Here is a 72089-nt window from a genome sequence, read left to right as displayed (position 1 = left end):
AGAAGGAGGGAGCCCAATGAATGAAGGGGAGACTAATCGCACACAATTTCAGGATGTTGATAGGCAGTTTGTACTCATCCCCAATTTGGATAGAGGCTCGGGCCTCCTCAACTCAAAGGCTGGTGTCCATCATGATAACCTTTCAATGTAGGGGAAGGAAAAACAGGTCGGAGGACAGATGCCACTCTGACAGACACCTTGGTATGAGCATTCAGACTGGTCGTCTTGTTTAGAGAAAGGATGACTTGCCTCACACTGTGAGAATGTTTGGTTTTAAAGTTCTGGAGTGGAATCAAGCAAATGGGACTGCCTTGAAGGTGAATACCATCAATCCCAGCACTCACGTGCAACTCCGCAGGGAATATCAACGAGATTGAAAATGCCAAACCTGACTCTGCAGTTTTGTCAACTTCTGAGGGAGTAATGTCCTGGTCTGAAGGGTAGCCAGAAGAAAGCCCAAATATTCTAAGCAGTGTGATAGCATGAGAGGCAACCTCTCTGTTCAGGAGCCATCTTAAGTCCTCCAAGGTCCGCAGAATGACTGACACTTGCTTTCCAAGGCCAGAGGTCTGTTCTCAGAGCAACAGATTGTCTAAATATACAATAATCAGGATACCTTGGATGTGAAGAAGGCCCAGAACGAGACCGTAAACCTTTGTGATTACCCTTGTGGTCGAGGCAAGGCCAAAAGGAAAAGCCACAAGCTGACAGGGGTGTTTGCTCACAGCAAAGAAAAGAAATGGTGACTCAGAAAGAAAGGAGCATATGGGATGAAGGCCTCCTTTGGGATTGGGAACTGTAAATAATGGATATGATCAATAACACCCTGATTCAAAATCCTTAAATGCCTGACGAGTGGTCTCTCTGACATTGTAAACTCATGGAAAGTAGCGAAGTACAAAATTGAGGAGGAGGGCAAAAACAAAATCCTTTAACTTTTAAGAGTCTTGTCTTGCTCCTAGGCTTCTGATATGCAAGCTTCCTATATCTTCCTAAAAGCTATCATCCAAGATAGAACTGATTGGGATGGACCTTCATGTGTAAGCTGATATCTTCACGGGCCTAAAGTTTTTTGATTGCCAGGGATGTCTGGAATTCCTGGAAGCTGAAGAAGTGGAAGTGGAACGAGTCAGGAAACAGAAACCTGATCTTGAGAAACAAAAGCGGTGTTTTGTTGAGGGATAGGAAGGAGTCTACATGGAGCCTCATTCTTGAACATCTCACCGTTACCTCCATCATCGCTTTTTTTATTGATTTTATCCAGCTCAATGCAGAATAAGATGGTCACCCACAAAACATGTCTTTCTTACACTATTGCTCCTCTTACTAGCACTTAGGCCAGGTTCACACTGTCCATTTACCATGGTCTCCTATGGAACTTGTTCACATCTATGCGTTTTTCAGCTGCATTTTTGGAAAGAATCAGGGACTTAAACGCAAAAAGCAATATTTTTGCTACAATAGAGTTCAATAGAGACACCGCTGAAACACGTAGTGTGTTTTTGACGTGTTTTTATTCTGCCCAGCAACAAAAACATTTCCCCTTTTATAAAAAAAAAACACTGAAAAATCACAAAATGCTGCAACAACGCAGTAGAGACAAGTTTGTAAAAACGCAATGCACAAAGCATTGCAAAAATGGATCAAAAGCAAACTGCATTGGTGTGAACAAGGCCTTAAGCTAGCATGCTCTACGAGTCTAAATTGAACAAGGGGATATTTGAGAAAACGCACAGCAAGCATCAGGACTTGAATCACACATAAGATGTGACGTATCAGTAATCTGCTTAATGAAATCAATAAATTTCAACCCCAGGATTTTGAGCAAGTAACCAAAGACTGGGAAACAAGAATAGTGGCTAACAAAGGTTGAAGCACCGATCTCGAATAGAATAGAGCAGGGGTAGGCAACCTCATAGAGGTGGAGATTAACCGGAATAACATGGGAGAAGTCAAAGATCACAGAGCAGAGTATCGCCTCCTCACACCTGATTTAAACCTCTAATTACCATACTGCATTGTTGCAATCATGGGTTTAAATCAGGGGGAGAGGAGGAAACATATTGCCTCCTCACTACCTATCAAACACAGTTTGCTTTTCAAAGAAGCAGTCAAATGTAACTAAGCACTTATGCATATGTGCACTGCTGCACATATGCATAAGTGCTTAGTTACATTTGACAGCGGTACCCTTAGGGCTTGTTGACACAAAGTTGGGGGGTGGTAAAACCCTGCGGTTGTGTTGTGGTTTTACCACCCTGCTGCCTGCTTTAACCCCTTGCTGCTGTACTGCTCAAGGATGCAGGGAACTTGCAGTGTAGCTTCATTCATTTGAATGGGTCATGCTTGGGAGGTGCTACACACATCAACTATGACAGAATGTATAACTCCTGCGGCTGCAAAATGTGTACACCCCTGGACACTGCAGCTAAAGGGGGTGATGTTGGGGCGGGGGTGGAAACACCTGTCTTAACTATGAGGTTTTACCACCCCCCAAACTGAAAATGTAAATGAACTCTTACTGCTCTGAGCCCCCTATAAGGTTGATTTCACACTGATGTGCTGTGGTTTACCTGCACTGCAGGTGCAGCACAGTGCATCTGTGACTTTCTTGGGTTAGCTGCGATTTGCCATAGACTCCTATTATATGTGGTACACTTTCTGCTTTCAGAAACAACATAAGGATATAATAGGAGTCTAAGGCTAAGCGCAGCTAACCTGCAGGAAAGTTGCAGGTGCACTGCACCCCTGGTGTGGGTAAACTGCAGTGCACCAGTGTGAAATCAGCCCTATACTATTATGCCCAGCGTATTGCTTCACACTGACCTGCAGATCTTATTTCCTGCTACTGGCACCACTCTGGAAAACGCTAGCCAGGATAGGAGGTGGAGTGCAGTTGGTATCACTCCAGGTGGGACAGGAGCCAGCACTACAGAGAAGGCATTGGCTTATGCAGCTCTTGCTCCCTACTACAGCTCCAGCTTTACAAATAGTCCCTCTGCATTTCACTCTGTTTGATGCTCTGGGATGGCAAGTCAGCAAGCGCAGACAGCAATATCCTGGAATCAAACATGCTTGACACAAACATGCATCTACACTGCTCAAAAAATTAAAGGAACGCTTTGAAAACACATCAGATCTCAATGGGGAAAATATCATGCTGGATATCTATACTGGAAAAAATGTCAGTGACTTTCACCTGTAAAACCATTCCTGTTTTGGGGGTCATCTCATTGTTGCCCAGCTAGTGCACCTGTTGTTAATTTCGTCAACACCAAAGCAGCTGAAACTGATTAACAACCCCCTCTGATACTTAACTGACCAGATCAATATCCCAGGAGTTTAATTGACTTGACTCTGATTAAAAAGTGTTCCTTTAATTTTTTTGAGCAGTGTATTAAAAAAAAAAACAAAAAAAAAAACCTTTTTCTGCTGTCACTCTTCGATGTTTCTATGCAAAAGAATAATAGATATCCCGAAAAAGAGCTACAAACTTTTTGTCAGTAGGGTACCTAAAGGACAGAGAATCATCAACAGGGATGGTTAAAGCCTTATTAGAATGAGAATACCAGAGAATCAACCTCAGAGCAGACCATTTTGACAGGGCTAGTGAGACTTGAAACATTTAGGGCTCGTTCACACTTGACTGTTTTTCCAACTCTTGCCAAACGTCCCTTTAGAGCAGTGTTTCTCAACTCCAGTCCTCATGGACCCCCAACAGGTCATGTTTTCAGGATTTCCCTCAGATGAAACAGCTGTGGTAATTACTAAGGCAGTGAAACTGATCAAATCACCTGTGCAAAATAATGGAAATCCTGAAAACATGACCTGTTGGGGGTCCATGAGGACTGGAGTTGAGAAACACTGCTATAGAGTTTGACAAGCATTGGTCTGGCGTTTGCGGAGCGTTTTTAATGCTCCACAAACGCCGCATGCAGGGTTTAGCGTCTGTTGCTAGGCGTTTGCCAAGCGTTAAAAACTCCCCACAAACTACTATAATGAAGTTTGGATGGTGTTACCGCTCCACAAACGCCTCGCAACCGCACCGCAAAGGCCGGCCGGGCGTTTGCGGAGCGGCACTATAGACTTGAATAGGAGGCTTCAACTCCTCCTGACTCAACCAGAGGCGTCCGTTTTGACGCAACGCGATGCTAACGCTCCCGTTTGAACAGCACTATGTGCAGAATTTTCCCAGGCGTTTGGGAAACGGTAAAAACGTTTCCCAAACACCTGTCTGCCGCTTGCTAACAAGGCTAGTGTGAACGTAGCCTTAGAGACAATGAATCATTTGTCAGAAAAATATGATGCAGAGAAAAAAAATCTTTGCAGCACATTCAGGTCTATAAGAGCCAAAGCTAGAAACCATGGAAGTTTAAAAAAAAATAATGGCATTTTCTAAATGCATATCAATTAAAAAGAAGACCGTTTACTTTTGGTGCTGAGACACAAAAGGTGGCTGGAGATCAGCTGATGGGACCTCAGCCTCCTGTTTGTAAGGAATAGAGTCAAGCTCCCATAGGGGGATCAAATTTCAATCCATGTATGGCAACTATAGTTCAAAAGAAGTCAATCTACCAATCGACTTCTGTTCAACCTCCCTTTTGGAAAATTTCTGCTCGATCAGTGGTGCAGGCTGTAGACTGCAGACTTGATCTGTGTATTCTGACAGTGGGGAAGTCTCCATACTGTCCGAATACAATGACACAGTGTGAACAATTCCCTCAATCCACCTCGAATGTGTGAATGGGAAATGGGTTAGGTTTTTTTCATTTAACCTGCAGGTTGAATGAAAAAAACAGACCCATCTATGGCCAGCTTCAGCATTTGGTAACAAGTTCTACAAGGGATCTCTTCAAAAATCTCTTTCAGAGGGAGAAATCCATTCTCCTGAGGACACCAATGCTGTCCTTACAGCTGTAGAGTTTTGTTTGGATGTGAAAGTATAAAAATCACACCTCCAACCATTTTGATGGTTCCGTCGTGGACATTACTAATTTCAAATAACTTTGTTTGAGTACCATGTCAGTGTCTCCAATTTACAGGAATGAAAGACCTTTCTTAAACCTATACTTGACTCTTAACAATTGATAATAAATAATGTTCTTTAGCAAGCAACATACATTCCACATTAACAAATATTAATGTGTGCTGTAAATTGCTTCCAGCATTGTTCCTGTTTCTTCTTGCTGTAGGCCAGGGGTGTCCAAACTTTTTTCAAAGAGGGCCAGATTGGATGAAGTGAACATGGTGGAGGGCCGAACATTTTTCAGAACATTCTTTGAACCATTACAATTAAATGCAAATAAATTATTTTATGCCAAGTTAATTGCAAACAACATACTTTTCATTTCATAACATTAAGATCAACTGACAGCTGAGTTTTCACAATGTATTGAAAATAAATTTTAAAAAAACTTACCTGCACTAATGTGAAGGGTGAAAAAGGTAGCTGGAGCTGAAGTCTCTGCTCGGCAGCCGGGAGGGGAAGAGAAACACACTTCACGCTGGAAGCCCGGCCCTGACGTCACCGCCCTCTGTCGCTCCCAGCGCGGCGCAGTCACGCATGCGCACTGCTCCCAAGCAGAAGACTGTCTGCCACAGAAGGGAGGGCCATGCGACAGCCGCATTTACACAGACCAGGGAGAACGCGCCGCAGTCAGGCATGCGCACTGCCCTCTGCTCTCAAGCAGAAGACTGTTTGCCATAGAAGGGAGGGCCGTGGGAGGGCCACATTACACAGAGCAGGGAGGGCTGTTGGAGGGCCGTATTAAACCGACCCCCGGGCCGTAAATGGCCCGCGGGCCGGACTTTGGACATGCCTGCTGTAGGCTGTCTATTTGTTGAATCCCAGACACCTGCGCAGCAGTTAAAGCAGAAATAAATTTTCCTATTCTACAGCCAAGGAAGCCTCCATCTCTTTAATCTGTAACTTCCATGGAGCTGCACATATGATCAGTTATAACCGCAGTCATTTGATGGTTTGACAGTTTGGCTGACAACACAAGCACATGTGACAGTTACATTCCCAGCATTGCCAGGAATGCTAACTGTTTATTACAACTGTTACGTTGATAGGTTTAGTTCTGCTTTAATCTTTAGACTGTCAGCAGATTGGCCACTACAAATTTTGCAAAGTGCCTAAAATGCCTAAAATTAGAGGGCAACTGAGCATGTGCAGAGCAGGGTGAGTCAGTGTATTATTGGATTTTAAACAGTATAGGCCAGTGGTAGCGAACCTATGGCACGCATGCCGCAGCGGGCTGGCAAAGCCCTTTCTGCCAGCACACGAGCCAAGTCGCCCCTGCATCGGATAACAGCGCACATAGGGGCCATGCGTATGCTCTAAAAGGAGTAGCAGCGCCAGGCCATGACATCATGAGCCATGACTCATTAGCCGCGACTCGTCTGAGCTTTTGCATGGCGGTCAATGCGCTGCCAAGGAGATATATATATGTATGTATGTATATATACATACAGTCAGGTCCATAAATATTGGGACATCAACACAATTCTAACATTTTTGGCTCTATACACCACCACAATGGATTTGAAATGAAACGAACAAGATGTGCTTTAACTGCAGACTGTCAGCTTTAATTTGAGGGTATAAACCATATAAATGCTGCGCTACATTCAAACTTATTTAAGTGAATGTGGAATCCAATAACTCAAATCAAAATAGTGACAATAATAATGAAAATAAATAATATGTGCTTAATGATAACAAAATTACCAAATAAACCACCCAAACTGATGAAAAAGCACAAACTTAAATCTATACGTATGTGCATGAGAAATACACATACATATATTACATCACACGTGCACAATGTGAAGTGAAATAATGACTAAATAATAAACGCAAACTCAAAGTCCAATAATGAAATGTTGAAGGTGAACAAAACTGTAAACGGTGTTTCCAATAATACTGTAAGGTGACCACAAGTGAAACAAATCGTGCAGATATCTGGGTGTAGATAGAGCTTGTGAATCCAACCACCTTCTGGATTAGCCTCTCACCTCATCACTTCGACCCTTGCGGGTCAAAGAGCAGTAATGGATCCCTCTCACAGATCCTCCAGGCACCACAGCACTCCAAAACCACTTTTCAGGATTTAGTATTCCCACTCAGGCTCTTCTCCAAGTATAGGTGAAATATCAATTTCTCAGAACACAAAAGAGGAATCCTCCCATAGTGTAGTATGTTTATTATACCATAGGAACATAAAAATCTTTGGTAAAATTGCACTTACGTAGCAGCCAAGATGAAGTCACGTGATATTGTGACGTAACGCGTCGGCGTAGCGCGGTGACGTATTTCCGGCGTGGGGGCCATCTTGGTACACCTGTGTATTCAGCTGTACACCCAACAAACATAGATATATCCTCATCTGAGAGCATGAGGGTCTAATGTGGACTGGCTGCTACGTAAGTGCAATTTTACCAAAGATTTTTATGTTCCTATGGTATAATAAACATACTACACTATGGGAGGATTCCTCTTTTGTGTTCTGAGAAATTGATATTTCACCTATACTTGGAGAAGAGCCTGAGTGGGAATACTAAATCCTGAAAAGTGGTTTTGGAGTGCTGTGGTGCCTGGAGGATCTGTGAGAGGGATCCATTACTGCTCTTTGACCCGCAAGGGTCGAAGTGATGAGGTGAGAGGCTAATCCAGAAGGTGGTTGGATTCACAAGCTCTATCTACACCCAGATATCTGCACGATTTGTTTCACTTGTGGTCACCTTACAGTATTATTGGAAACACCGTTTACAGTTTTGTTCACCTTCAACATTTCATTATTGGACTTTGAGTTTGCGTTTATTATTTAGTCATTATTTCACTTCACATTGTGCACGTGTGATGTAATATATGTATGTGTATTTCTCATGCACATACGTATAGATTTAAGTTTGTGCTTTTTCATCAGTTTGGGTGGTTTATTTGGTAATTTTGTTATCATTAAGCACATATTATTTATTTTCATTATTATTGTCACTATTTTGATTTGAGTTATTGGATTCCACATTCACTTAAATAAGTTTGAATGTAGCCCAGCATTTATATGGTTTATATTTACTTGATCACTGGTATATGATTTAATGCTAGCAGCTGTTTGGGGTTCATATATTAATTTAGTTTGTTTTAAACACACATTTGGAGCACAGGAGGGTCACACCACTATTGCTACTTTAATTTGAGGGTATTTACATCCAAATCAGGTGAACGGTGTAGGAATTACAACAGTTTGCATATGTGCCTCCCACTTCTTAAGGGACCAAATGTAATGGGACAATTGGCTTCTCAGCTGTTCCATGGCCAGGTGTGTGTTTTTCCCTCATTATCCCAATTACAATGAGCAGATAAAAGGTCCAGAGTTCATTTCAAGTGTGCTATTTGCATTTGGAATCTGTTGCTGTCAACTCTCAAGATGAGATCCAAAGAGCTGTCACTATCAGTGAAGCAAGCCATCATTAGGCTGAAAAAACAAAACAAACCCATCAGAGAGATAGCAAAAACATTAGGCGTGGCCAAAACAACTGCTTGGAACATTCTTAAAAAGAAGGAACGCACCAGTGAGCTCAGCAACACCAAAAGACCCGGAAAACCATGGAAAACAACTGTGGTGGATGACCAAGAATTCTTTCCCTGGTGAAGGAAACACCCTTCACAACAGTTGGCCAGATCAAGCACACTCTCCATGAGGAAGGTGTATGTGTGTCAAAGTCAACAATCAAGAGAAGACTTCACCAGAGTGAATACAGAGGGTTCACCACAAGATGGAAACCATTGGTGAGCCTCAAAAACAGGAAGGCCAGATTAGAGTTTGCCAAACGACATCTAAAAAAGCCTTCACAGTTCTGGGACAACATCCTATGGACAGATGAGACCAAGATCAACTTGTACCAGAGTGATGGGAAGAGAAGAGTATGGAGAAGGAAAGGAACTGCCTGGTGGTGGTAGTGTCATGGCGTGGGCATGTATGGCTGCCAATGGAACTGGTTCTCTTGTATTTATTGATGATGTGACTGCTGACAAAAGCAGCAGGATGAATTCTGAAGTGTTTTGGGAATGTTATCTGCTCATATTCAGCCAAATGCTTCACAACTCATTGGACGCCGCTTCACAGTGCAGATGGACAATGACCCAAAGCAGACTGCAAAAGCAACCAAAGAGTTTTTTAAGGGAAAGAAGTGGAATTTTCTGCAATGGCCAAGTCAATCACCTGACCTGAATCCGATTGAGCATGCATTTCACTTGCTGAAGACAAAACTGAAGGGAAAATGCCCCAAGAACAAGCAGGAACTGAAGACAGTTGCAGTAGAGGCCTGGCAGAGCATCAACAGGGATGAAACCCAGCGTCTGGTGATGTCTATGCGTTCCAGACTTCAGGCTGTAATTGACTGCAAAGGATTTGCAACCAAGTATTAAAAAGTGAAAGTTTGATTTATGATTATTATTCTGTCCCATTACTTTTGGTCCCTTAACAAGTGGGAGGCACATATGCAAACTGTTGTAATTCCTACACCGTTCACCTGATTTGGATGTAAATACCCTCAAATTAAAGCTGACAGTCTGCAGTTAAAGCACATCTTGTTCGTTTCATTTCAAATCCATTGTGGTGGTGTATAGAGCCAAAAATGTTAGAATTGTGTCCATGTCCCAATATTTATGGACCTGACTGTATATATATATACATACATACACACAGGTGAAACTCGAAAAATTAGAATATCGTGCAAAAGTTCATTTATTTCAGTAATGCAACTTAAAAGGTGAAACTAATATATGAGATAGACCCATTACATGCAAAGCAAGATAGTTCAAGCTGTGATTTGTCATAATTGTGATGATTATGGCTTACAGCTCATGAAAACCCTAAATCCACAATCTCAGAAAATTAGAATATTACATGCAATCAATAAAACAAGGATTGTACATAGAACAATATCAGACCTCTGAAAAGTATAAGCATTCATATGTACTCAGTACTTGGTTTGGGTCCCTTTTGCAGCAATTACTGCCTCAATGCGGCGTGGCATGGAAGCTATCAGCCTGTGGCACTGCTGAGGTGTTATGGAAGACCAGGATGCTTCAATAACGGCCTTCAGCTCTTCTGCATTGTTCGGTCTCATGTCTCTCATCTTTCTCTTGGCAATGCCCCATAGATTCTCTATGGGGCTCAGGTCAGGCGAGTTTTCTGGCCAATCAAGCACAGTAATCCCACGGTCATTGAACCAGGTTTTGGTGCTTTTGGCAGTGTGGGCAGGTGCCAAGTCCTGCTGGAAAATGAAGCCAGCATTCCCATAAAGCTTGTCTGTGGAAGGAAGCATGAAGTGCTCCAAAATCTCCTGGTAGACGGCTGCGTTGACCCTGGACTTAATGAAGCACAGTGGACCAACACCAGCAGATGACATGGCTCCCCAAATCAACACAGACTGTGGAAACTTCACACTGGACTTCAAGCATCTTGCAGTGTGTGCCTCTCCATTCTTCCTCCATACTCTGGGTCCTTGGTTTCCAAATGAGATGCAAAAGTTGCTCTCATCAGAAAAGAGGACTTTGGACCACTGAGCAACAGACCAGGTCTGTTTTTCTTTAGCCCAGGTAAGACGCTTTTGACGTTGTTTGTTGTTCAGGAGCGGCTTGACAAGAGGAATACGACATTTGAAACCCATGTCCAGGATCTGTCGGTGTGTAGTGGCTCTTGATGCACTGACTCCAGCCTCAGTCCACTCCTTGTGAAAGTCCCCAACACTTTTGAATGGCCTTTTCCTGACAATCCTCTCCAGGCTGCGGTCATCCCTGCTGCTTGTGCACCTTTTTCTTCCACACATGTCCCTTCCACATAACTTTCTATAAGGCTACGTTCACACTAGCCTTGTGTGCAGGTGGCAGAGAGGCGTTTGAGAAGCGTTTTTACCGCTTCCCAAACGCCTCTGCCAATTCTGCACATTACAGCACATGGTGCTGTTCTAACGGGAGCGTTTGCGTCGCGTTGCGTCGCGGCAAAACGGACGCCTCTGGACGAGTCAGGAGGCGTTGAAGCCTCCTATTCTCATCTATGGTGCCGCTCCGCAAACGCCCGGCCGGCGTTTGCGGTGCGGTTGCGACGCGGTTGCGGGGCGTTTGCGGAGCGGTAACACCACTCAAATGCATTATAGGCGTTTGTGGGGCATTATTAACGCTCGGCAAACGCCTAGCAACCTCCGCTAAACCGCGCATGCGGCGTTTGCGGAGCGTTTGCCGAGCGTTAAAAACGCTCCGCAAACGCCGGACCAACGCTTGCCAAACGCTATAGGGGCGTTTGGCAAGCGTTGGCAAAACAGCCAAGTGTGAACGAGCCCTTAATGTGCTTTGATACAGCACATTGGGAACATCCAGCTTCTTTTGCAATTACCTTTTGAGGCTTTCCCTGCTTATGGAGGGTGTCAATGATTGTTTTCTGCACAACTGTCAGGTCAGCAGTCTTTCCCATGACTGTGATTCCTACTGAACCAGACTGAGAGACTATTTAAAGGCTTAGGAACTCTTTGCAGGTGTTATGGCTTAATTAGCTGATTAAAGTGGGACACTTTGAGCCTAGAATATTGCACCTTTTCACAATATTCTAATATTCTGAGATTGTGGATTTGGGGTTTTCATGAGCTGTAAGCCATAATCATCACAATTATGACAAATCACAGCTTGAACTATCTTGCTTTGCATGTAATGAGTCTATCTCATATACTAGTTTCACCTTTTAAGTTGCATTACTGAAATAAATGAACTTTTGCACGATATTCTAATTTTTCGAGTTTCACCTGTGTGTATGTATGTATATATATATACATACATACATCTCCTTGGCAGCGCATTGAGTGTGTGTGTGTGTGTGTGTGTGTGTGTTGGACTGGCTGTGAGTTTTAATATATTTATTTTTATTACCATAAAATGTTTTAGCTTGTGCTGGTGGTCAGTGACACTTTTCCCCCTTGTGCTGGTGGTCAGTGGAACCTTGCCCCCCTTGTGCTGGTGCTCAGTGACACTTTGCCCCTTTGTTCTGGTGGTCAGGGGAACTTTTCCCTCTTGTGCTGGTGATCAGTGGAACCTTGCCCCCTTGTGCTGGTGGTCAGTGAAAGCTCTGTTATTGTGTTCTTCTTTGAAGACAAAAGATGTTAATGTATGGGTTGTTTTTCTAAACTAAAACCTCAGTATTCAGGTTTAATTGCAGTGTTGGCACTTTGTGATAAATAAGTGGGTTTTGGGTTGCAGTTTGGACACTCGGTCTCTGAAAGGTTTGCCATCACTGGTCTAGGCACTATTAATGTTTTACATACAGTAGCTATACCTGCAAAAGGGGCCTGAAGGGCCTGATCTGGCAAGACTTATTTTCTGACTAAAGTTCCACTTTAACCTCCCTGGAGGTATTCCCGATTGTAGCTCGTGGTAAAGTTTCAGCACCACAAGTGGTAACCCCGAGCTACACTCAGGAATACCCTGCAGTGCTGCTCTGGGATCTGTTCTTCATTTTCCTTGTCCTGCGCTCCCGCGATGTCCCTCCTGCAGTGTCCCTGGCAATGTCCTCCGGCCGATGCCGGCATCTGTCTTCTTGGTTCCGTTCACTGCGACATCAGGACATACGGGGACAGAACGGCGGGAAATTTAAACGTGAAAAAGTGACATTTACTCAATACAGTAAAACATTACTGTACCAAACAATTTCACATACATTTTGTCCCTAGTGCTTTGTCCTGTGCACTGCCTGCATTTTTACTGTTCTTTCTGCCTGGAAACTGAGAAACGTCCATGGCGTCCAAAAAGCGTCCCTTTAGGTTAAAAGTGGTTTTAGACCAGCTAGAGAACAGCGATAGTAAATTGGAACTACTTGCAGAATTGAGTGATAATGATTCGTGGGGAAGTTCGTCATCAGACACTGAAAACGATTTTGCGACTTTACTCAGTAATGTGCGAATTTGGCGCTATATTTCAAATTTCAGTGTTTTTGGTTTGATTATATTATTGAATTGAATTTATTATTATATTATTTTTTATGATTATTTATTAAATTATAATTTATGATTTCATGTTTCAAATTTTAACATACCTGGCATGTTTACTAGACTCTTGTTCGGACAGATTTCAGTGAGTTATTCCTCAAAATTACAGGCCTACAATAAAAAAAATACATATTTCCATGAAAAAAAATGTACCGCTTTGAGCACAGAAATATGGACATAATCAGACCGCTAGGGAGGTTAATAAAGAATGTTCTACTTCTGTATTACCTTTGATAGGTTCATGTGCATAAGACTAGTTCTGATTTTTATCCACTAGAGGCAAGTTCAAAGATTAGAAATATTAATTTGTTCCCATTACATTCAACCAAACATTTAAATCCTTTTCCTTACATTTTCTCACTTGCTCTGGCCTTTAACTCTTATATAAATGAAGAAATGTACTTAAAATGCCAATTTTTGAATGTCATTCTACAGGTGTAAGGCCAGCTTCAAGTGTTACGAGGTGGAAGGGTTTATACCAGTCCACACCTAAATCACACAGGAATGCGTACCTATGCAATTCAGTGCAGTACAATTTTCAACCCATTCATTTGATTAGGCTGAAATCACACTGGATCGCATTAAAAGCAGTGAATGCGCTATTTTTAAAAAATGCACTGCACTGGATCGCATGGTACTGTGATACCATGTGGTCTGGTTCAGGCAAACATACTGTGTTTGTGATCTACATTTAGGTTGTCATTAAGAATACATTGACACCCCCAACAGATTGCATACCCAGTGAGTTTTGAATATGATACAGGAAACAATCATGGAATGCAAGGTTTCCCACACTGTTCTGGTGTGAACCAGCCCTTAAACAGGCATGCCTTCAGTTTTTATTGCCTAGTGTTTATTTCAGGTACTTATATAGAATTATCAATTTACACAGCGCTTTACATATATATTGTACATTCACATCGGTCCTCAACAGGGGTACAATCTAAGGTCCCTAACTCACATTCATACATACACATACTAGAGCCAATTTAGACAGGAGCCAATTAATCTACCAGCATGTCTTTGGAGGGTGGGAGGAAACCAGAGTACCCAGAGGAAAACCATGCAGACACAGGGAGAACATGCAAACTCCAGGCAGGTGGTGCCGTGGTTGGGGTTTGAACCAGCAGTCCTAGTACTGCCAGGCGGAAGTGCTAACCATAAAGCCACTGTGCTGCCATTTCTCCTGTAGATGGTTGTATAACCCTAAATTGGTAATTATCATCATTTGCGTCCCCCCAGTGGATGATGAGATTGCCAGAGTGAGGAATTTCTAGTGCAGTGCAGTGCAGTAACGCATACCAATGTCTTGCAGTTCATGAAAACTCCAGAGATGTGTGTTTGGTACAGTTATGGCAGCTGGAATACAGGGTATGCGTCGAGATGAATTCAGGCAGTTGACAGGACTGTCAGCCCCTAAGACATTTATAGTTCTCAAGCACACTGGACGTTTTTACAGCTGCTGTTTTTTTACATTTGGCGTTTTTTTGTTCTACAGCCAGTAAACTCTCCAGCATGCTATCCTAAGTAAAAATGCTCTAACCTACTGTGCCTGCCTAGGCCTCTGGTGGATCCGCAGTCATCTGCCTAGCACCGACGTCCTTGCTTCACACTTGAGTTGTTGGGGTTCCCCCCTTGGGTTCCTCCAGAGATGCACCATTGTGACTCTGCCCCTTGTCGTTCCCAGTTCCCGACCTCCTCATCTGCCTTTTCTCCTTTTCTGTGCTTGTTTCTTTCCCTATCTTTCCTCTTTGCTCTGTTTTATACAGTGAACTATATTGAGACACATATTGATGCTCTTTGTGCCTTACCGTGGGATGAGTCCCTGGGATATATGTCTCCATTATCTCTATGTTCCTTAGTGATGTTCCTCTAATTTTGGTGTTGAGATGCGCACATTATTGTTATGTCTTTGGATCGTTTCCTACTTGAGACCTGTGACCGATCACATGTGTATATCCTCACTGTTCTCTTTTTTTCTGTATATTCTGTTATAAAACTTAATAAAAACTTTAAAAGTGCCGTAACGCTGTAAAATGCCGCAAACTGGCATTTTTTGTGTGAAAACCATGGAAAAATGTGGCTAAGCGTTAATGCAAAAAAAAAAGTGCGTTTTTTAGGCGACTTTACACAGCTGACGCTACTAGTGTGTTAGGAATGGACTTGCCAGTAATGGTGGGACTCACCTGCCTTGTGGGTTGCAGTACCAGGGCTGGCCAGCGGGTGCTCCCAGCAATCAGAGACTCAACCCTGCAGCCAGCCAAACACCTGAACCTGATTATGCAGGTGTATTTAAGTGATGGCCAGACCTGCAGTCTTTGCCTTGGTGTGTGTTTTTCCTGGGCCCTGTATCTTGTTCCTGCATTCCTGTCTCTGTCTGATTCGTTGCTGACCCTGCCTGATCCGGACCTCTGCTGACTTCTCCTGTTTTATCCCTGGCTTGTGACCCCGACCATTCTCTGCCTGACCCCCCTGTACCTACCTGCCCGATTGTTATTGACCCGGCCTGCCTGACGACTCTTGCATTGTATGTATTATCTGTGGGTGGTTGGTTTGGTTCGTTTGCACTGTGTTATGTTTTAGTATTGCACTGCGTTTATGTTTATATTGTTAGTCTTTAATAAATTATATTGTTTATAACTTATCTGAAGCCTGCGTTTCCCTGCGTCAGTCACATACCTCTGGTCACACCCTGGAGCCCTGACATAGTGTTGTTATAATGCCCAGAGTGCATGGAGCCTTTTGTTGGCCAAACACATGGCAATTCTGTTTTTCATTACAGATATGACTGAACAAATCATTAAGACCTACTGCCTGTTTCATTTTCATACTCTGGAACTATTAGTTATACAATGCCGATTGTGATGATCTGTCCTGGAAAATTGCCTGGTATATGACTAGTATTAGCTCTGATAGCATCATTGGTTAAAACAGAAGTAGGGCTTATTTTATCCCAAATTATACTTGCCTGGGTGGATACAGTATTGATCCATTGCTGCATCTGTCCCCCGCCGGGTCTAATGCAGGCCATAGATGGGTCGAAAATCAGCCGATTTTTCGGCCGAAAATAAAATCGGCCGATTTTCGGATCGTTAGTGGGCTATTTGTTCGGCCGTTTTTCGGTATTTTGGCAGATTTTTTTTATCGGTAAAGTTGGAAAAAAAATCGGCCGATTTTGCCGATCGGCCGATTTTCGCGGCAATGATGGGCAAATCGGACGATTTTTTACCGATAAAAAATCTGCGCATGAGCAGTGACCTGCAAGAGGAAGACAAAAAAAAGAAAAAGAAGAAGAGGATGATGATGATGATGATGAAGAAGAGGATGATGATGAAGAAGATGAGGATGATGATGATGATGAAGAGGATGATGATGATGAAGAGGATGATGATGATGAAGAGGATGATGATGATGAAGAAGAAGAGGATGATGATGAAGAAGAGGATTATGATGATGATGAAGAAGAGGATGATGATGGAGAAGAAGAAGAAGAGGATGATGAAGAAGAAGAAGAGGATGATGAAGAGGATGATGAAGAAGAAGAAGAAGAGGATGATGAAGAAGAAGAGGATGATGAAGAAGAAGAAAAGGATGAAGAAGAAGAGGATGATGATGAAGAAAAAGAAGAAGTAGGATGAAAAATAAGAGGAATTCCAGTCCAGCAAAAAGTGTCCCTGCAGAGAGCTCCGCTATTTCTTTGACAGTTCCTTGACATTTACAGCGGTTGCAACATTGTATCTATTTGTTTCCGAATAAAAACATCTGTATCCTAAATGGAAACAAATAGATACAATGTTGCAACCGCTGTAAATGTCAAGGAACTGTCAAAGAACTGTCAAAGAAATAGCGGAGCTCTCTGCAGGGACACTTTTTGCCGTAGACGGGATGAAAATCGGCCAAATTTTTTTACCATTGATGGTAACGTCGGCCGCTTGAACGACTGATTTTTCGTTTTTTTAAAAGAAAAATCGTCCGTTTTTCTCCCCGTCTATGGCCTGCATTAGGCTAGGTTCACATATGTGTGGGTGGTGCTGCTGCGGATCTGCATGAAAATCCATGCAGCCACACCACCCACACAGGAATATGGACCCGCGGGCAGGTGCCATTAATTGTAATGGAACGCCACCTGCACTGGAATACGCAACTGTACTGGGAACCGAGGTTCATGTGCGGGCTGTGTTTTCAGTAGTGCAGGGACTTCTTCCCTGTGGGGCACGGGAGACCATTCAAATGAATGGGCTCTCATGCCCACGCAAAACGTGGCCTGCACGGCTGCATACATGTGAACCAGGGGTCAGGGTGAGAACTCGGCAATCACATGGCTGCTGATCGCTGAGTTCTGACAGCTGCTGTGAGAAGAGAGCGGTGACTGTCAGTCATCACTGTCTGCTCTGCACTCACTGGAGCGCTGGGCTGTGGAGGGAGAGGAAGCAGCTGACTCAGGCTCTCAGTGCCTCATTGAAGGGCTGAGCCAGGTGCCACTCCAGACTCTGGGGTGGATCCCGACATTAAAGTTGGGATCTTTCCCCAGCCTGGAGCTGTTGAGTGGTCAGCCAATAGCAAGCTTCAGCCTGTGACATAAAGCTTTGTTATGGTACCTGGGGATGACACCCACCAGCAGTAAATGTACTGTGTGTGGGCAGCAAGTAGTTAAAACGAAAGCTAGAAGCACAACTGCTCCAGATCTTCAGGCTTAGTAAATTCCCCTCATAGTCTATACATTTTGGGAAAAAACACATGCAACCCCAGCTGCATGTATATGTTTAGGTGGGTTACCACAGAAATACCAAACAGCCACCAGCCAACCAGAAACCGCTTTCAGTCCTGTCAGCCAATCAACATTCCTCAGGCTTTTCCATGTGTTAAAGGAACTCGAACCAAACCCCGCCTTCCTTACAACACCCCCTTTTTCTTATTTGTCGCCGAATTGCTTCTTCCGTGCCTTTACAGGTTTTGTCGTCTTGCCCCGCCTCATTTCCTGAAGGTAGCGAAATTCTATTGGTTGGTTCCCCGTGTTCCGTCAGGGGAAGATTCTGGAACGTAAGACCTAGTCGCCATTTTGTTGTGTTGTGTACGGAGGGGTTACTGGAGCGGGTGAGTGCTGTAGGCAGATGTTATTGAGCGGTGCCGGGACAGAGGACGCTTGGAGTGTACGTAGCCTGTTGTATGGACGGGCGTACGTACGCTGAAGTGGAATAAAAGGAAGGCAGCTGGTCCTCTCATAACTGCGCGGGAAATGTGTTCAGCAGCACGTTATCGTGTTCTAATGGAGAGGACAGGACGGCGCTCAGCTGTGCAGTGTAGGGGAGTCCTGTCTGTGCCTCTTCCTTCTCCTTGCAGAATTTGGTGGCACAGACATGAACTCCTCTGCACACTTCATCTCTCCACATGTAAAGTGTTGGGACAACATGAAGACAAGTGTAGGACTCTAGTCACTATGTTATAAACATTAGGCGTTCTCCTGGCCTAATACAGCATTTAGAAATACACAGAAGTTCTGCTGGTTGGCCTTGTGTTGTTTTTGCTCAGTTTACCAGACGCTTTTATTTAAAGTGCCATATTTGCCTCTTCGTGGTCTGATGTCCTGATCCGGCATCTTCTACTTTCAGATGGTGTTGCACATTCGCAGGGGTTAAAGCAGAACTTTGTTTTAAAAACAATTGTCCCATGCAGTGGGGCTGTGGCCTCATGCATGGGTTAACTAGTCAATTTTTCCAGGCCCCCCTCCCTGAAAGGCTATACTTACCCTGTCCTTCAAACCTCTCAAAAACTGCACATCCCCGCATCCAGCGGTGGACTATTCCTGCCGTCCTTATGCCCGGAGCCGGTCTATGGGTATGATGACGTCAGGAACAATCCATTCATAAGACCGCTACCATGCAGGGACCAGTCTTACGCTCAGCGGATTATATTTGCTCATATCACCTCTAGACAGAAACGAGTAGTTAGCCCATGCAGTGGGGGCTGTGCCCCACTACATACTACATTTTTTTTATTTTTCCCGGAATTCTGCTTTAAGTCATCCCGGCACACAGGATCTGTGCTGGAATGTAAACGGCGCATCTCTGTGTACTTTCTAATGAAGACTGTGAGTCATCTGGTGTCTCTTCTGTAATAAAGAGCCTGCTCGGAGCTTCTACTTTGAGCCCGGGTTCACACTGATGCTGTGCAGAATTTGCACTGGTTTCTGTGCAATTTCCGCACCGCATAATAATCGCACCCCGTTCATGCGAACCACTGTGGGTGTTCATTTTAACCACTTGCCCTCTGCCCTGTAGCAGAAGTACTGCAGTAGGGCTGTGCAAAATCATGTATGTATGTATGTATGTATGTATGTATATATATATATCATTTCTGGGTAGGGGGCACATGCTGCTATTGGTGGCTAGAGATGTCAATCACTGGGTCCCGGCCGGCACTTGCTGATCATATGTGGAAACTGACAGGGGAGAGACCTGTGTGTAAACACGGATCTCCTGTCAGCATGGACGTGCTGCTTTGTATCTCTCTGCGCAGCAGAGAGGTACAAAACAGCATGCCTCCCTAGTAAAACACAGCACAAATAGTAAAACAAACACAGCACACTGTTAACCCTTTGATTGCCCCAGATGTTAACCCCTTCCTGCCCAGTGTTATTAGCAGGGGTTGACTGACAACTCATGGGGCCCCTGTGTCCTTGCCCAAACTCAAAAAAGCCTATGAAAAAGGTACCAGGGGCATCTCATGGTGTCCCCTACTGACCCCGGGCAGTGCCCGAGTTCCCAAATGGTCAGTCCGCCCCTGGTTATTAGTACAGTGTTAGTACTTTTTATTAGCACTGATCACTGTATCAGTGTCACTGGGAAAGTCAGTGGAAGTTAGTCAGTTCCCACCCAGTGTCAGAATGCCCGCTGCAGTCCCATTGTAAGTCGCTGATCGCCGCCATTGCTTGTATAAAAAAAGTAAACAAATTGAAGCGTATATATACCGCCATTTGTAGACACTATAACTTTCACGTAAACCAATTTCCACGTATTGGGATTGTTTTTTTTTTTTAGTAAAGATATGTAGCAGAATACATTTTGGCCTAAATCTATGAAGAAATTAAAAAAAAAAAAAATTAAATTTTTTTTTATTGTATGTTTTATAGCAAAAAGTTTAAAAAATTTTTTTTTCAAAATTGCCAGTCTTTTTTTGTTTCCAGTGCAAAAAATAAAAACCGCAGAGGTGATCAAATGCCACTGAAAGAAAGCTCTATTTGTGGGGGGAAAAAAATGACATAAACTTCATTTATGTACAGCATTGCATGACCACGCAGCTGTCAATTAAAGTAACGCAGCACTGTTGCAATAAATGGCCTGGTCAGGAAGGAGGGTAAATCCTCTGCAGGGCAAGTTAACAACACCCCTTAATTGGTTTGCAAAACACAGCGCGATGTGCAGAATTGGATCACATGGGTGTTCACTTTCTGTCCCATAGCCAAACAGGAAGTGAGAGGAAATTAAGGGAACTCCTTGGGGACCCTCAGGTCACCAGAACTAGTGCCCCCATTGGAAGATTTCCCCCCTTTAATTCCTTCCTGGTGGGCCATGCTGAGGTGCGATCTGTCTTGACGAATGACCAATCAGTGTACCAGCTACGAAAGATTATTTATTTGAAAAATTTTATAACAGAAACTGGCAGAAAAAAAAAAAACGTTTCTTTTTAAAAATGAAAGTCTTTCAAATATTAGGCCTTCCCTGCAACAAAGGGCATTCTCATCTAAAGGGATGCAGACCCAGCAATTTTACTCATTCGAGAGCTGCAGGTGCAGCAGCTGATTGATAATTCTGAAACCACTCCCATTCACATCGGTTCAGCACATTGACACAGACAAACCGCTCTTTCTTCAGAATAACAAAAAGGTAGGACTATGCAGCATGCATATACAATGTATATAGATCGCCCACAGCGGAATATTTTCTTTTCTCAACAAAGCGGAGTTACTCTTTAACCACTTGGTAACTGTGCTATAGCCGAATGATGGCTACAGCAGGGTTGCCCAGTTCTGGGAGGGCGTCGTATGACATCCTCCCAGAATGCGCCCTCCGCATCCGGCGATCTCCATGATCGCTGTGTCCTATGGACACAGCTGTTCACGTGATGTGATAAAAGGCCAATCACAGCAGCCTTTTACCACAAGATCAGCTGTGTCCAATGACACAGCACATCACGGAGTAAATACAGTTGTCGGTTATCAGTAGCACTTTCCTCACGCTTTTACAGAAGAGATCACCACTGATCATCAGGGCAATGATGATCAGTGCTTCCAGTCAATGTCATCAGTCAGTGTCACCCATCAGTGCAGCCTCATCAATGCACATCAGTGAAGGAGAAAAATTACCTGTTTGCAGAATTTTAGAATAGAAACAAAGAAAAACATCTTTTTTTTTTTGTTTTGTTTATAGCGCAAAAAAATAAAACCCCCAGTGGTGATTAAACACCCCCAAAAGAAAGCTCTATTTGTGTGAAACAAATGATAAAAATTTCATGTGGGTATAGTGTTGCATGACCGCGCAATTGTCATTCAAAGTACGACAGCGCTGAAAGCTGAGAATTGGCCTGGGCAGGAAGGGGGTAACAATGCCCGGTAGGCAAGTGGTTAAGGCATACTGAACTGTCCAGTTGCAGATTGTTCTGTCCTGCCATATCCATTTTGTCAGTGGCAGCGAAAGGGTTCAACCATATATCAAGGCACAAATAAAATATACATATATGCAGTACATCTTTGCATATATGCATGCACATTTCCCCATACTTTATCCATGTAAAGACCCTGCAAGCACAGAAAAAAACATTGATCTACCAGAAATGCACTCAGCTCCTAAGTCCAATTGTGGGATGACAACACATGGCAATTTAAAAAAACCAAAAGGGAGGAAATAAGAGGATTTCGTTGTTGGGGTTTCCATATAACTGTATGATCAGATTCCTGTATATCCCACTATGGTGATACTGTTTCTTTCTGCTTTGTTTAGAATATAAACTCATTGATTAGCCGACATGGCATCAGATGACTTTGATATTGTGATTGAAGCAATGCTGGAGGCACCTTATAAAAATCAAGAGAGGGAGGTAAGTCTAAGAGGTGATATTTAAAAAAACAAAATTTAATTTTTTTTTTTCCTAGGTTAAGTATCAGAGCTGGTGTTGAAAGTAACAATTCTGGTCAGAGTTCAGTCTTAAAGGGGCCCTCTGTGAGCTTTCAGAGTTGCCTTTCCTCTATTGGCATGCACTGTATGAAAGCAGTAATGCGTTGCCTGCTGACTGAAGTTTTTAATTCTGGATCCCTTTTGTGTTAGTTTCTTAAAGCCAAGTCCATAACCTTTTCTATATCAAAAAAGCTTTGTGATAGCTTATGCAGTGGTTAAAAAAAGTGTTGAACACAGCGACAAAGCAAATTCTATTGAAAATTTCTTATTCCATACTAGTCTTCCTGCCTAAAGCTGATGGTGGCTGGCTTATATACAGGAGTCATCTGGTTAGATTGTTGCTACTTTTATAGAGACCACATTATTCTGCTCTTGGCCCATTTCCTAAAATAACTTAAAGTGGTTGTAAACTGTTACTCATGGCCACTGAAGTGACTGTCCTCAGGTGATACACAGGGATGAAGCAAATCTTCCTATGAGTTGTACCTGTTTATCTAAAGCTCCACTAAAGTAAATGGGAAATTGCTGACCTGTGTTTAACAGGCGCTTTAAAAATGCCTGTCTTCATAAGCATCTAAAATTGTCTTATTTAAATTTTAGCTCTGAACTTTAACAAAAAGGCTGAATCCTTAAAAGGATTAACGATATCTGTTAGGCATCCTGTCAGCAACTCACATTACAAATGGAAGAACTTTGTTAACTGACAGATACACTTGGGGAAAACATTCAGATAAAGATGGCCAAAGGCTTTGCCTGACCACAAAGCATCCACATCATGAGAGACAGTTGCCAATGCCTTTGCATTTCTACTGTGACAGTCTATTAAGGTAGCCCAAACACCTTTTCTGAAAAAAGTTAAAATTTTGCACATTCGCCCTTGCCTCCCCCATGTATAGCTCAACATAATAACATTTTAGCAGTTTAGTAAACATGTCAGAGGTTGCAATAACTTGCTTATGCACTTTAGAGCGTGTTCTTTGTTTTGTAGTAACATTTTTCATATGTAAACCCTAAGTGGCTGCCTTAATATATATACAATGCCTTGAAAAAGTATTCATACCCCTTGAAATTTTCCACATTTTGTCATGTTACAACCAAAAACGTAAATGTATTTTATTGGGATTTAATGTGATAGACCAACACAAAGTGGCACATAATTGTGAAGTGGAAAATGATAAATGGTTTTCAAAATTTTGTTACAAATATCTGAAAAGTGCGGTGTGCATTTGTATGCAGTCCCCTTTATTCTGATACCCCTAACTAAAATCTAGTGGAACCAATCGCCTTCAGAAGTCACCTAATTAGTAAAAAGAGTCCACCTGTATGTAATTTAATCTCAGTATAAATACAGCTGATCTGTGAAGCCCTCAGAGGTTTGTTAGAGAACATGAGTGGACAAACAGCATTATGGAGGCCAAGGAACACAACAGACAGGTCAGGAATAAAGTTGTGGAGAAGTTTAAAGCAGGGTTACGTTATAAAAAATATCCCAAGCTTTGAACATTTCACAGAGCACTGTTCAATCCATCGTCCGAAGATGGAAAGAGTGTGGCACAAGACATGGCCGTCCAGCTAAACTGACAGGCCGGGGAAGGAGAGCATTAATCAGAGAAGCTGCCAAGAGGCCCAACTCTGGAGGAGCTGCAGAGATCCACTGCTCAGGTGGGAGAATCTGTCCACAGGACAACTATTAGTCATGCACAGGGTGGATAAAAATCAATTGATTTTTATTTTAAAAATCTGATTTTTTTTTTTTTTAAATTTGAAATCGGATTTTTTTGATTTTTATCAAATTTATTTGAATAAAATGCTTTTGTAGTAAAAATCTATCTAAAGATAGTTTTCTATTTCAAGTGTTACTAAACCCACAACAGTAAAAATCAGTTTGTATATGCAATAAAGCATGCTTGTTATACTCACTGGAACCTGAGGGGTTATCCTCTGCATTGTATAAAAAGGATGTTTGATCATTTCTTCTCTGCCCCCTCCTCTTGTTGAAATGACCACCTGATACAGACTGAATCTGTAGTCAGATGCACATGCTCAGTTTGGTGTGTATGGCTAGAGAGAATGGCCCAGTCAAAGTCCAGACCTAAATACAATTGAGAATCTGTGGCAAGATTTGAAAAGTGCTGTTCACAGACACTCTCCATCCAATCTGACAGAGCTTGAGCTATTTTGCAAAGAAGAATGGGCAAAAATTTCACTCTCTAGATGTGCAAAGCTGGTAGAGACATCCCCAAAAAGACTTACAGCTGTAATTGCAGCAAAAAGTGGTTCTACAAAGTATTGACTCGGGGGGGAGGGGGGGTGGATACAAATTCACACCACACTTTTCAGATATTTATATGTAGACAATGTTGAAAACTATTTATCATTTTCCTTCCACTTCACAATTATGTGCCACTTTGTGTTGGTCTATCACATAAAATCCCCAAAAAATACATTTACCGTATTTGCCGGCGTATAAGACGACTGGGCATATAAGACGACCCCCCTACTTTTCCTGCTAAAATGTAGTGTTTGGGCTATACTCGCCGTATAAGACTACCCCTCTTCCAATGCACACCAGTGGGAGGAATAGTGCCCCATCATTGGTATTAGTGGCAGGAATAGTGCCCCATCATTGGTATTAGTGGCAGGAATAGTGCCCCATCGTTGGCATTAGTGGCAGGAATAGTGTCCTATCATTAGTATCAGTGGAGGAATAGTGCTCCATCATTGGTGTCAGTGGGAGGAATAGTGCCCCATCATTGGTATCAGTGGCAGGAATAGTGCCCCATCATTGGTATCAGTGGGAGGAATAGGTGCCCCATCATTGGTATCAGTGGCAGGAATGGTGCCCCATCATTGGTATCAGTGGCAGGAATAGTGCCCCATCATTGGTGTCAGTGGGAGGAATAGTGCCCCATCATTGATGTCAGTGGGAGGAATGGTGTCCCATCATTGGTGTCAGTGAGGGGTGGAATAGTGCCCCATCATTGGTGTCAGTGGGGGGTGGAATAGTGCCCCATCGTTGGTGTCAGTGGGGGGGGGGAATAGTGCCCCATCGTTGGTGTCAGTGGGGGGGAGGAATAGTGCCCCATCGTTGGTGTCAGTGGGAGGAATAGTGCCCCATCGTTGGTATCAGTGGGAGGAATAGTGCCCCATCATTGGTATCAGTGACACCAATGATGGGGCACTATTCCTCCCACTGAGACTTGCTGACCCTGTTCTCGTATGGTGCTGCTGCAGCCAGCATATGTGGTTGCAGCAGCACCTCTACACAGAACACTTACCTGCTGCTCCGGCACTCAATTTTCGCGGGGCCGCTCGGTTCCGCCCCCTCGCCGGTGATTGGCCGCCTGTGTGCCTTTCCTGAGCTACAGTTCTGGCGGCCAATCACCGGTGAGGAGGCGGAGCCGAGCAGCCGCACGAACATCCAGTGGCCGAACTGAAGGAGACGCCGCGCTTCCTGGACCGGATTGTCGTGGGACTGGATCCAGGTAAGAGACATCAGCCCCTGCAAACCCCTGTACTTAATGCCGCAGCCCCCCTAACATGTGTACCGGCGTATAAGACGACCCCCGACTTTTGAGAAGATTTTCAAGGGTCAAAAAGTCGTCTTATACGCCGGCAAATACGGTACGTTTTTGGTTATAACATGACAAAATGTGGAAAATTTCAAAGGGGTATGAATTAACTTTTTAAGGCACTGTAACAATTTCAAAACTATACATACAGCCTTTCTAATAACAAGCTTTGAATAAAGTATCTGAATTCAGTGTATAAAGTAACACTTAAAATTAAACTTTTATCACATCATAACACAGTATATTATGGGTTTTTTTTCAATTTCGGATACTAGTCCTTGCATTCTTTTTTAGGTAACATTCCATCCACTTATAAACAAACTAAATATAAGCCACTTTAACTGAAGGCTTTACAAGAAGAGACACAACTTTGCATACTCCTTCCTCCTCAGAAGATGTGAATTAGAAAGTGATAGGTTCTCTTTAGCCATGTGTTCTTGTAGCAGTATGCTAAGATTTGGTTGATGAGAAACTGCTGTAAATGGAGGTGGGAATGATTAGTTTAGTTGTTATACCAGTAAATTAAATATGAGAACTATGGCTCTGTTCACTGGAAGAATTGTTAGGGTATGTACACTTTGTTTCAAACACATATAGCTTATCAAGTTAATGTCCTCCTACCTCTTCAGTTTATTCACGTGGACATCAGTATTGCTCTTCTGATCTCTTCTGTTCTGTGTGTAGTGTTTTTAAAATATCAAAGGCATCCTTGCAATGAAAAGGGTAAATACCTACCCCTTGCACTGCTGATCTCTGCTGTATTTCCAAGCTCTATGGCACTTTCTGTAGATTTTATGGACACTGGATATCTGGGCTTCAGGAGAGGTGTGTATTATCTTTTTCTTTGAAAGGATGCCTTTAATATGTGAAAAAAAAAACTGACAATAACTTTAAACAGTCCATTTCTAGAAAAGTAAAAAGTTTATTTATTTTTTTTTTATATGTGGTTTTTAGGTACTTAGAAAGGGTCAAGGGTTGGAAAATTTAGTTGTCCTATAAACAAAATTAGTGACTGTTACCTAGATGTTTGATCTTGTCTTCCTATGGGACGAAACCACTGGCTTGAGAAATTTTACTTGATTTGTTGTGTCATTTTTCAGCCTATTTACTATGTAGCTGAATAGAAAAGAATTGCAATAGGAAATAAAGTAACTCATTTTTCTATCTTTTGGTTTTCTAAGTAAGCACTCATGTGCACATAGCAGAACACTGATCATTTTTAAAACTTTACAAATAGTAACATAACAACCTTTACTACGCGATGCCAGTCCATTAAGGATCCAGTAAGGTCATTTCAAGAATAATTGCATTTTTGCCCTAAAAAGCATTCACATTTGATTAAATGGAAAATCCAAGAACAGTAATTTATTTAATACTTTTTGTGACCAACATGATCACAGATTACTTGGGAACCTCAAGAATAAAGTTGTGTTACTGTTCTTACTATTGGTGGTTGGTTTTGAAGTTTTCACTGCTGGTTTTCCTCGCCCACTTAACCTGTTATAAAGAGAGCCTGTCAGTCAATCAATAACGCACTGCTCCCTTTCTCTTCATAGAACCTAGTCCTCCTCCCTGCCCTGCTCTTCCGGGGAAGGGCCTTGAACAGTGTTTGACGTCAAGACTACCACAAGACCAAAGCAAAGATCTGTTTGTGGGATAGGGGTTTAGCTCCTTCGGCCAGAGATGGTTCTGCAGTACAAGGGGCAACAAATTTAATAACTTAAAAGAGCATGGTTTAAACTGTACAAGTTGTACTTTCTGATATTTACACAGAACTACGGACATTGCTGCTTTAGCCATAGATGTTTAGAGGCCAGTGTTGAATAATATGTGAATATATAACCACTGCTGAGAAAAGTAAGTGATCCAGCTATCTCCCAATGCATACTTGTACCCAGTGTTTTTATCATTTTGTGATCATTAGTGTTAGTATTGTTGAAAGCATTGTGACAGAATAAAAACCTCAGTTTCTTTCATTAGTGCGTTAGGGACGCATACATGAATGGTGCTTATATGCGTTTGCCCTTTTACAGTGAATGCAGCATAACTGTAATGAATGGGGTCCAAACCGTTTAAGATGGATATACATCTTTTGTTTTGGAAGAAGTGAAAAAAGTATGCTTGATAACTGCCACTTATTTACTTCCAGGGAGATCATTTTATATATTTAAGGGGCACCGTAAAGAGTGCTGTACACTGCTGGAATTTCAACTGATTCACTCTGAACCAGATGAAATTCCAGCCATGGGTACCCCTGTCAACACCATCCGTCTCAACAAAAGTTTATTGAATATATTACTTTTTTCAAAGGAGCCAGGTGGAGAATTGTCAGCTGAACAAAATATGCATCCAATCAGATGCAGGCAATGTCAGGGTGTCAGAATACAATAGCAGCAGGGGAGATTTCTCCATCCACCCTGTATAGTGTTAATGGAGGAATTTAATTGAGATATTTTTTGTTCAACCTATGAAATTTAATTGTATGACCCACTTAAGCAGCACTACTGCTGTGTTCATGGTATAGTGCAGACAACAAGCTTAAATGTATTGCCACCTCAAAACTGAATTCCAGATGTTGCTATTTTTGCATAGTTATGTTGACCCAGCTCGGACCAATGTAACTATGCAGGTTATATACCTGGCTATTCTCTGTGGAAGCTGGAAATCACTGTAGTACACACCGTTACCACGATGATTGCTGTTGGCTTCTGGGTCCCATGCCGAATGAGTGCCTGGCCGCTTGGTGAACAAAGGAGGTCACTTTCTAGCTCATTATTGGTACCATTCAGAGAACACTTCATATTTTCTCAGTAATTGCAAAGTAAGATGATGGGAATTGGTGGCGACTGTTGCCCACCTCTCCTCTTCATCCAATCATAGAATGTTTTACATTCATTGAGAAATGCAAAGTGTTCTCTGAACGGTGCCAATGCCAAGTGAGTGATAATTAAGCAGCAGGTCAACCATCCCGCACTGGATCTGGAAGCCAGCGGCAAGCGCTGTAATAGCAGTGCTTACTACAATGATTTTTCAGCTTTCATAGGGACTGGCCAGGTATGGAACATACATAGTTACATTGGTCCAAGCTGGACCAATGTAAATATGCAAAATAGCCATATCTAAAATTCAGCTTTAATAGATGTACTTTTTTTATAAACATGGTATGTGCCTTTTTTGCAGGCTCATAAAGCCTATGACTGAGGGGATGCCTATTCACTATTACATGTTAGTCATTATGTGTGTTTGTAGCATCTATGCTTAATTACTTTGCTCTCAGTTTGTACTTGCTAAAAATCATAAAGCAATATGCCCTCTGTTTGCTCCAGGCCGAGGAGTTTGAGAGACAAGATACATTGGGAAATAACCCATAATAACTAATTTTTGTATCAGGTAAGGTATATAATTAGAGGTGCACTCTGCTGATCTCTGTTCATCCTCCATGTAAGGTCATGTATTAATGTCAAGAAATTATGTAGGTAGTTTGGAAATTTGATTCACTGGCTGAGCTTTCAAAATCCCACTCCTTTATAGCAGTGACTACTGTTCTTTTTAATTTCTAGCTAATAAGATTTTTTGTGTTATGTCTTTCTGCTGTTTCCCTACCCTATATTCTTCTATATAATTCTATGTTGGGACCTCCCTGACCATCTTCTGTCGGTGTGGCATTTTTTGTTGGGCTGAACAGGAAGAAACTCCCAATCAGGAGACAAAGAAGGAACAGGCGAAAGAGACAAGCAGCAGTCGGTCTGGAAACGCCAGTAACAGCAACAGGCGAGTATACCTCATTGTTATTTGGTATTTTTTTCCCTCTGTTTGTTTATTTTATCTGTGGCCCCTGTACTGCACAGTATGTAATTGCATGTTTTCTTTGTTTTTAGGAGAAGTAGAAGTAGGAAGAGAAGCAGAAGTCATGATAGACGCCGAAGGTAGGTGTATATCTTTCAAAGTGAACTTTCACTCCATGAATATATAACATATTTTCCTTTTACTAATTCTGGTTTTAACCCACCCCCTACTCCTCTGCAGTGCTGCTCCACACCATGGTATTGACCAATGAAATCCAAGCTGTCTTTGCTACCTCAAGTAGGGGGTATCTGCATATGGTTGTCCCTTTTGGTTACTCAAGAATGTTTTGCTTTTTTAAAGGATAACTCAGGATTATATGTGAATTCCAGCCTTCCCATTTTTTCATGGTTGTGAGGTGTAGAGGAGCCAGGCTGTTGATATTGATATCCCAGGGGGTATTGTGCCACAGAGGTAGATTTACTTTCCTTTATGGTGCACATAACTTTAGCGTTCTTTTTGTGTGCCATATTATCCACAAAACTCAAAGAGCTTAGTTATGTCAATAATGGCTAGAACTTGAAAGCTCAAGCTCTCACCCACACACATCTTTTGAATGGCAATGCAATGTGATCAGCAGCCTCACCAGGGGGAAAGTAGTGGAATGGGGACATAGTGATAAATGCGATGACCTTGCCACAATTTCCATGATGCAGATTTTTGAGGGGTTTCTAAATAGATGTACATTTTAAATCTCTTTATCTTCTCAGCCGCAGTCGGAGTAGGGATCGGCACAGACGACGGGGCAGCAGGGATAGACACCGAAGCCGTGAGCGCAGACATAGAAGCCGCAGTCGTGGAAGACGACACAGCTCAAGGAGTCGTGATCGCCGACGAGATGAACGTTCCAGACACCATAGTCCTGGGTGAGAAACTTTGACCATGTGTTTTTTTTGGTTTTTCACCTCAAAACAAGACTAGTGTCATTCTAGAAGCTTGCTGATCAGAAATCAAAAATGACATGGTTTGTTCAAGATCATTCTAAAATAGTTTGCTTTAGGGCTGGTTCACACCTGAATCATACAGGAATGTGGTCTGCGTTCCTGTGCGATTCAGTGCGGTGTCATTTTCAGCCCAACCCTTTTGAATGGGCTGAAATTGCACTGCGTTGTATCAAAAGTAGTGCATGCACTACTTTTAAAAACACTGCAACCGGACTGCATAGTACTGTGGTGTCATGTGATCCAATGCAGGCAAGAGCACTGCATTTGCAATCTGTGTTTGGAGTGTCATTAGGAATACATTGACAATTACAGAAGATCACATACCCAGTGGGTTTTGAACATGGTTCAGGAAGTGTGTGTGTGTGTGTGTGTGTGTGTGTGTGTGTGTGTGTGTGTGTGTGTGTGTGTGTGTGTGTGTGTGTGTGTGTGTGTGTGTGTTATTTACCCAAAAAGTAATTTAGGTGCAGCTATACTACTTTTTGTTAAGTCAACCGTGTAAGCATTTGCAATAGTTTTGCACAGAGCACCCCAAACCTCCTTTTCTTGGATTCCCTGTTGGCTCTACTGGCTCCTCCTCTTTTCACTGTGCCACCATAGGAAGCCCCTTCCTATTGTGACACCTGCGTGCTCGATCCTGATCCCTGCTGTTTGTGTCCGTTGACAGCCCCACCCCCACTCCCTCGTCACAGGATATGAATGACAGCAGCAGGAACCAATGGCTCCCACTGCTCTCAGCCAAGCCTGTAAGACCGGGGAGAAGAGAGAGCCGCTGCAGATGGGCACTGCACAGGATCAAGTGAGGGCTCAGGTAAAGTATAAGTTCACCCAAACATTTTTTTTACCTTTAATACAAGGAATACTTTATGAGAAAAAATGTTTAGGCTTTACAACCACTTTAAATATGAAATGTAAGGCATATACAGCATGTAAACGGAACAATATTTTGGGTAAGAAGATTGCTGTAAAAGATTTAAACAAAGTAAATATAGAAACATTGTTTTTTAACTACAGCTTTTTTTTTTTCTCTATAGGAAACATTTGCATTTTTTTAAGTGAAATTTTCTTTTTTTTTTTCAAAATGTATCATGATGCACAGGACTATTAGAAACCTTCTACCTTGTTAAGCTTATAATTTTCACACAAATTAAGCTTCTTTTTTTTGGTGGTGGTGGTACTTCATCATCACTGTTTTTTTTTTTTTTTTCATTATTTATTATATAAATGGAAAAAGACCGAAAATTTGGGGAAAATGCATTATTTTCTACTTTCTGTTATAAAACACATCCAGTAAAAAAAATTATTATTTCTTCATACATTTGGGCCAAAATGTGTTCGTTGTCTGTGGTTAAAAAAAAAAAAAACCCCAATAAGTGTGTAATGGTTTGTACAAAAGTTTTATAACGTTTACAAACTATGGTGTGTGTATATATACCTGGAATTTATGCAGCTATGACGCTATATTGGTAATGTTGGTGATCAGCGACTTGTAGTGGAACTGTGATAGTGTGGTGGGCAATCTGGCTGGGAGGGACTGACACTGACATCAATAGTGACACTAATACAATGATCAGTGCTAATATTGTACACTGTCACTGTATTAATGACACTGGCTGGGAAGGGGTTATCCTCTACGGGCAGTCAAGGGGTTACTTCTGTGCCTAGTGAGGCAGGGAGAAAAAACAGCCAGATTACCATTCCCTGTATACAAAAGTCTTTTTTTAACAGGTGATCAGCTGAGTTCAGCCAAAATCAATGGCTGAAATCAGCCACCAAACTCGTGTTTTGTCCAATGACAGCAAAGGTTGGCAGGGGGTACACATGTGCACCCGCACGTCTGCAGACTTGTGTATATATAAATGCAACTGTGTCGCCCCACCACAGTAAAAGGTTTTTGTTTGAGCAAAATAAACTGCTAATCAAAATAAATACTTAATTTGACAGGAGGCGTCACACACGCAGCAGAAGTCGCAGCCCCCGACATAAGGAAAAGAGTCCTATCAGGTATGCTTTGGTATATACTGTGAAAAGAGTTTAAAAACAGTGTTTTGCATTATTCTCCTTTATTCTAATTCTTTTTTTTCTCCACTCAAATGCTATATATCTGCATTTTGCTGTGTATTCACACTTGCGAATATCTGCTCAGTGGTTAGCTGCGAATAGGCCTCCCCATTGAAAGCAATTGGAGGTGGCCGGCTCTCGCACCTGATTGCGCCCACTTGTGTGTAATCTCTTGCACAGTGACCACATGTGGGCGATCAGCCCTGGATGCAGGCAATCTGTATCCTGAGCCGATCGCATCTAATTTGCAAGTGGGTGCATTCAGAATGCTCACAGCTAGGTAGTTAATATTTTATAGTCATAAGTGTATTTAAAGTGAATATGATTTGGCCTTCAACATTTATAAGCGAGCAACACCTTAGAAGTGTGTGTGTAATATTTTTTAACTCCTGTTTAAATCACTACCAGGCAACCAGAACCCACACTAACTCCAGAAGAACGTGATGCAAGGACAGTGTTTTGTATGCAGTTGGCTGCTCGCATTCGTCCACGTGACTTGGAGGACTTTTTCTCTGCTGTAGGAAAAGTAAGAGGATCATCCTAATAAAGGCTTATGTGTGTGTTCAAAAATCCTGTAGCTGACCTCTCAATTTTTGCCTTTTTGTAGGTGCGAGATGTGAGAATTATAGCAGACAGAAACTCTCGCAGATCAAAGGGCATTGCATATGTCGAATTTTTAGATATCCAGTCTGTACCCTTGGCCATTGGCTTAACTGGCCAGAGGCTGCTAGGTGTACCTATTATCGTACAGGCTTCACAGGTAAGCGTGGTTAATTTCTCAAAGATTATTTTTCTCTTTGCCCATTTTTTGATTGTACCTATGTGCCTTGAAGGGCAGAGGAAAAACATCTGACATTTGACCTTCAATCCTTAAGACTTTTGTGGTTGCACTTTGGTTGCATCGTTTAGGTGTTCACAGGACTGGTTCATAGCAGCTATTAAGATGAAGCTAACTACCTGTATTTTTTTTCTCATGTAAAGTACATGTGCTGGGTCTCTTTTAGCCGTGGAACGTTTGTGCTGGTCACGTTGTACTGTACATCCTTTAACTAAGATTCACACTATTCTGCTATTTTTGTCACTGAAATATATACTGCAGTAGCTCTGTCAGTTGTAAAGAGTGTTATAGCACAAGGTGATTATTGCATTTAGGTAAAGCCTCAGGATAAATAGCAGATAGTGTTGTGAAAAAAATTACATATTTGTATAGAAGGTGTGACTGTGCTGTATATGTTAACTTTTTTTTTTTTTTTTCTTTTAAGGCTGAGAAGAACCGTTTGGCTGCTATGGCAAATAATCTGCAGAGAGGAAATTCCGGACCCATGCGCCTCTATGTAGGCTCTCTACACTTCAATATCACAGAGGACATGTTACGAGGAATTTTTGAACCTTTTGGAAAGGTTATTTTCACTTTTCATTTGAATATATAATTGACTATTTTATTTTTACTTATGGATTTAGTTGTGGACTCTGTCGTATCTGAAAGAAAAATTATTTTATTTTTCAGATTGAGAACATTCAGCTTCTTCGGGAACCTGATACAGGGCGATCCAAGGGTTATGGATTTATCACGGTAAGAGCTATATGTTGTCTGTAAACATTTGCTTGCAAAATTAGGTTTTGTGTCTCTGCATGCTTCCAGCAGCTTCCCACATTTTGCTTATGCAGACAGTATTGATTTTCTAGTACCAATTATTATAATATTTTAAAGCCAAAGGGAATTAGAATATTTAAAGCTATGGCCCATTTGGTATGTTATGGCAGTGTTTCTCAATCTTTTGTGAGACTGGACCTGGTAATTTTCTTTTATATTCAAATAATTTTTATTGAAGAAATTTTCAACAAACAAGTTATCACAACATGTGAAACAAATATGAAACGAGACATGTTCACAATAAAATGCATTATCGGGAAAATAAACATACATTAGAGGGAGCGGGTTCCCACTATTTAGCTGGGAACGATGTAGCAGGGCCACGGATACTTGAGAGGTATGCTCAGCTCATTGTGAACTTTATATGGTTGAACATGTGATAAACCGTAGAGGGGAGAGGGACTAGAAAAGAGGGAGGGAGGGCACCAGTCAGATGCGTTGGCACTAGTATGGTGATATGTTATTATAGTTTTCATTTAACAGAGCAGTTAGGGTCTTGAAGCCACCGAGACCATTGAAAACAGAATTTGTGATATGAGAGATTTTGGATTGCTGTTCTCTTTTCCATCTCACAATGGAGATTAAGCTCCGCAATGAGGGTTGAGAGCGAGGGGGATGTGGTGGATTTCCATAATTTAGTAATATTGCTTTTTACCACTGCTAATGCGTGGATTATAATAGTACGAGAGTCTGAGGGAAAATTTTCTATTCCTATGTGAAGGAGAGCTAAAGCTGGGTTTGGAGTCGTTGGAACTTCAGATATGGAGATCAATTGGAATACTCTATTCCAATACGATGTGAGAAATTTACATGACCAAAGTATATGGAGAGTCGTTCCTATTTCTCCGCATTGTCTCCAGCACTTGGGCGAGTGTTGGGTGTAGTAAAGGTTGAGTTTAACAGGTGTTAGATACCACTGATGTAAGATTTTCATGTATGCTTCCCAGTGGGAGCTACATTTGGAGGCTTTGTATGTGGTATTGAAGGTTTTTGCCCAAGTGTATGGAGAAACCGGTTGATGGAGGATTTTTTCCCAGTTAGTCAGGGAAGTGGTATGGATATCAAACTGAGTGTTGTTTATAATTGTATAAAAGGTTGAGATTTCCTTCTTAGGATAATGTGTTCTTTGAAAGAAGAGGTATGCCGTGGAGGGGATTGTTAGTTCTAGAGATAAATCCAGTTTGCGTATGGAGTGGGCAATTCTCATGTATGTGAAGTTTTCACATACAACGTCAGGGAGGTGGAATTTTTCTTGGAGGTTAGCAAAGGATTTTAGCCTATGATCTATGTATAAGTCTCGAATATGAGCTATACCTCGATTTTCCCATTGTGTCAGGTTTAAAGAGGGAATGATGAGGTGTAGTGTAGAAATTGGAGTAGGGATTTTTGTTGTTTCGTTGTCTGGGTAATTAAAGGATAAGAGGTCGGACCAGGCCTGTAAGGAGGCTTTTATACATGGATGTTTAGATAAAGGAAGAGTTTGGGTATTTAGAGGAAGGAACAATAATTTGTCAGGAGTATGTGGGAGATGTAAAGAAATTTCCAAGTGGGTCCACATTTTATCCTTGGTAGGATGCCACAAAAAGAAGAGCTGGTCTAGGAGCGTGGCGTTGTAGTAAGATTTTAAGTGTGGAAGACCTGCTCCTCCCCTGGAGGAAGGTCTTATTAGTAGATTTGTCATGCATCATCTAGGTTTTTTTTTGCTCCACATAAATTTGTTTAGTATCGCTTGGAGTTTAGAAAAAAAGGAGTTAGGAACTGGAATAGGAAGAGTACGGAAAATGTAAAGTATTTTAGGTAATATGCACATTTTTAAAGTTGCTATTCTACCCATTGTCGATAATGTTGGTGTGTGTAGTTGTTTAAGTTCCCATGGAATGGAGTCAAGTAGTAGTTTGTGGTTAGCTTCGTATAATTGGTTAGTTGAGGTTGTAAGCTTTATTCCCAGGTATGGAATGCTGTGTAGTTCCCATGTGAAGGGGAAATGTTTGATCAGCATATTTTGGATCTTAGGAGGAGTGTATGGGTTTAAAATGGAGGATTTCGGTTCGTTGAGCTTATAGTAGGAGACTTCTGAGTAGTTGTGGAGGTGCATGCGTATTGTTTGAAGTGATTTGTAGGGATTAGTAACCATTAGGATGATATCGTCTGCAAAAAGGCTAATTTTATGGTCCATTTTGGAGTGAGTAATACCCGTGAATGCTGGGTCATCCCTGAGTTTAGAAGCCAAGGGTTCAATTAATAGAGTGAAAATTATGGGAGACGGGGCAGCCTTGTCTGGTGCCATTAGAAATTTGGAAGGGTTTTGAGAGCGTACCATTAGTTAGAACTGTAGAGGGCGAGTATTGCCGATAATACCCAATCTGTAAGACCAAATTTTTGGAGTGTAAGTTTCAAAAAAAGCCAATGGATTCGATCAAATGCTTTTTCAGCGTCTAAAGATAAGAGTAATGAGGGTTGTTTGGTGGCTTCAAGTTTGTAGAGGAGGGATATTATTCTTCTAGTAGCGTCTGGAGCTTGTCTACCGGGGATAAATCCCACCTGGTCAGAGTGGATTAGTGTGGGGAGGTAAGGAAGTAATCTTTGGGCAATTTTGGCATACAACTTTATGTCCGTGTTTAACAAAGAAATCGGTCTATATTTTTGTACCAGTTGGGGATCTTTGTTTGGTTTAGGGATGGTTGTAATTACTGATTGTAGCATTTCAGAGGGAAATATCCCTGTAGAGGCAACATGGTTAAATAATTCAGATAAATGCGGTGTGGGGTTGGGTGCTATTATTTTAAAGAATTCGTTGGTAAAACCGTCATTTCCAGGGGATTTGTTTAGGGTTATGTTACGATCTATTTCTGCGGGGCAGATTGGTATCGATAGCGAAGTAAGTTGGGATGCTGAGAGACGTGGTAAGTTGGTATTGTCTAGGAATTTTTGATTGGTAATGGTTGTGGGTTGGGTTGTGTCAAGATCATCCTTGAGGTTGTATAGTGTGTGGTAATATGTCGCAAAGCCGTCGGATATGTCTCGTGGGTTTGTAAGTTGTGCGTGTGTAGTTGGGTGCTTAATCGTGGCTATCTTAGATTTAAGCCGCTTTTGTTTAATCATTTTTGATAGGAGTGCATTCGCTTTATTACCGAGCGCGTAGAATTTGGATTTAGTTTTCTGTAGGTTAAGGTCGTATTCGTGTAACAGAATCGTATTCTCAATTTGTTTCTGTCAGAGGCTAGGGTTGCGGCTGTGGCGGCATTTGGGTTTGTTTTGTTAATTTCTTCATTCCGTTTAATGGAGGATAGAATTTGATCGATTTGATAGGACCTTTGTTTTTTGATGCAGGAGTTTAATTGTATGAGGATACCTCTCATGTAAGCCTTATAGGTGGGCCAGATCGTGGTTATAGGCATGTTAGGAGTTGTGTTGGTTTCAAAAAATAGGTTATGAGCTTCTAAAATATGTTTCTGGTGTTCTGGGTTCTTCAGGATTGCAGAGTTTAGTCTCCAAATAGGCGGGATTGCCGAACGTTGGTTTTCGTCTACTGAAATGTGGATTGGAGCATGGTCTGACCACGTTATTGCGCCAATTTTGGATGATGATATATGTTGCAGTGTCCATTTGTCCGTAAGGAAAAAGTCGATTCTGGAGTATGAAAGGTGCGCGTGGGAGTAGTAGGTGTAGTCCTTCTCATTGCTATGTTGGCATCTCCAGATGTCGTAGAGGACATGGTTTTGTAGGAATTGGTTGAAGGCTTGTTTAGGCGATCTTTTGTTGAAGGACGAGTCCAGATGTGGGTTGCCAATAATATTGAAGTCTCCTCCGATGATAATTCTGCCTTGTTTTAGTGAAGAGATAGTGTTGTAGAGCTTGTTATAGAATTTCAACTGGTTTTTGTTGGGACCATAGACATTCACCAAAGTGTAGAGGCTGTTATTCAGTTGGCATATTAGAATGTGGTAACGACCTTGAGGGTCGATGGTTTCTGATATGTGTCGGAACTGGATAGAGTCTTTTATGGCTGTAATGACCCCGGTTCTTTTTTTTAAGTTAGTGGCCATGAAGATGTTTGGGAAACGATGGAGGTGAAATTTGGGTATCTTGTTTGTAGCGAAGTGGGATTCTTGAATAAAGAGGATGTCGGGCTGAAACTTTCTAGTTTCTTTTTGGAGCATCGATCTCTTGAATAGAGAGTTTAAGCCACGGACATTAAGGGATGTGATGTTGATCATTGTGCAGGTCTTTGAGTGCTAAGCGAAATGTTTGAAGTGATATTTGAAAGGATATGAGGTTGTGCGAGCGTATCCATGTGAGGGAGGAGGTAATCAGATGTGAGAAAGCGGTTTAGGTTCGGTTGCTGGATTAAGGTGGAGTTTCCATGAAAGTTCATCGTAGATCCGTAGGTGTTAAGGTGGGATTGAGCAACTGGTGGTGGTGTCAAGGAAGGAGGTGAGAGGAAAAAAGGAAGGGGGTAAAAAAAAGACTTGCGTAAAATGCAAGTGGTCTGAGTAGCTTGAGTTGCTACTTCAGATGTGGGGGGTTCGAACAGGCTTTGACCATAAAGAAGATCAAGCCAAACAATTTCTGGTAACACATACCTTCTATAATTTGGCCGATTGCCAGAGATTAGTGAGGGGAAACGACATCTTTGAGGTGTTATGTTGATGTTGTAGCGGAGGTGAGCAGTGACAGGCTTAATCGCCTTCCATATTCTGAGAATAAGTAGGTGCGCTTTGTAGTGTGTCTTCGGGGATTATTTTCCAGGTTTTAAGCAGGTCCAGGCCCTCTTCGAGATTTTTGATGGTGAAGGCTTTACCGTGTTGTTTTACGGTTAGTTTTGTGGGGAATCCCCATTGATATGCTATACCATGGTTCCTCAGGGCTTTAGTAATGGTAATCATCTTTTTGCGGTTAAGTAGCGTGGTCTTCGAGAGGTCCGTGCATAACCGGATATTTGCATGTGTCGGTGGGAGTGTAGATGTATTTCTGGCCGCCAACATAATTTTATCTTTTATGTGGTAGAAATGGATCCGGGCTAAGACATCCCTAGGAATGGAAGCCGATAGGAATGATGGTTTAGGTAGACGGTGGACTCGGTCTATAGCCAGCTCCAGATCGGAAATAGATGGTATGAGGAATTTTATATATTGTTGTATATAGGATAGTAATGCTTCATTAGTGACACTTTCAGGTATACCCCTAAACTTGATATTGTTACGCCTTGAACGATCTTCTAGGTCGGCTAGTTTCAGATTAATTTGTTCAATGTCCGACATATGATCTGTGTGTGCGTCAATCAAATCATTGTGCGCTATAATGACGTTGCCCATTTTGGATTCAATATGTTGTATTCTCTGTTCTTGATGTTTGACCATGCTAGTGATGTGTACTAAAGATGATGATAAATCATTATGCAGGGTTTGTTTGAGAGATAACATCATGTTCTTCATGCATATCTCAGTTACTGGTTGATCTGTTGCTGGGAATGCCTCTGACAGGGAGGTCTGTGTGTATCTGTGGAGGTGAATCACTGAGGGCCTGGTATGTATGCTGCTGCTCAGGGTCCAATCTGATTCTAGACTTGGCTGGGCTTCTTGTGGTGGGAGACAACTCACCAGGGTCCCCTGGGTACAGTGGATATCGCAGCCTGTGGTCTTGTTGCTGGGCAGAGTAGTCCCCTTGCTGCCTGCTGTCCCTCTTGTCACTGCTGCCGGCGCCATCTTGGATCCCTGCTGTGATGGCAGGGAAGAATTGAGTCAGTTTCCCTGGCTGCCCCGGGGTTTTCCTCCTGTGGGGCATGTCTGGGGAGGTTTGGGCACCTCTGATGTGGATCGCTGTGGGGTTAGAATTCCCTGGGGTCTGTGTGAGCCGCGATCGCTCTGGCGGTTGGACGGAGTGGTTCACACTACACGTCGATACGGGAGCCGGCCGCGCATGCGCCCCCGGTAATTTTCTTTTATAATCACCTATGCCCAAACAGTAGAACAAAAGTTTATATTTGTAAAATAAGTGTATGGGATTGCAACATTTTCATTTCAATGTTCTTAAAAAGGGAGTAATTTGTTGAAAATTACTGTAATTTAAACAGACAAAGAAAATATTTTGTTTATTTAAAGCTTTAAAGAATCATTTAGAAGGAAGGAATCATTCAGACTGTGGCTCTTATGCCCATCCTGAGAACTTCCCTTCCCTTCCCTTCCTTATTGCAGTGGTCAGCTCTACTTTGAGACAATCGACAAATCTTCCCTTTATACAGTGACTTCCTATTTGCGATTTGTACCTTGTCAAATTATGACTAGCTGGTCAAATCCCCGTAAAGATATCTCTACACTACTGTAGCTGATCTCTTGTTTATAGTATGCATGGGCAAATGGGTGTCATTTTGTTAATTCAGCTGTGCTTTTTGTTTTTTGAATAAGAAGCGTTTTGTTGCACATGGTCTTCGAGGGACAACATCTGTTTTGGATTGATTTTCAGATCATTTTTCACTAGGACACTATTGGCAGCAAAAGCACACCACCTTCTTTTTTTCAAGATGGATTGTGGTGAACAGCACTACAGCGGTGGCATATATCAACCATTTAAGAGGAACTGAAAATATCAATGTAGCGTAAGAGTTAGATTGCATCCTGTCCCACACAGAACTTTTCTGAAATGTCCACAGTTGTTTTCCAGACTCCCTCGGCCTGCAATGTCTAGATTGGGAGAAGTACTTACACCAGAGATGTTTCTGCATCTTTGTAACAAGTGGGGATGTTTAATGTGGTCCTCTAGGTCCAACAATGAACTGGACAAGTTAGTATCTAGCACAGGGGTCCGCTTGCAGAAGCAGTGGATGCTCTGTTTACTCCATAGGTTCAATACACCCTGATTTCTCTTCCACCTTTTCTGAATCTCCTTGCTCAGCTGTTTCACAGGATTGAGATTGAGGGGATTCGGGCAATCTTCATTGGTCCTGAATGGTCCAAACAGATGTGGTAAGACTAATGATAGACACTCTGATCTGCCTCTGGATCCTAGGGATCTTCTGTCCCAAGGACCTATGTTACAAATCTGCTTCATGGTCACTGGCTTAAACGAAATGGCTGTGTACAGGTTCTGAGAGACAGAGGTATATCTAATTCTGTGATTCCTCTGATGCTAAAAGCTAGAAAGGCTACTTTCGGCAAGGTTTATCAACAGACATGAAAGGCATACTTCACTTGGTGTAAATCTCTGGTCTTCCACCTTTGGAGTTTCTGTGTAAGATAAAGTACCAAGACAAATTGAACTGTTTACCTAATTGCAATTGCTGCCACATTTTCAAATTTCTACTAGGTGGATGTTTGGGCCTCAATATTCAATCATAGATCCTTCAGGAGGCTCTTTAAACTGCAGACAGGTCACAGTTTTTTGTCTCCTGTGTCTTTCAATGAGCGAGGAAAGAAGATTTTATCATATTCATTTATTTATTTTTAGTACAATACTAAAATCAAGTTTTCACATAAATACTGTGTGCAGTTATGGTTAGCAGGAGGAAACTCCGCTTAGCTGTTAACTTTTATGCTTCGAGTCACGCTTTGAGTGCTCATTTGACTTTTCTCTAGTTTTCAGATGCAGAGTGTGCTCGGCGAGCCCTAGATCAATTGAATGGATTTGAGTTGGCAGGTCGGCCTATGAAAGTTGGTCATGTGACAGATCGTGGTGATGGCAGTACCGATGTTTCGTTCCTTGATAATGATGATCTTGAACGCAGTGGAATTGATCTGGGGGCAACTGGAAGATTACATCTCATGGCTAAACTGGCAGAGGGTAAGTTTTTACACTGTTGATATATTATCCAAAATATCTGCAATTTTTTTTGTTTTTGGCTGTGTCTGCATGTAAGGTATGTTTTAGTATAAAAAAAAAGTGACATCTGCATGTAATATGTATTTATGTATTATACGGGGGGGTGTATCCCAAAAGTTAACATCCCAACACGGAAAGAGTCCACAGACATGAAGCTTTATCACCACACCAAGCCACTCTTCCAGATGTTCGACGCTGAAAATGTTGTATGCGCACTATATGGTCTTTTGTGCGCTTCTTGCAAACAGTTGTCACCCTTCGCAGTCGAGTTTAAAAATGGAGAAAGTGGAAGGAAAAAAAAAAAAAAGCTCATATTCCATCAGCGAGCAAAGTCAATGGTCTCCTGGAACTCCGAGGGTGGTCTGCTGTGCCATTTTCAACTTTTTGGATGCCCCATATGTGTACACACACTCACACTCTTACACACACTTTTTTTTTTTCTTTCATGTCTCTGTGTACTATGGTTTTATAGAGTTTTTTGAACAGATAAGACTTTTTTTTTTTTTTTTTACTTTTTTCTGACCTCCGGAATGGATTAATTGGTTTTCAGTGCAATCCTATGGGAGATTGCGTTTTGGTTTACAAATTTTTCGCAATGCGAAAAGTCTCGCAGAATGAATTAAATTTGTAAACCGAGGTACTTGTGTGTGTGTGTACCAAACGTTTTGAGACACCCCCTCCAAATCATTGGATTTAGGTGTTCCAATCACCTTCTTGGCCACAGATGTATGAAAACAAGCACCTAGGCATGTAGACTGCTTCTACAAACATTTGTAAAAGAATGAGCTGCTCTCAAGAGCTCTGTGAATTTAAGCATGGTACCGTGATAGGTTGCCACCTGTGCAATAAGTTCATCCGTGAAATTTCCTTGCTACTAAATATTCCACGATCAACTGTTAGTGGTATTATAACAAAGTGGAAGCAACTGGGAACAACAGCAACTCAGCTATGAAGTGGTAGGCCACGTAACATGACAGAGTGGGGTCAGCGCATGATGAAGCACACAGTGTCCAACTGTCTGCAGAGTCAATAGCTAAAGACCTCCAAACTTCATGTGGCAGATTAGCAGAACAACAGTGCATAGAGAGCTTCGTGTAATGGGTTTCCATGACCGAGCAGCTGCATCCAAGCCTTACTTCACCAAATGCAATGCAAAGCGTCGGATGCAGTGGCGTAAAGCACGCTGCCACTGGACTCTGGACTCTAGAGCAGTGGAGACGTGTTCTCTGGAGTGATGAATTGCGCTTCTCTGTCTGGCAATCCAGTGGATGTGTCTGGGTTTGGCAGTTACCAGGAGATCAGTTCTTCTCTGACTGCATTGTGCCAAGTGTAAAGTTGGAGGGGGGATTATGGTGTGGGTTTGTTTTTCAGGGGTTGAGCTTGGCCCCTTAGTTTCAGTGAAGGGAACCCTTAAGACGTCAGCATACGAAGACATTTTAGACAATTTCATTCTCCAAACTTTGTGGGAACAGTTTGGGGATGGCCCCTTCCTGTTCAAATATGACTGCGCACCAGTGCACAAAGCAAGGTCCATAAAGACAACCAGATAGAACACTTTTGGGATGAATTAGAGCGGAGAGTGAGAGCCAGGCCTTCTGGTCCAACATCAGTGCCTGACCTCACAAATGCTCTTCTGGAAGAATGGTCAAACATTCCCATAGATACACTCCTAAACCTTGTGGACAGCCTTCCCAGAAGAGTTCAAGCTGATCTAGCTGCAAAGGGTGGGCCATCTCAATATTGAACCCTACGGATTAGACTGGGATGACATTAAAGTTCATGTGCGTGTAAAAGCAGGCGTCCCAATACTTTTGGCAATATAGTGAGAGAGAGATATAAATAAAATGTGTGTGTGTATGTATGTATGTATGTGTATATATATATGTATATAAAATTAGTGGTGCACCATAATGAAAATTCTGGTGCCGAAACCAAGAATTCAAAATGCACTTATCTGAAAAATGAAATGCGCTGTTATACACAATATATACCTTAATTTTTTTTGTAAAATATGAAAGAGAATGTTACGGTGAGTAAATAGACACCCAACATTTCACACTTTATAATTGCGCACGCTCGTGAAATGGCTTTAAACTGCGGTACTTAAAAATCTCCATGGGTGATGCTTTAAAAATTTCTACAGGTTAGTAGTGTAAAGTTACAGAGGAGGTCTAGTGCGAGAATTACTGCTGTTGCTCTGACGTTCGTGGCAATACCTCACGTGTGTGGTTTGAACACCGTTTACATGTGTGGGCATGGCCTATGTGTGCGTTCACCACTACGTACGAGCGTTGGGGGACGGAAGCACTTTAAATTTTAAAAAAAATGCATGCATCCCTTGTGATAGAAATAATTAGTGACAGGTCCCCTTTATTGAGAGATATGGGGTCAATAAGACCCCACATCTCTCTTCTGCAATGTAAAGCATTAGATCAAAAAAAGCATTGATCTAGTGCTTTTTATTAAAAAAAAAAATAATAATAATGGCTTGAACCGGAAGTGACATCGCTCCGGTCCTCCGGTCCTGCCGCGCGCGCATATATATATATATATATATATATATATAATATATTTCCAATTACCTTGTTTGAGTCAAGTCCACTTCTGGCTGATCAGTTTTCAGGTCAGAAATAGGAGTCTGGTAATTGTCAATATGGGCAGTATAACCAATTTTTCATGTACATATTAAAATTTTTTTTTTTTTTTTTTATAACCCCCAAACATTATATATTTTCTGAAACGGGGGTCCTGGGGAATAAAATGGTGGCTGTTGCAATTTTTTATGTAATGCGATATTTGCACAGCTGTCTATCAAATGCAAATTTTCAGGATATGACGTTACATCAAGTAAATAGATACCAAATATGTCATTTGAAATTGCATACGCTTGGGGAATGGCAACAAACTATGGTACCTAAAATTGTCTATAGGGGACGCTCTTTGCAAGTTATCAGTTTAAAATTCAGTGATCTATGGCACTAGAAAATTGTTCACTTTGTTCGCAGAGACACCTCATATGCGTGTGGTGCAATCGCCATTTATATATGCGTGCCAGACCTATGTGCGCCTTTTGCATGTGATCATGGAGGGAAGGGGGTGCTTTTAAGGTGTTTTTTGTTTTGGTATTTTTTTTTTTTTTTTACCTCTCATTTTAATTTTTTTGCTATCAAAAATGAATAAGTCCCCTTGGGATAGCTTTGTGCTGCAACGGGTATTCTATCAAACCCCTGATCTCTCCTCTGCTCTTTAGGTCAGCTGATCCCTGGCTGTAATGGTGAGGGAATGACCGCACTGAAACTGGAAGTAATGAAATCCTTGTTGCTTCCGGTTTCATGTGTCACACAGAAGAGGGGTGAACAGATGTTCCTCCATCTTTTCTGTAGGCAGGCAACCAAATCGCTTACCATAGTTCCTGGTCCCTCAAGTGGAAAGAATTGTAAACATATGGATTGTAATGTTGGTTAAATTGTTGCCTTGGAAATCCATACTCACCCTATACGTTTTGAAATTATAACCCATATACTGTAGTTGATATAATAAGGGTTCAAACCCTTAAAATTTTACAAGTTCGGAGTAATATTACCCAAAAGGGGTTAAAATTTGGATTATTCATCATAGTGCAAAATAGATTTTTCCTTCTGTCTTATAGTATCTTGCATCTGTAAGGTGAGTACAGGCTGGAAACTACAGCACAGAGATAATGAAGCATGTGTTTTTTTCTTTATATGGTTGGAACAATCAGGAATTCCCCATCCTGCCATATATAGAAGTTTTAATACTATATAAAAAAGCCTAGCGTTGGAGGTGTCCAAACCTCCTGAGTCATGGGGATATTGTAGATAGCCCAATTTAATCCTAAAGCAACATTTTTCTCAAGTAAGATCCTGAAATAGTATCTATACATTTTAAACCGGGGCATTGTGTAATGTAAATAGCAACTGTGTGGGGCCATGACATTTTTATTAAGTTCTACCTACAAACGACTACTAACTAGTACATTTCTGTTTGAATGCATGTAGCAACAGTCTAAGGTTCAATTTTAAATAGGCGGAGAGGTTCTTAGACACTTTGACACAAAGTACAAGATCTTTATGTGGATCTTTGACAGTTCAGGAAGTTTGGGATAATGAATAATTGGTGCTTTTATGCGATTTCATTCTACTTTACCCCTGGTTCACATCTATGCGGCCGTGCGGGTCGCATTTAGAACGGGCATGAGAGCCCATTCATTTGGACTCCCGTGCCCTTGACATACAGGGAAAGAGGCACTTCTTTGGAAAATGCAGCCTGCACGGGAACCTCAGTTCCCAGTATGGTTGCGTTTTCCAGTGCGGGCGGCATGCCATTAGAACTAATGGCACCTGCCCGCGGGTCCGCATTTCTCTGTACGGGTGGTGCGGCTGCACGGATTTTCGTGCGGATCCACAGCGTTACCACCCGCACAGATGTGAACCTAGGCTTATAGTGTGTTTGTAGTGATACAATGAAAACACCATCCCTGTTAAGGTAAACACACACAATATCAGTTAGGAGTGCTTGTCCCATTTTTGCGGGAACATGTAAAACCAGTAATAGATTTTGAATTACTTGGTTGAGTTCATAGGTTTATGTGTTTGAGTGTGTTAAAATAGGTTCCACTTGATGTTTTGCTGCAGTTGAATTATTGCTAAATCAATTTCCTGGCTGTTTTATGGCTAAATAAGCATTTTTGCCTTATGCTTAACAGCCTTTTTGGATGTAGATGGCAAAAGACTACACAAATTGTGTGCTGTACTTGACCATTTCACATGATGTCTTAGCAATAGAAAATCTGCATTGTGACCGACCCTTCAATGTTTTCCCTCTCTTCTTTACGCCTCACTACTGAAAATTGTACACATGACATTGTCATGTGTGTCATCTGTGTCTGTAAAAGGATGCTGTTAGAATAAATGGTATCCGTAATTCAACAGGAAGGAGCTTATTTGTTAGGTCAAATATTTGTATTTTGAATGAAATCTTTGACTTGTGAACATTTACTCATACTGTTGATTTTCCCTGTATCAGGTACTGGTCTGCAAATTCCATTTGCTGCTCAAGCTGCTTTGCAGCTGAATGGAGCCATTCAACTGACTGGCCTGAACCCTGCCCTTTCAGGTATAATCATTTAAAAAAAAAAAAAATGTACAAAAGTTTTTCTCTTTTAATGCATTTTTGATCGTAAAAATTACTTTGAATTTTTTTCAGCTCTTAACCCGGCTTTGAATTTGGCAACTCAGTCAATTTCTACACAGTGCTTCCCACTCTCGCACCTCTTCAATCCACAGACCATGTAAGTAGTACCCAAATGTAACATGTTGTACATGTAGTGGTCTTTGAAGTCTTGAGGATTGTAAATGCCTGTGTTTTGCTTAGAGACATTTTCATTTCTAGATGCCTTTGTGGTCAGCCATTAAATTCTTCATATAGAACTTTTACCGTGTAGGGGAGAAGATTTTGAGATTTTAAGAGTTTTTTCATTTAAACAGGGATTTGGAAGCAGTGGGGAGAGAGTGCTTCTATGACCTGAAGGCTTACCTTGACTATACAAATATTCAAGACATGTTTGGTTTATGTGTTGGATAACAAACTTGTGGCTCACACATGCTGTGACATATTTTGCATATTTGGTGTCAGCGTAAATTGGATTCATTCAGCTTTCTCTTTGCTTAATAGAAAATTGTGCTGAGAATTTGTAGGCTATCATTCCTGACCTCCATCTGCAAAAGTTGCTTGGTCTATAAGACCTGAGACTAACATGCAGATGTGTACATCTGTTAAGTGCCCGTTCACATTTATGCGGATTGGATGTGGTTTGAACCGCATCCAATCCGCATGACGTGAAAAAACATTGCTTCATATGGTGCCTGTTCACATATGTCTGGTGCTCTGGCAATTCGGATTCAGTGCAGTTTTAAAAAGAGTTGTGTTTGATTTTCTGAGCAGTGCAGTCTGGTTCAGGTGTCTATCACAGGCTATACTAACGGTTCTGTGGGAACCGTTTCTAAACCGCAAATGTGTGAGCAAGATAAGATCCTGAGCTAATCCTGTCCTGAACCTGATGAAAACCTGACGTGATCCTGTGAACAACTACTGTATCAATTAGCTGTGAAACCTGAGCTTCAATCCGCACCGCACATGTGATCCGCTCCTATTTTGCATGTCTGCATACTTATTTCAAGTCTTCTATACAGAAGTCTTTGGTTTATTAGGACAAGCAGGGAGCTAGTATTTCTTTCTTGTTTGTACCCAGCATGTTTCAGATTTTTCCTAGGAAGTTGGATGCCTTTTCTCTGCTCCTGCTGAGAAAAGTTTAACCTTTTTGCAAGCTTCTCTTTTTTATAATTTTCTCTTCCATCAAAATCTCTACACACCGCTATCTGGATTGGTGTATCCTCAGTAGTAGCTATGGAAGCAGTGTATGGAACCCACTGGATGGCTGATCACAGGACTTGCCTGGAGTGTGGTGATGGTGCTCTGCAGCTAACATAGTACACCCAGGGTACACCCATAGTACAGCCAGTGAGCCAATGAGGAGAGAGCGGGGACAGGGCCAAACCGCACCATGTGTGTGAATGGACATGCAGAGCAGTGACTCGAGAGTAAGCCTGCTTGGGTGCCTCCATAGCAAGCTGCTTACTCTGGGAGTATTAGGCAGGAGGGAGGGGCCAGGAGCACCAGCAGGGGACCTGAGAAGAGGAGGATCGGGGCTGCTCTGTGCAAAACCACTGCATAGAGCAGGTAAGTATGACATGTTTAAAAAAAAAAATGCCTTTAAGATCATTGGACACCATTATAATCCCCAGTTTTCTTTTGGTTTGGACTGGGTAATGACGTCATCTGCTAAATGGCGTACCTTTTTTCTGCACTCAGCATTGAAGTACTTTCCTGCCACTGCTTCTGATCTCAAGTGGCATGTGAATCCTCGGTTGGTCTTTACTTCCTGTCCTCATTGAACAGGTCACCTCTGGCTGTCTGAAACTCTCCTGCTACCAGCAGCTGGTAGCGTATTTTAAGCCTAGGGTTGTAACTTTTGAGTTACCTGCTTTTTAGCAAAGGAAGCAGTCCTATTGTACCAGGTTCCCCCAGCTCACAGTCCACTGAAAGGCTTAACACTGGCATCCTGGAAAATCGCCCTCTGCTTGGGTCCCTGCCATCCTCAGTCTTACTTTAGCTGTGTCAGGCATAGACTCCCCTTCAGTATTTCACTGCAGTTATGCAGGATTTGTATGGACCAGATTGCAACCTTGATTGACAACTTTGGCTGCAGAAGCCATGAGCATACTTCCGCACCTTTTCCTGCAGAATCATTTTCTGATCTACTTTGTCTCTAAAATCCCTAATGGACAATGTTGCCCATGAGGAGTTGTAGGCTATTATCATTACTCCCAGATATTCTTGGATCTTGATGCGGTACCAAGGTACCACTTCAATGATGGAGGATCAGCTTGCAGCTTCTACCAGTGCTGTTACCTTACAAGGCTCCTTTAAAGACTCTAAAGTCACCCAGACTTTTCCATTTGACTCACTGTTCCTAGCCATTCTTTATGGGAACAATGATAATCCTGACTCCTGTTCACATCTCCCAAACAGTTGCTAGTCCTGTATCCCTCTGAGAAGTCTCTTAAGACGTGGGCTATTCCCTTTGTGGATCCTGCTATCCAACCTAGCACTGACAATCCCTTTTGGAGGATGTGCCTGTGTTTGGTGATCCCACTAATAAACATTTGGAGATTCTATCCATTACGTATTTTCTCTGGTAGACCCTGCCTTGCAACTTCCCTTGGCCAATATGCTAGCCTATCAAAGCTTGGTGGACTGAATTAAAGTCTTGAGAAGGATCCGGTCTCCCTCCTAGATGATCGCATTCTTATGGAGTGTTTAGCAGTCATGCCCAAGTGCTGCGCAAACTGTTGGCGCTATATAAATCCTGTATAGTAATAATAATACTGGCAGCTGTAAGCTTCTGTGTGGGCAGATTGCTGGAAGTCTGCCGTTGCATTTCCCATATGAATCTGCTGTCAGTGAACATGTGGAGGACTGTTTGGCCCAAATATTGGGCTGCAGAGTAGGCATGTAAAATGTGGTAGCTGCACATGCCTTTTGAGGGACATCCTTTTTTTCTTTTTTTTTTTTTAATCAATAATTTTTATTGAGTGCAGCAAGAGATCATCCAGAAATCATAAACAACACATAGAACAAATAAATATAGCAGGTACACACATATACACATGGACGTAGATCAGAAATTAAATAACTGGCATATTATAGCCTGTTAACATACTGAAATGGCAAAAACCATGTAACATTTCAGACAACTGTGAGATGAGTACATCAATCCAAGAAAACCATTATCAGGGTTCGCCCCAATGGGAGAGTAATTATAAAAGCCTATCTATTACCATGTCAATGGGGGATAATAAGCCCGGTGTGGCTAGCCAAGTATCCCACAGCTTTCCAAACTTTCCTGGGCATCCCAGTGTTGAAAAATAAGCTTCTCTAGACGTAAGGTATGTCTCATTCGTTCCACCCATTCTTTGTGGGTTGGCAGCTGTTCTGCCTTCCAGTGTTGTAAAATTAGGTTTCTGGCTTGGAACAAAGCCCTTTTAGTGGCCCTGTTACTGTGGGTCATATCTAAGATGACCAATAGGCATTATTTTAGGGTCTAGTGACAAGGTAACCTGAAACACTACATTCACTGTGTCCACCACTTTGGCACAGTACCTGTGTAATTTCAGGCAGCATCAAAGCATGTGGATAAGGGTGCCCCGTTCTTGTCGACATTTGCCGCAAATAGAAGAGTAGACAATATCCTTTAGGAGTTGCATTGGACACCTTTTGTCAGGAAAACCCATTGGACACCCTTTGTCACCAGGAGTAAGGGTACTCATCTGCCCCAGCAGAAAAAGGGTAGAGCTTAGGCTAGGAAGGTTCATTTAACCTTGGAGTAACTTTCGTTCATTCCAGGCCTCAACCTCAAAATCCACACCCAAGTCAGACACCCAGTTCAAATGCAAACCCTGGGCCCAAATACCCCAATGCTGCAGATAAACCCTCTTCAGCATTAAAGTACAGCCAGCATTTCAGATACCTGGGTATAGGGTGTAGATTCCAGGGGCTACAAGCTTGGATTTTGCATTCAGCCCCCTACTCAGTCCATATATTCCAACCTACCTGTATCACCACATGGATTAGCAGACCTCTGTGCAGCCCTTCTATTCAAGCATGTTCACAGGTTCCTAACTAGAATGTGGTGCCGGCCCCATCTTGGATATCAAGACCCTAAATGTTTTTTTCATTTTGGGTCAGAAATTGCACATGGGATCAGGCTCCCTGTTGGAGAGAGGCTTTCTGGCCTCTGTGGACATCAAGGATGTGTCTCCATTTCTCCAGCGAATCAAGTGACACAGTAAGAAATCACTAACTCCAAGATGGATTTTACTGTAAGTACAAATATTCTCATCAGCCTGAGTAACTTTGCATCCAATGACATTTTGGGCCACCAGCTGTACACATACTTGATATAGGTGTGTAACTTGCTAAGTAGCGAGGATGAGGATGACAGCCCACTTGTATGAGCTTTTAAAAATTGAAAAACACAGCTCATGTATTGCTTTTTTTTTTTTTTTTTTTGACCGATTCCCTTTAAAGCTGGAGCAGGTGTTTTGAAGTTGAACATAGCGAGCAGTCAAATGTCATCTCTAAAGCTGTATTGCTTATTTTGCCAAGCGGATGATGAATAATGTAATACATTATTCCTCACTTCCCCAGCAGCTGGCACTCTCCTCCACTGTTCAATGGCCTGATTGTTGGTGGGCCCTTGGGTTGTAGCATACCCCTTCTGGATGTAGAAACACTCTCTCCTCATTTCTGCAATCTTGCATATAGTGCAGGACTGCCAGTCTTGCATTGTACAGGAATTTAACCGGTCAGGTAGTGTGGAGGATCAGCATGAAGGAAGCTTTTATAACACATGGTGTTTGTAGTGGACTAAACAGTGTTTTTGTATTCTTTTTTTTTTTCCCCATTTTGTCTTTAGGTAACATTCGGAAATGCAGATCTACTGACCATCTAGTGATCTAAATGCATCTTTGACTTGCCAAGTTGCACAGATGTGGTATATGGACTTTCTATTTGTGCCCTAATTGAAGGAGTATACTCTGAAATATGTATCTATCCTTGTGCAGACATCTTAGAAGGTGCTTATAAGGGGATGTTGAATAATTTCTTGAAGACCTGAGTCACTGTACATTGGGGAAAGCAGCCTTTTGTAAATATGTCCTTTTGGTGTCCCTTAAACAGTTAATGTTGACTATTGCAGGATTTCCCCAGTGTTTTGTAAATATTTTTTTCAGTGTGCTGTGTAGCAACAAGGTTGTCTATATGGTTATCGTCATAACAACTTGGTACTGGAAGGTCCTGGGATTGTTTTGATTCTGTAAATAGGCGATCGGTGCAATCTCTGTAAATACAACCTCCTAATAATTGTTTCAAGTGTAATACAGAAAGTGATATTAATAAGACATGGGACTCTGAAAATTTCAGGTTTCTTTGAAACACAGAACAATGGTATACTTATTCTTGTAAGTGCTGCCCCATGTGGAGCATACAGTGACCTTAAAATGCCTCCCGATTAGCTTGTTTAGATTTCCTATTGGCATAGTCAAGACAATTAGGTTTGATGAAGAGTCACCACACACATTGCAATCTGACCATACAATCCTTGTACAGTAAACTCTTTAGATTACCAAAGCTGTGTAATATGAGCACCTACCTAATCTAACCAATTTGTATCAAGTAAGGCTGGCTTTTGCACGACCTAGCTTTTGGTAGATCTAAAGGATGTATAATCAGATTGTAACCTGTGTCGTGAGCTTTAAGGGTAGAACGACTACCTCAATACCAGCAGTTAAAATGTTCATTGTAGCATAGAGTTTGCTCTTGCCTAAACAGTATGTTTGTGTGTTTCCTATTAGGGTACGGTGAGATAAGGGCGTGACTGTTAAGTTTGAGGATATACATTTCTGTCTAAAAGTATTTGTTCTTACAGTGGTGTAATTTTTGTTCCTGCACCACTTTATTTGTTTAAACTTTTGAATTTGCTGATATGCTTCTAAATTGTCATAGTTGGAAATGACAGTATAGAAGATGTGCTGAAATGAGAATCCACTGTAGGTAGGAGTGGGGCAGCAGGGACAGGGTTGAATACATGAGATATTTGGAGTTTGTGAGGCTAAACCTTGTCATCTGTAAGTATCTCTAGGACCTCTTGTGTTTTGTATTTGCCACCTTTCTGTGTAAAATATTTAGTATCCTTTACATGTTACTTGCCCCTAACTTACACAATGTATAGATTTATTTTTATTTTTTTCGTCACAAAGTACTGAAAATGTCTTTTGTTTTTTCAATTACATTTGTTAATGTCCAATTTTTTTATTCTTTAGTAAAATAAAAAAAAGAAAAATGATTATTATAGCAATTGTTTGTGTTTTTGTTGTGGTTTTTTTTTTTTTGTTTTTTATCTTAGTTACACATACGCAGCATGTCTGTGAGGAACTGTAATAAATGCTGACAGCAGAACCAGTCCTCTAAAGCAGACCTACATGGCATCTTAGCGCCACAAACCAAAAATGCTATTTAATTAAGTATTCTTGCATGGCAAGACCACTTACTGTTATCTCACATATATATTATTATTATAGCCAAATTTACCAGCCTAACTCCTCCCACAGTTTTTACACTACATAGACAGTAATATACCAAAACGTGCGGATTGTTCCCGATTGGTGTGCTATTACTTTGTGGAACGTTTCGCCAAATAGTTCACGAAATATCGGTGTTTTTTTGGTGAAATTGGTCCCGTAGGAATGAATGGCGGAATGTTCAAAACTAGAGTGGGAGCTGACAAAAGCTAGAGTGTGAGCTGAAAAATCTGGACATGATTTCTAAACTGCCATCACTCCCTCGTTTTCAAGCCCACCTACACAAATCTTATATCAAAACGTTCATCCCTGCTGCCACTAAAAATGGCTAAGCCATAGTCCTGATAGTTTTCACAATATGACCATTTGTTTGCAACTCACGCCCGCCCATTGACATTCATTGAAACTCCACTCTAGCCACCTCAAATTTGAAGGGCAATGTATAGGTTTTTGTTTAATAGTTATTGATTTACAAGAAACTTAGTAATAGGTTTTGTTGTTAATAGTGGTATTTTTTTGGTTGTGTGTGTGTCCCAGTAACAGAAAGTTGGGTCTCCTTCAGAGGTCATACAGCAGGACAATGACACAAAGCACACATCAAAAGGCACCCAGAAATTATTTAAGACCGCGCTAGAGTGTACTGAACTGGCCAGCAACGAGTCTATATCTCAATACCATAGAGCACCTGGGAAGAGATCTGAAGCCAGCAGTTGGGAAACGGAACCCTTCCAATCTGAGAGACCTGGAGCAGTTGGCGAAAGAACAGTGGTCCAAAATTCCAGTAGAGAGCTGTAAGAACCTCATTGATCATTACAAGCAGTGATTTCAGTTATTTTCCCCTCCCTGTCTTTCAGGACATCACCTCGAGAGACCTCAGCTCCTCCCCACCTGAGGAAACACCTACACCCAGAATAAAAGTACGGCCTCCCCACTCTGACCACAGTAACTGTGTTTCCGCCGGTGGGGAGAGACGGGCTTAAAAGCCCTTCCAGGGGCGGTCAGAGGATCGCTCTGTGCTTGGAAGAGGGGGACGTATACAGTCTCCAACACTTGAGGAGCCAGAGATAGTAGATATCAGAAATGATAAAGAAAAGCCAAGTTATGCACTAACCAGATAGCGCATGTTAAAGCGCATGGGACATTTAAGACCTGTCCCTGGTACTCAGCCACTGTATCACTGGAGCAAGGCGGTGTCATCTATAGGGTGACCACTAGATGTCATCTGTCCGGATGGAAGCTGTGTCCAGCCACTGTGTTGATGGATCAGGTGGGTGTCATCTATAGGGTGACCACTAGATGTCATCGGTTCCAGGAGAAGCTGTATCACGGATCCAGGGATGTCACTGCAGATGTGTTCTTGTTAGGCACAGTCCCAGGACCTACTGGATTTACAGGCTCCCCAGAAATAAAGAGCCCGTAAAAAAAAAAAGGCCTCAAATAGTGTGATAACGTTTATTTAAAAATGAACAATCAGAAAAGAACTTACTAGCAAAGGTACAGCTGCTTATAAACGGCCAGACCGGAGGTACATGTACATAAGATAAACATAGCTTGGCACTTCCCTAACGCGTATCGTGTAAGTACACATCATCAGAGGGGCCCCTCTGATGATGTGTACTTACACGATACGCGTTAGGGAAGTGCCAAGCTATGTTTATCTTATGTACATGTACCTCCGGTCTGGCCGTTTATAAGCAGCTGTACCTTTGCTAGTAAGTTCTTTTCTGATTGTTCATTTTTAAATAAACGTTATCACACTATTTGAGGCCTTTTTCCACGGGCTCTTTATTTCTGGGGAGCCTGTAAATCCAGTAGGTCCTGGGACTGTGCCTAACAAGAACACATCTGCAGTGACATCCCTGGATCCGTGATACAGCTTCTCCTGGAACCGATGACATCTAGTGGTCACCCTATAGATGACACCCACCTGATCCATCAACACAGTGGCTGGACACAGCTTCCATCCGGACAGATGACATCTAGTGGTCACCCTATAGATGACACCGCCTTGCTCCAGTGATACAGTGGCTGAGTACCAGGGACAGGTCTTAAATGTCCCATGCGCTTTAACATGCGCTATCTGGTTAGTGCATTACTTGGCTTTTCTTTATCATTTCTGATATCTACTATCCCTGGCTCCTCAAGTGTTGGAGACTGTATACGTATTTAGCACATCTGATGAACTGACGCCGTCTTTTTGCCGATCCACATTCATATGGGATCTATCATATGTGTAATCATTGTTTTAAGTTAGCGCTGCACTTTCATATTTTACCATTTACTCTGGAGGTTCACGAGGTGCCTTTTAGTGCCAGCAGCTACCCTATCAACATCCACATACTGCGCTCGATTTTATATATATATTTTATATATAAGTTTATTTTAGGGGGACGTATAGATTGGGTGCTGTCTGTTCAGGTGCCCCCCACTTTGCAGAAGAGGGGGACTGATCCTTTCGGGGGGTGTCCCTTACCTGCATCTCGCTCCGCCCCAGCCCCCAGCGACAGAAGTCAGGGGTGCTCCAGTGTCCAGGGGGACCGAGGGAGAGGTACTGCCACCCCACGATGTGCCAGCAATGGAGCCCTGGCTTTACGACAGGGGAGGTCACTTCTGGCTGAAGGGCGGGACTTTATCCTGGGGCTCGGCTTCCGGACGTTTTCCTTAGAAGCGTGGGCCGGAGTTCGGCTGTGTGGAGGGTTGCATCCTGCAGAGGTAGGTGACCCTCCCCCACCTGGTGCAGACCACCACCTGGAACATGTCCGGAGTGGAGGCGTCAGGACCAGGCGACGTCAGCACCAGCTAGCCTCAGGTAGGTGGTTCAGAGGAGCCTTGTTTCCCTACTTGTTGGACCCCTAGCTCCAGGGTGTGTCCTCAGCTCTCCGGGTGGTCGGAAGGGCTAGAGCAGGGTGGGGGGAGGTCTCAGTCTCCCACACCCTGCCAGGAGGAGGGCGGGGAGGGGCAGTCAGCCAGTCCCTGTGGTTAGTGGGAACCCCGGTTCTGTTTTGCATATTACAGGTAAAGGCCAGAGAGAAGCCCAAGCCACACCACGGGGCTAAAAGGAAGTGCCCCTCATGCAAGGTGACCCTCAAGGACTCCTGGGCGAAGGTGCTGTGTGAGTCCTATATTGAGGGCCTGATCAGGGAGGAAGTTCCTTCACTGGGGGACCTGGTTAAGTTGGTTAGGGAACTGACGGCTACCTTTTGATTCCTTTAGGTCTCTAGTCGACAATTTATCTCTGCCCCAGACACAGACCCCACCCCTTCCCCCCAACAGATCGAGGTTGCACTGACGACCAGTAGGGAGGCGGGGGTTCCAAGAGGTGAGTTGGCGGAGGAGGGCCAATCCCCGAACTTGAATTCAGAGGCAGACTCGGAGGTAGAGGGCCCATCGAGCGAGTCCAGAGGCCCCTCTAGATACAAGTTGTCCCTAGAAGAGGTTGATGACTTACTAGGAGCCATTTATGCTACCTTGGATGTTAAGGAAGATAAGAAGCCCCTTACATTGCATGATCAAATGTATTAGGGTATGGAGGAACAAAAGCATAGTCTTTCCCTTCCACGAAGCACTGGTAGAAACCATGAAGAGGGAGTGGCAGGATCCAGAGAGAAAGCCCTCCTTTGCCAAATCTCTCAAATGCAGGTTCCCGTTTGACGAAGACTCATCTGCAGTGTGGAATAAAAGCCCCAAGCTGGACGCAGCTTTTTCTCAGGTAGCCAGGAAGATAGACCTTGCCTTTGAGGACATGGGGGTCTTGTCTGACACCATAAATAGAAGGGCGGATTCCCTTAAAAAAATCCTGTGACTCACTATCCAACTTAAGGCCCACCATAGCCACTACAGTGGTAGCTCTGAACATGGAGTATTGGCATACGCCGCCACAGAGATTTAATGACGGAGCTTCCAAGGTATGCAGAGAAGGCCTCAGTCCTACTATCTTTGCAGGAGTTGGAGAAGCAGAGGGTCGTTGTCAGGGTCCCTGCCGCAGAGATCGCCAGGGGCTTCTATTCCCACATATTTGTGGTCAGAAAGCCCTCGAATGTACAGGCTGATTCTGAACCTCAAGCCCTTCAACAAGACCATTAAATACAAAAGATTCCGTATGGATTAAATTTTCTCGGTCAGGTCTCTCCCCCTTCAGAAGACCTTTCTGCCCCAGGAGAAAATCCTAAAGTTGGACAGGGGAATCAGGCAGCTGCTAGGGAACCAGGCCGTGTCCCTAAAAAGAATACATGTCAGTATTGGGCCTGCTGACCTCGTCCATCCAAGCGGTACGATGGGCAGGTTTGCACTTGTGGCCCCTCCAGCTGTTCATTATGGATTTTTGGGATTGCTGGCAGGTGTCTTTAGACTCCTTGAGACAGGTACCCCCACTGGGTGAACAGGATCCTCTGGTGGTGGAGGAGGTCAGCCAATCTGACCCAGGGGGGTGTTATGGGCCTTACACATCTCCAGGGAAATTGCAATGGACAAGAGTGTCAGGGGTTGGGGGGGGTGTGGCTCAGGGTTCTTGGCTACCAGAAGAGAGGAACAGATCCTCAAACTGTAAAGAACCCAAGGTGGTATTGCAGGCCCTTGTGGCCTTCTGAGGCTATGCACGTGCTTCTGGGGCTATGGGGCCAGCACGTGCGGATCATCTCGCACAATGAATGGGTGCTCAATGGGGAGATCTGAACGAACTTCCCTAATCCTGATCACTCTGCATTGGTCTTGATGAGCTTTGTTTTCGACCCTGGCAGCCCTAGCCGTCTTCCCTCCTTGGATATTGCCATGCTGAAAGGACTTGCTATCTCGGTCTGGTTTTGTGTCCCCAGGTAAACAGATGGAACCTAGCAGCCTGGTTTCTGAGGAACAGCTGCTGAGGAGCAAGGGGTTCTCATCTAGGGTAGTATCCGCTCTCCTAAATAGTAGAGAGGACCTGTTCTATCTACCTTAAGGTCTGGAAGCTTTTAAGCAAATGGTGTGCTCAGACTTGGAAACATATAGCTTAGTTTCAGTCCTGGAATTTTTGCAGATGGAGGCCGATGAGGGCTAGCGGTGAGTACACTGAAGGGCCAAGTGTCGGCTCTTAGCGGTTTCCTAGAGTCTCCCTTAGCCAGAGAGGAGCTGGTGGCAAGATTCTTTAAATCCTTGACCAGACAGAGACTTGTAAGAGAAAGACCCTTTCCAAAGTGGAACCTGACGACGGTACTTAATGTGCAGACAGGCCCCCCTGTTTGAACCTCTGGATTCAAGCTCCCTCAGGACCCCGAATCTCAAGAAAGTATTCCTGGTAGTGGTTACTACAGCAAGGAGAGTTAGTGAGTTGGAAACCCTGTCAATCAGAGCCCCCTTCCTCCAGATTTTTGCAGATAGGGTGACGATTAGGACGGATCCGGCCTTCTTACCCAAGACATCCTCGAGATTTCATCGAGGCCAAGAAATTACTTTACCTTCATTTTTGTTCTAACCCCTCGTGTGACCAGGAAAGGAAATTTCACACGTTGGATGTTAGAAGATGTTTTTAGATAGGACTAAAGGGATCAGGAAGTTCGATTCCCTTTTTGTTTCATTTTCAGGAGCAAGCAAGGGTTGTAAAGCCTCTAGGCACACTTTAGCTAGGTGGCTGAGACTGGCAATTAGACAGGTGTATCTGACCAAGGGTCTGGAAGACCCAGAGGGCATCATGGCACACTCCATGTACATGTGTGTTCAAAATAATAGCAGTGTGTTGAAAAAAGTGAATAAAGCTCCAACTCCTTCTAATAGCTTTTATTTCCATACACACAAATGCATTGGGAACACTACACATTCTATTCCAAATCAAAACATGAAGAAAAATATATCAAATTTGTGTTGTTAAGATTCCGGGGATTGGGCTGGCCATTCCATAACGTCAATCTTGTTGGTCTGGAACCAAGATGTTGCACGTTTACTGGTGTGTTTGGAGTCGTCTTGTTGGAACACCCATTCCACAGGTAACTTTAGACCTTCTTTGATCTTCCTAGAGCTGATTGTTGGCTAAGTCCTTGCCATTTTGGCTATTCTTCTATCCTTTGAATGGTAGTTTTTCGCTTTCTTCCACGTCTTTTAGGTTTTGGTTGCCATTTTAAAACATTTGCAATCATTTTAGCTGAGCAGCCCATCATTTTCTGCACTTCTTTATATGTTTTTCCCTCTCCAATCAACTTTTTAATCAAGGTACGCTGTTCTTCTGAACAATGTCTGGAAAGACCCATTTTCCTCAGAATTTCAGAGAGAAATGCACTGTAACCAGCATGTACAACATTTGCTGCCTTCCTTCCTTAAATAAGGGCAATAATTGCCACCTGTTTTTCAAAGAATGAATGACCTCACTAATAGAACTCCACACTATTATTTTGAACATTCCCCTTTCAATTAGTGATTCAATTACACAGAATCAGCAGCATGCATGTCATGACTGTTAGGTCTGTTGGATTTCTATTACTCTACTACACCTGCTAGTAAATTATTTGCAATGCAGAAATATAATTTCTACCAAAAGCAGTGATTGATCAGGTTAGTGATGTCTGACTGCTATTATTTTGAACACAACTGTGTGTGTATGTATATGTGTTTATTACAGAAAGAAAAATTTTGGATATACACTCTTGAAACTTTGGTTCCAAAAGGTCTAAATATTGAACTTAATTTCAAGGTATTTTTGGATTGAAATTGAATAATTTTGAATATTTGCCATGTTAAGACATAATTTTTTCTATTAGGGTGAATTATTTACTCTTACTGATATACTGACATTTTTAATCTTTTTGAATTGAGTCATGCTGACTTTTGGTCACTAGGGGGAACTGTACATCTTCACTATCTCCTCCCTATTCTGAAGAAGTCTGCACTGATTGGCGGACGAAACGCGTCAATGTAACGTACTGACATCACACCCAGAAGCAACGTCCTACGTGGACAACAACATGGACTGGTGAGAGTGGCCACGTCATTGTGCCATGCGATATGCCTCATGACCTGGCGGGAACTCTGTAAAAGAAATACTCGTGAAATGAGGTCTGAATATTACCCTAACGGGAACTGTATGAATAAACTACTCTATCTACAATATGACAACCAAGTTTGTACGAGCTGAGAATCCATTTCTTGGGAAACGGCTAGGTCATTAGTCAATATCACAGTGGTGAGTGGGGTGCATTGTTTAAAACATTGTTATATGTTACTGCACACCTCATCTGAAGTTTTTCAATTTATTCTCAGCTTTACAACATACTTGCCATGATGTTTATCTGGAGGAATACCAAGAAGGGATAAGGATATCTATATTTTCACGATATATGGAGGTTTAATATTCAACAAATAGCACTATCCTTTCACAGGATAAAATCCCCACCAAGTTACCAACACAATCCTTCCCCTGAAGTATAAATAACATCAAAATATAGTAAACTTGATTACCCTCTAATCTAATATAAGTGTATAAACATAAAAGTGTAAACATAAAATTCAAACCCCAAAAGAATATAAACAAAAAAGCAAAAAAAACACCCAAAAAATGAAATATAAAATAACAGCAAAAAAAGTCCAAAATAAAGTCCCAAATAGTTATATCAAAATCTTTATCTGTGATATTTTTCATATCTTCCAAAATCTTTGTGATATACTTCCAACCAGATCTTCATATACCTCAAAGAAAAAAACTCAACATGTGTGATATCTTCAAAGAAAAAGGGTATCTAAACAACCGTGCCACACGTGTTTCATGCACATAAAAAATAAACGTGCCACCACAACCGTGAAAAAGGAAAAATCCCTCAGCCTTAGGAATCAATCCACTGCATACCACTAAAGGAAGGTCATAGTTACTCTCAGAATGGTATCAAGGGTCTGAGTATTTCTTTCCAACCTTTAAATTATTCCTTCAGCCTTTCCAGCCACTTCCCACAGACCTCATAAACAGACCATGGATCAGTATGTATCATAAAAACTTATAGCACTTTATTGTAGCAACTTACATTCAAATATAATGACATCAGCTTCAACATCACAAGCGATATGTTCACAGTCCTGCCTCTCCTCATAAGTGTATAGATTCCACACTATCTCACTCCCGAGGGGGAACCGATTGCCTGTGGTGAGTCCCCAGTACCTCAAAGCCCCATGAGGATTCCAGGAAGCCACAGCCGCATGTACCAGGATCAAAATGGCCGTCACCGCACTTCCGGAAGAGCGTAGCTACGTCACCACATCACGTGCCCCGGACGCGTTTCGTCACATCCAGACTTTATCAACAGGGCCCTGTTGTGCATATGATTTCAGCTCTGTTTCAGGCATACACCAACCAGCTTACGTGACAAAAGCTGAATTCTCTGCATCTATGTCACAATTCCTAAGGCAAATAATAGCTTTAATACAGCTCTGTCCAAGACTCAACAATTCCAGGTCTCTTCTCCAACTTCCAAGTCTCTCCCTCAGTTGGATCCTGATATGCCTGCCCTAGACAAGGCAGACACAGATAGGAATGAAGAAGACATAGAGGCAGTATTGAAGGCAGGGGTGTTTTATGAAATCAACAAGCCTCTGCAATATAACAAGTTGGCCCCATTGCTTGATGAAGAAAAAATTGAGGTGTGCTGTGGCAAAGATAGGACATGGTTTCCATTGTGCCAGGGGTATTGCAAGGATTGTAAATGACCTGGGGTACCTTTGGATATTTAAAGTAGAATGGTAATGCTGTGTGCATAGCGCGCTGTGGCAGACAGTGGGTGTGGCCAGGTGGTGTTAACAGTGGGAGGGGCTTAAAAGGGCATGGTTAAATAATACAAAAGCGGGGGGGGGGGGCCTCGTGAGCAGCAGCCAGGATGGCTGCCTTTTGAATCTTCTCCTCGGCTGCCTGACACATCAGCCGATTTTTGACCCTCAGGGGGGGTCCCCCTGCTTTCTCGCTGGCCCCTTATCCTCCAGGTACCCCAATGGGCAAGAAAACACCGGCCGCCCATGCCTCCAGCACCTGGCGGGCTGTGCCGGAATGTGCGGCCTACCTGCCGGAGGTCGCGGCCGAAGCCGCGGCCTCGATTTTGGGCTGGCCGCTGGAGGCTTCCAGGACCCCGGCCGCAAGTTCGTGGCTCCCGCCGGAGGCCGCAAATGAAGCCCCGGCCTCGATTACGGGTCCCCCTCCCCCGCTACCCGTGGGTGGGTCAGATCCTCGCCGTATGGAAGACCTGGCATCAGAGAGATCCCTGCAGTCTTCCATTCCATCCTTGTGGGATGCTGAGCTCCTGCGCCGCTTCAAATTCATGCTGCAGTCGGAATTGTCCTCCGCTACCTCCAAGCTGGTCGACCGTCTTTCGCGAGAAATTCGGGAGTTGGGCAAGCAAACGAATGATCTCGAAGATAAAATGGACGCTGTCTTCTTGTTTTGGGAGATTCAAATGTTACCTTGGATTCCAGATTTGAGGGGGTGGCTCCTTCTCACGACTTAGTGCTGGAGGAATGTATGCTCTCTCTTGCGGACGGCGGGGCTGGCGGATGTCTGAAGGGAACTTCACCCAACTGAGCGCGAATTTACATTCTATTCCAATCCTCATGACAGTTTTTGTAGAATTGACCATATATTCATGCATGTTCAGCAGCTTCCCTTGGTTCGGTGGATAACTATTCCCTCCTCAACCTGGTCGGAACATGATCCCTTGGTACTCCTCCTTGCCCTCTCTGGGTCAGAACGGTGCCCTTTTTATTGGCGCATCAATGACTCTTTATTGACCAACCAGACTACCTGCCAACAAATAGAATTTTTCTTACGAACATACTTCACGGAAAACTCGGGATTGGTCTCTTCGGCAGTGCCTCTATGGGAGCCGCATAAGGCCACGGTGATGTTATATAGCTGGCGGCGGTCCGGAAGCGGGAGCGCCGACTTTTGGAGCTTCATTCTCTCCTGGCCTCTGCGGATGCGCGTTGGAAGTCATCTCCATCCGCGGCCCATAAGCGCGCTGGGATGCTCTGGCGTCAGAGTTGGACCTACTTGCCTCTTCGGAGGCGTTGGACCAAACACAAATTTTATTCCTGTGCTAATAAGCCGGGCCCGATGCTGGCCAGGAAACTCAATTCTGTGGGGAAACCCCACAAACCGATCCGACTGCGACTTCCCACAGGTGGCTTTACTTCTAATCCCCAGCAGATTGTTTCCAGTTTCTCAGACTTCCTTTCGCGCCTCTACGCTAAACCAGATCCCTTCCCTGTGGCTCAAGCAGAGGCATTTTTTCAAGATCTCTGACTTCCTGGGTTATCCGAGGCAGCACAGGCGGCCCTCAACGCCGGAGTCACCGTACCGGAAGTGCTCCAAGCTATCAAATCTTTACGGTCCACCGTGGCCCCAGGTCCCGACGGCTTCTCTGGTCTCTATTATAAGAAATTTTCGGCCCTGTTGGTGCCCTTTTTGGCTGACTATTTTAATGAGTTACAACAGGACTCCTTGCCCTCTCCAGACGTGCTTAGAGCACATATCTCCATGATTCCTAAGACGACTGATGATGAACAGGAACCGCAAGCCTTCCGGCCCATTTCTCTTCTCAATGAAGACCTGAAGATATTGGGCAAGATCCTTAGTTTTCGCACCAATAAATATTTGCGTAGCCTGGTCCACAGGGACCAAGTAGGGTTCGTCCCTGGGAGGCAGGTGGGTGATAACGTTTGTAAGGTGGTCCATCTTATACATTTTCTGCAACAGCGGAAAATCCCAGGATTCTTACTTTCCTTAGACATATATAAAGTCTTTGATTCTCTATCCTGGGAATATCTGCGGTTTGTGCTCTCTCGTTGGGGTTTTGGGGATTCTATTCTTTCTCGGATTCAAGCCTTGTATTCTTCGCCTTCGGCCTCTGTTAAATACGTTGGGTATTTTTTGGATCCCTTTCCTATTGGGCGAGGGACGAGACAGGGTTGCTCTTTGTCATGGCGCTTGAGCCGCTGGCTTTAGCGATCCAGACTGATTGCAATGTATCGGGGGTTCCATACGCGGGACAGGAGTTCAAGCTGAACCTTTTTACGGACGATGCCCTCTTGACTCTTACTAATCCCCTGACAATGCTTCCTAATTTGCAACAGGTTCTTGAGCGCTTTTCCTTGATTTCGGGTCTCCATAGTAACTTGGATAAGACTGTCGCTCTCGATATTACTTTGGCTTCAGATTTGGTTTCGTGCCTACAATCCCACTTCCCTTACAAATGGGCTTCCTCTTCTCTTGAATACTTAGGCATTCGCTTGACCCCCACCTATGACTCTCTGTTTGCTGCAAATTATTATCCATTGCTTAGCTCTCTATCATCTCTTATGCATTCTTGGCAATTTCCGCACCGGTCTTGGATAGGACGGGTTAATTCGGTGAAAATGACCATCCTGCCGAAATTGTTATATTATTTTCGCACCCTCCCAGTGCGGGTTCCCCCTCATTTTCTTTGGTTGCTTCAGGCAAAGTTTATGCATTTTATCTGGGCCGATAAGCACCCCAGAGTCTCCAGAAATACGCTCTTTGCTCATAGACTCCAGGGTGGTCTTGGGGTGCCTAATGTAACTAAGTATTATCAGGCAAGCCAGATTGCCCTGCTGTCTATGTTGCACGCTTCCTCTGACGTTCCTCTCTGGGTCCTGCTGGAACTACCTAATTGTGCCCCTATTGCAACGTCAACGCTTCTATGGCTTCCCCCTGCCCTGCGCCCTATGGCACTGAGTCTGATGTTGCTCCATGGCTTACAAGTGTGGGACTCTGTACGTTACTCCAGTGGCCTGATGTCACCTTTTCTGCCTTTGCTCCCAATTATTAACAACCGTCTTTTCCCACCAGGTTTAGATCACCCAAGGGCGTTTTCTTGGTGGGTGACTAATGGTTTTTGTAGGTACGACACTTTTTGATTTTTCGGTCCTTCCCCACCTGGAATTCTCTTCGGGAGTCCCGGGATGTCCCCCCGGCGGAATTTTTTTGATTCCTTCAATTGCAGCACTGGCTGCTCTCGCTGCGGGGCACTTCTGCTTTCCCGTACCAGAAATCTGCCTTTGAACAGCTTTACCAGCAGCGTCTGGGCGCCCCGGGCCTTATATCCCTTCTTTATGCAGCTCTGAACAGACGCTCGTCGCATACTTCTCTTTCATATGTTGTTCAGTGGGAGCGCTCATTTAATACGACCACGCTGGAGGCAGCCTATAAGGTATTGTTTAGTTGGTATTGGGTTCCGGCTCGTTTGGCCCAGGCTAACCCTGCCTGTAGTGATCGATGCTTTCGGGGTTGTGGCCATCGTGAAGATGTATTGCATATCTGGTGGTCATGCCCAAGACTGTTTTCTTTTTGGTCTTGTGTGTTTGGCCTCCTTTTCACCTTGTTCCATCTCTCCATACGCCGGGATGCTTGGTATGCCTTGCTTCATTGCCCCATACCGGGCCTCTTGGCTCACCAGCAGAAGTTGGCTTCCTATTTGTTTTTATCGGCCACTAGAACAATTGCTCAGGCCTGGAGGAGTCTGTTTGTCCCTCTTCAGGGGGTGTGGGATCGTATGACCACTATGATGCTCAACAAACAGATGTCGAGTATCTGCAACGACTCCCAACGTAAATTTTTGAAAATATGGGAGCCGTGCTTGCAATATGCCTTTCCCATGCTCCCCCCAGCTAATCTGGGGATGTAATGGCGTTCGGTATTGGCGCTCTTGGACCCCTGCTCTTCTTTTTTTTTTTTTTTTTTTTTTCCTTTTCTTCTTTTCTCTCTTTCTTTGTTTGTTTTTGGTGTGACAGTGGACAGCTGCCTTTAGTTGTTATAGGTCAGAGTTACATTAATGGTATTGTAACTTATGTGCCATTGATAGTCCTGCGTGGGCGTACCTTTTGCCCTGTTGGCGTTAGAGCACTGTTTCTTCTATTTTGCATTTTTTTATCTGTGCAATTGATAGCCCCTGCGTGGGCGTGTTTTGTTGCCTCTGTTTCATACTGTTTAATAATTAATAAAAACCATTGAAATATAAAATAAATAAAATAATACAAAAGCCTTAGCAAACCAACAGCTGATAAGACATTGAACACTTTGGTCAGATACATGTAATGTATAATATAGTGTATATAAAGCAGGAGTGTTAAATTAACAATGTGTTGCAGGAGTCTGTAATGTACAATATAGTGTATATAGTGAGGAAGTCTGTAATGAACAATAAAGTGCAGGGGCCTGTAATGTACAATATAGTGCAGAAGTCTGTAATGTACAATATAGTGTGTATAGTGAGGAAGTCTGTAATGAACAATAAAGTGCAGGGGCCTGTAATGTACAATATAGTGCAGAAGTCTGTAATGTACAATATAGTGTGTATAGTGAGGAAGTCTGTAATGAACAATAAAGTGCAGGGGCCTGTAATGTACAATATAGTGCAGAAGTCTGTAATGTACAATATAGTGTGTATAGTGAGGAAGTCTGTAATGAACAATAAAGTGCAGGGGCCTGTAATGTACAATATAGTGCAGAAGTCTGTAATGTACAATATAGTGTGTATAGTGAGGAAGTCTGTAATGAACAAAAAAATGCAGGAGCCTGTAATGTACAATATAGTGTATATAATACAGAACTCTGTTATTTATAATATAGTGTATATAAATAGGAGTGTGTAATGTACAATATAGTGCAGGAGTGTAAAGAACAATATAGTGTATATAGTGCAGGAGTCTGTAACATATAATATAATGTATATAGTGCACGAGTTTACAATGTACTATATAGTGTAGGAGTCTGTAGTATACAGGGCTCATTACATGAAAGCAGGGCACATTACTGAGACCTGGGCACATTATACGAGACCTAGGTACATTACATGAGAACAGGGCGCATTACATGAAACCAGTGCATATTACGTGAGAGCAGGGCACACATGGGATCAGGGCATATTACATGGGAGCTGGTTGCATTACATGAGAGCAGGGTACATTACGTGGGAGCAGGGTACATTATATGAGACATTACATGGGAGGAGAGCACATTACCTGAGAGTGGGGCACATTACGAGGAAGCAGTGCACATTACATGAAAGCAGGGCAGATTACATGAGACCAGGTCATGTTACATGAAACCAGGGCACATTACATAGAAGCAGGGTACATTAAATAAGACCAAAGCACATTACATGGGAGCAGGGCACTATAAATGAGAGCAGGGTACTTTATGTGGGAGCAGAGCAGAGTGACACAGGGAAGTGGCTGTTTTAGCACTGGTTGTAGCATGCTGTTCCCTTCTGGGCACTCTTCTCTCATCCAACCCATGGAATGTCACATCCAAGCACCTTGTTGCTCCCTGCACTGCTCTGCATGCAGGGGAAGTGCTAGGACAGTGTTAGCAGTGGGAATGTGATCTAACTATCAGCTGCCTGAAATTGATGGGTAGAATGCGATGGAATCCCTAAGGACGTCTTGTGAACCCCAGTTGAGAAATCTTGCTCTATGCTACCCTCCTGTCCTTGTCATATATATATATATATATATATATATATACAGTTGCAAGAAAAAGTATGTGAACCCCTTGGGATTACGTGGAGTTTTGCATGAATTGGGCATAAAATGTGCTCTGAACGTCATCTAAGTCACAATAGAAGAACAGTCTGCTGAACATACATAATACTACACAAACATTAGATGTTGCCATGGTTTAATTGCACATAACATGTAAACATTCACAGTGCAGGGAGGAAAAAGTATGTGAACCTTTGGACTTAATAACTGGTTGACCCTCCTTTGGCAGCAATAACCTCAACCAAACGTTTCCTGTAGTTGCAGATCAGACCTGCACAACGATCTGGAGTCATTTTGGACCACTCCTCTTCACAAAACTGTTTCAGTGTAGCAATATTCTTGGGATGTCTGGTGTGAATCGCTCTCTTAAGGTCATGCCACAGCATTTCAATCGGGTTGAGGTCAGGACTCTGACTGGGCCACTCCAGAAGGCGTATTCTGTGCTGTTGCAGCCATTGTTTTGTTGAATTACTTGTATGCTTTGGGTCATTGTCCTGTTGCATCACCCATCCTCTACGGAGCTTCAGTTGGCGGACAGATGGTTGTACGTTTTCCTGCAAAATGTCTTGATAAACTCTGGAATTCATTTTCCCATCAATGACAACAATCCGTCCAGGCCCTGAGGCAGCAAAGCAGCCCCAAACCATCATGCTCCCTCTGCCATGTTTTACAGTGGGGATGAGGTTTTGATGTTGGTGTGCTGTGCCTTTTTTTCTCCACACATAGTGTTGTGTGTTCTTCCCAAACAACTCAATCTTGGTTTCATCTGTCCACAGTATATTTTGCCAGTAGTGCTGTGGAACATCCAGGTGCTCTTTTGCAAACTTCAAACGTGCTGCAATATTCTTTTTGGACAGCAATGGCTTCCTCCGTGGTGTCCTCCCATGTACTCCATTCTTGTTTAATGTTTTCCTTATTGTAGATGTGTCAACAAAAATGTTAGCATGTGCCAGAGATTTCTGTAGGTCTTTAGCTGACACTCTGGGATTATTCTTTACCTCATGCAGCATTCTGCGCTGTGCTCTTGCAGTCATTTTTGCAGGACAACCACGCCTAGGGAGAGTAGCAACAGTGCTAAACTTTCTCCATTTGTAGACAGTCTGTCTTACCGTGGACACATGAACATCAAGGCTTTTGGAGATACTTTTGTAACCCTTTCCAGCTTCATGCAAGTCAACAATTCTTGATCGTAGGTCTTCTGAGAGCTCTTTTCTACGAGGCATGGTTCACAGTGCTTCTTGAAACTAGTAAACCCAAAACAGGTGTGTGTTTTTTAAGGGCAGGACAACTGTCAGCAACACATCCAATATCCTCACACTGATTGGAGTCAAGGTTGGCTCACTCCTAGCTCCATTTAGCTCTGGGAGAACTCATTAAGCTAGGGTCTCACATACTTTTTCCTCCCTGCACTGTGAATGTTTACATGTTATGTGCAATTAAACCATGGCAACATCTAATGTTTGTGTAGTATTATGTTCAGCAGACTGTGTTCTTCTATTGTTGTGAATTAGATGACGTTCAGAGCACATTTTATGCCCAATTCATGCAAAACCACGTAATCCCAAGGTGTTCACATACTTTTTCTTGCAACTGTACACACACACACACACACACACACACAACGTCATCTGTAAAACATGGTGGAGGCAGTGTGATGGCATGAACATGCATGGATTCCAGTGGCACTGAGTCATTGGTGTTTATTGATGATGTGACAGAACACAGAAGCAGCCGGTTGAATTCTGCAGTGTTTAGAGAGATACTGTCAGCCCAGATTCAGCCAAATGAAGCAAAGTTGGACGGCGCTTCACAGTACAGACGGACAATGATCCAAAACACACTGCAAAAGCAACCCAGGAGCTTTTGAAGGAAAAGTGGAATATTCTGCAATGTCTGAGTCAATCACCTGATCTCAACCCCATTGAGCATGTATTTCACTTGCTGAAGGCAAAACAAAAAGGCAAAAAGACCTACAAACAAAGAACTGAAGACAGCTGCAGTTAGAGCCTAACAAAGCATCAGAAAGGAGGAAACCCAGTCTTTGGTAATGTCCATGGGTTCCAGACTTCAGGCAGTCATTGCCAGTAAAGGATTCGCAACAAAATATTACAAATTAACATTTTATTTATGATAATATTAATTTGTCCCATTACATTTGAGCCCCTGAAAATGGAGGGACTGTGTATAAAAATGGTTGTAGTTCCTAAAATTTGTACTTGATATTTATGTTCAACCCCTTGAATTAAAGCTGAAAGTCTGCACTTCAAATCCATTTGGATTGTTTCATTTTAATTTATTCTGGTGGCATACAGAGCCAAAAGTATGAAAATTGTGCCTGTGTCCAAATATATATGGACCTAACTGTACACACACACACTGAATACACTCACTGGCCTCTTTATGAAGTACACCTGTTCAATTGCTTGGTAACACAAACTCAATGCATTTAGGCATCTAGATGGGGTGAGGACAACTTGATGAAGTTCAAACTGAGCATCAAAATGGGGAAGAAAGGGGATTTAGGTGACTTTGAACATGGCATGATTGTTGGTGCCAGACAGGCTGGTCTGAGTATTTAAAAAAACTGCTGATCTACTGAGATTTTCACGCACAACCATCTCTAGGGTTTACAGAGAATGGTCTGGAAAAGAGAAAATATCCAGTGAGCGGCAGTTGTGTGGACAAAAATGCCATGTTGAGGTCTGAGGAAAATGGGCATATTGGTTCGAGATGATAGAAAGACAACAATAACTCAAATAACCACTCATTACAACCAAGGTATGCAGAATACCATCTCTGAATGCACAACACATCGAACCTTGAAGCAGATGGGCTACAGCAGCAGAAGACCATACCTGGTGCCATTCCTGTCAGCTAAGAACAGGAAACGAAGGCTACAATTTGCACTGGCTCACCAAAACTGGCCAATAGAAGATTGGAAAAACGTTGCCTGGTCTGAAGAGTCACAATTTCAGCTGCGACTTTCAGATGGTAGGGTCAGAATTTGACATAAACAACATAAAAGCATGGATCCATCCTGCCTTGTATCAACGGTTCAGGCTGGAGGTGTAATGGTGCAGGGAATACTTTCTTGGCACACTTTGGGCCCCTTAGTACCAATTGAGCATCGTTTAACTGCCACAGCCTACCTGAGTATTGTTGCTGACCATGTCCATCCCTTTATGACTACTTCCAGCAGGATAATGCACCATGTCACAAAGCTCAAATCATCTCAAACTGGTTTCTTTGACATGACAATGTTTTTACTTTACTCCAATGGCCTCCACCGTCACAAGATCTCAATCCAATAAAACACCTTTGGGATGTGGTGGAATAGGAGATTTGCATCCTGACTATGATGTAAAGGGGAACTCTATGGACTCTGATGTAAGGGAGAACTTTGTGGACTGTGATGTAAAGGGGAACTCTGGAGTCTGATGTAATAAGGAACTCTGTGTAAGGGTGGGGGGCTCTGGTGACCAAAGACCACCTTACATCAGACTTTTCCTTTACACAATAGTCTGCAGCATTCCCCTTTACATCAGAGTCCTCAAAATTCTGATTTATATCAGAGTCCACAGTGTTCCCTTTTAGATCAGAGTCTGCAGAGTTCCACTTGCACTGTAAAGGGAAACCCAGCAGATTCTGATGTAAGGGGCAATTCTGTGCTCGGTTGTATTAACCTGACCTTCAAATAAAAGGAGAAATATGTTTTTTGCCTTTTGTTATACCTTAAATACATTGCAAATCACACTAGCTACATGTGCATAGCTTAA

At 42.7% G+C, this 72089-nt stretch overlaps 1 protein-coding gene across 2 annotated transcripts; it reads left to right on the top strand.

Moving 5' to 3' along the window:
* Positions 1 to 18054: 18054 nt before the first annotated feature.
* On the top strand, positions 18055 to 53582 carry RBM23 (RNA binding motif protein 23). Of its 2 annotated transcripts, XM_089678189.1 has the most exons (14): positions 18055 to 18135; positions 22038 to 22134; positions 29469 to 29554; positions 29662 to 29709; positions 30337 to 30492; positions 32512 to 32571; positions 33037 to 33154; positions 33236 to 33388; positions 33891 to 34028; positions 34136 to 34201; positions 41854 to 42058; positions 47144 to 47233; positions 47324 to 47408; positions 52155 to 53582. In XM_089678189.1, the coding sequence occupies exons 2-14, from the start codon at positions 22063 to 22065 to the stop codon at positions 52156 to 52158; spliced, it is 1281 nt and encodes a 426-aa protein (XP_089534315.1). In that variant the 5' UTR covers positions 18055 to 18135; positions 22038 to 22062; the 3' UTR covers positions 52159 to 53582. The 2 variants fall into 2 exon arrangements, with proteins under 2 accessions (XP_089534315.1, XP_089534316.1); XM_089678190.1 differs by lacking the exon at positions 52155 to 53582 and having other exon boundaries at positions 47324 to 47412.
* Positions 53583 to 72089: the final 18507 nt, after the last annotated feature.

The sequence above is a fragment of the Staurois parvus genome, unplaced genomic scaffold, assembly GCF_062004578.1.
Source record: "Staurois parvus isolate SC_StPar_1 unplaced genomic scaffold, SC_StPar_1.0 ptg000199l, whole genome shotgun sequence".
In the NCBI taxonomy this organism is placed as follows: Eukaryota; Metazoa; Chordata; class Amphibia; order Anura; family Ranidae; genus Staurois; species Staurois parvus.
This window is presented reverse-complemented; position numbering and strand designations above follow the sequence as displayed.

Coding starts and splice junctions, on each gene's coding strand:
- RBM23 (XM_089678189.1), top strand. CDS start 22,063: ATGGCATCAGATGACTTTGATATTGTGATTGAAGCAATGCTGGAGGCA. Junction 30,493..32,511: donor TCCAGACACCATAGTCCTGG/GTGAGAAACTTT, acceptor TTAATTTGACAG/GAGGCGTCACACACGCAGCA. Junction 34,202..41,853: donor AGGGTTATGGATTTATCACG/GTAAGAGCTATA, acceptor ACTTTTCTCTAG/TTTTCAGATGCAGAGTGTGC.